This window comes from Diceros bicornis, chromosome 11, assembly GCF_020826845.1.
Source record: "Diceros bicornis minor isolate mBicDic1 chromosome 11, mDicBic1.mat.cur, whole genome shotgun sequence".
Lineage (NCBI taxonomy): Eukaryota > Metazoa > Chordata > Mammalia > Perissodactyla > Rhinocerotidae > Diceros > Diceros bicornis.
Genome location: NC_080750.1, coordinates 63,873,633 through 63,945,721, shown reverse-complemented (window position 1 = coordinate 63,945,721; position 72,089 = coordinate 63,873,633). Strand labels below are relative to the sequence as shown.

General features: G+C 39.8%; 1 protein-coding gene across 1 annotated transcript; it reads right to left on the bottom strand.

The window, feature by feature from the left end:
- Positions 1-35,125: 35,125 nt before the first annotated feature.
- On the bottom strand, positions 35,126-52,352 carry LOC131411167 (serine protease 52-like). Its single transcript, XM_058549800.1, has 5 exons — positions 52,271-52,352; positions 45,234-45,429; positions 44,158-44,399; positions 42,669-42,811; positions 35,126-35,395 (listed from the first exon to the last, which is right to left on the bottom strand). Exons 1-5 carry the CDS (start codon positions 52,350-52,352, stop codon positions 35,126-35,128), a joined length of 933 nt encoding a protein of 310 aa, XP_058405783.1.
- Between the last annotated feature and the right edge of the window lie 19,737 nt (positions 52,353-72,089).

The window sequence follows — 72,089 nt, the reverse complement described above, 5'->3', positions numbered from 1 at the left end:
AGATTCAGAATTCCATGTGAGTGCCCAGAAAAAAAAATGAATTAAGGGAACAAGCTCAATATGGAGACTAGGTCTAACATTCTTAGAAGACTTCAGTTCTTCACTCTGAATGGAATCAGAATCTAATCAGTTCCTGCATGAAGGCACAAGCCCAGGACTCACCTTGCTCCCTCTGTCCCAGAAGGAATTAGTGAAACCAGAGTCGAATCTCTGTTATCTTGTGCTCAAATACCCTAGCTGGCTGGTAACAAGAAAGAATCAGGGCATAGCTCAAATACAAAAGTGGAAAAAAAGAAGCAGCCTAAAATCCATAGGGAGAACTTTCTGTTTCTTAATCTGTCTCTTGTCCCAAATAGCTCTGCTCTCCTCCCTCAATTTGTGTTTATGTGTTAGCTTTCTTTCTCTTGCAGCAGATGCCACCAGACTGACAGTCCCTCAACTAGGTCAAGAGAGTGCTGATGAATTGACACAGGCCCTCAGGCTATGTCGCGCCTCGTCCTCACACCCACTCCTGTCCCCTGGCCTGATCTCCCTGGCATCTTAGTATAGTCCTGCTCCCCAGAACCATGGGGGCTTGGGGAATCCTCTGTCCAGCTCCAGGACTCGCGACTTGCAGATTTTCAGCCTTCATGTCTGGGAGGAGAGAGTAAGGTAGATCTTGACTGTCCTCAGCCTTTTTGCCTCTCCCTAATCCTGAGTCCTCTCATTTTCATTCCATTCCAGCACTGATGAAATAATTTCAGAGGACAATTATCCATTTTTCATGGCAGCCAGAAAACCACGCTTCTCTTCTAGGACTTCCATTGCATCGAGGCCTGTTTTAAACAGACAGACAAGATGTAAGGCAGGGCTCCTCTATGTGTGATGGTGACAGCATTGGTGTAGTGAGTAGAGTATATGTTTTAGAGTCAAACAAACCTTATTTCAAATTCCAGGAAACTGAGATTGAGAGAAATAAGTGCCTTTTCCGTTGTGACCCAGTGAAGAGCAGAGTCTGGTGTCAAACTGCAGCCCTGCAATTCCTACTTCACTCCACCTTTTGATAATTCATTTAAAACCTGCGTTACCCCTGAGTACCTCTCTCCTTACTTGATAACCTCTGTCAAGAATCTAGGTTCAAATTTTTCCTTTTCCTCAAGATGTCCTTTAATAGAATAGCTATGACATGCTTATGACTAATATTTGAAAGAAAAATATTATATTACCTGACTATACCATCATTATATTACCTGAAGATTACCATCAGCAGTGTTCAAGCAAAATCCTGATGGATAGTATGGACCTGAGGGCAGGGGAATTTCCTTTCTAGTAGTATTAAAAAAAAATAGTCTCTCAATTTTCACTCCTAGGTAGTAGATTGTAAGTTATGGTAGACCAGGGCTCCAGCATAGAACAGAAAAACCTGGATGAATTTTTTAAAATCACAGAATAGGAAAGCCCAACAGAGGAGAGGGGAATCCTCTCTTGTGGAAGACAACAGTATGTTCTTTTTCTTTTCTTTTTCAAAATGTACAATGAGTATTTGAGTTGGTTAAATTTAATTAAAATTAAAAATTTCAAAATTACTAACCATACAAAGAAGCAAGAAAATATAACTCCCAAATGTAGACATTAACATTGCCAGTGTGGATTTAAAAAGAAAGCCAACTATACTACTTACATATCTTAAATATAAGAACACAGAAAGGTTAAAAGTAAAATAATAGGAAAGAAACTATGTAAACACTAACCAGAATATGGCTGGTGAAGCTATACTAATATCAAAGTAGACTTTAAGACGTGAATAGAGACAGAATTACATAGGCTTCAGACACTGGAGGTAGCCACCAGGGGGCTTTCGATGAACCATAATTAATATGTTAAATAAAATGGAGGCAAGGTGCACAGAATGAATGAAAGGGTCGGAACTTCAAGAAAGAACTGTAAATTATAAAGAGTCAAGGGATCTTGTAGAACTTGAAAAATACAATATCTGAAATTAATAATGAAATGGGTGGTTTCAATAGCAGATTAGACATAGCAGAATACAGAATTAGTTAACTGGAAGACAAATCAAGTGCCAAGAAACAAATAAAGGAAACATGCACAGCATGAGAGATGTGGGGCACATTCATAATGTCCATCATGTGTATAATTATCATTTCATAAGGAGGGGAAAAGAAAAGGAAATGAGACTAAATCAATACTCAAAAAGTACTGAATGAACATTTTTCAAAACTTACAAAAATCTATTCCCATATTCAAAGAGTTCAGAGAACCTCAAGCAAGAGAAACACAAAGAAAACCACAACTAGGCATATCATAGTAAAACTGCTGAAAATCAAAGACAGAGAAAATCTTTGAAGCGGCCAGAAGGAAAAAAGGACACATTACCTTCCAGAGAACAACAATAAAAATGACAACTGACTTCTTAACAGAAATGATGGAAGCCAGAAGATAATGTAATGACATCTTTAAAGCAATGGAAGAAAAATAAGAGACAATCTAGAATCCCAGCCCAGTAAAATTCCTTTAAAAATGATAGTGAAATGAAAATGTTTTGAAGCAAATGAAAACAGAGAATTTGTTGCCAAAAGGCCTACATGAAAAGAATAATGAGAGGGAGTTCTTCTGGTAGAATGAGAATGATCCTGGATAGAAATATAAAATACAAGATGGAAAGAAAAAAATCCAGAAAGAGTAAATATGTGGTTAAATATAAATGAATATATATTGCACAAAGCAACACTATAATGTCTTTTGGAATTTAAAATATATATAGAACTAAAATGCATAACAATAATAACATGAAAAGTGGGGGTTGGTAAATAGAAGTCAAAGATTCTAAGCTTTTACCAGTATCAGGGAAGTCGTAAGGTAATGCATTTTATCAGGCTGAAATAAGTTAGAGATGATTGTTTTAGTCTCTAAAATATTATAAAATAAAGTATAACTAACAATCTAATAGATGGAAAATATGGATTAATAAAAATTATTTGACTACTCTAAAAGGCGGCAAGAAAGAAAAAAAAAAAGAACACAAAATATGTGGGTCAAATTGAAAACCAATGTAAATTTGTATATATAAACCATTCTATATCAATAATTACTGATATAATTAGTAGAGGACTGTCAGACTGGATAAAAAAGAAACCCAACTTTATCCTTATCACAAGAGTCACATTTAAAATATAATACCACAAAAAGGTAGAAAGTAAAGGATTGAAAATATATATACAATGTGAATACTAACTGAAAAAACTATACAATATTAGACAAAGAATCCTTTAAGAAGTCAAGAAGCATTACTAGAAATAGTTTCATTTCATGATAATAAAGGGGCTATCTAATAGGAAGATATCTCAATACTAAATCTGTATGCTCTTAATAACATAGCTTCAAAATATATAAAACAAAAATTTCAGAACTGAAAAGATAGATAGACAATTCCAAAATCGTAGTGAGAGCCTGTAATACACCTCTCTAAATAGCTGATAGAACAATGAGATTAAAAAGAACAATAAGCTTGAAGAAGAGCCAAACAATACAGTTAACAGACTTGATTTAATTGATATACAGTCACACTCAACAAAGACACAAAACATTTATCAAAATTGACCATGTACAGGACCATAAAAAAAACATAAACAAATATCAGATGACTGAAATCACGCAGAGTATGTTATCTGACCACAATGAAATTAAGGTAGAAATTAATAATAAAATGAAAACTGGAAAAACACTTCCTCTGCTTGGAAATTAAACAATGCAGTTCTACATAATTCAAAGATCAAGGTGAAATGAAAATAGAAACTAGAGAATATATTAATCGACTAAAATTGATATCATAGAGGTGATGTCAGCAACATGTCAGCATAAGACATTCCTCCTTTTTAATCAATGAATTGGACATCCGTACACAAAGATAAGTACCTTCATGGACAATTTGGGACCTAGCACCTTACATTAAGGGACCCAAGAGGAGTCTTGCCTACCAGTGTATCCAGTAGGAGACAGACACACCTCCATTCATGCTGCAGAGCCAGTAGAGCCAGCAAAACTGCCTAGACCCCTCTTGCCACTGTTGGGCAAAAATCAGGTGAGTGCTGACCTGGGCAGTCACTCACACATGACAGACAACTTGCAGAAGTCTAGCCTTCCCAAAGGAAGACTCAAGCACAGCTTTGGAGAAAAAGAAGAAAAGAAAAATACAAGTTAGGTCACAGTGGAGGTGATATGAGAAACTTTTCTGGCACTGCCCTTCCTCCAAGGAAACACTGAATGGGGCTGATTTATCTGGTGGAGGTAACCTCTCCTACAGGGAAAAGGAAAGCAATGAGTGAGTGCCTGGCTACCCAGCTGGGTGGGACATGGCTGGAGAAACCCATTTCTCTCCACCAGCACCTGGAATACTAAGGTGGGAGCTCTATGATTGAGGGAAGGGAGAATATTGGGAAAGAGGCAGATAAAAATTTCACACTGGGATTGTGCTCAGCAGGAAGTCCATGAACATCTGGGAGTACCACCCCCAGGGATCTCCCTACTTGGTCCACAAGCACTCCCATGTACTGAGTGCTAAACTCATACCTTCCCTCATTCTGCTGGAGGCTCTTTGTGCAAGCTCCTAAGAGTGTCTGTCAGAGTGAGCTCCAGTAGATAGGGAGCCTACTCAGAAAACAGGCCACAGTGGATGGGCAAGGGAGAAACCACAAACTTGAGCTATAGCACCACCTTCTGGAAAACAAAAGAGAGGTTTTCAATAGCCAAGACATAAAAGCTTAAAAATTCAGTCACAAGAGGGAGCAAGAAGAGTGGAGCAGGTACATCTTCATAACAGACAGAAGAAAAACCCAGTTAATAACAACACCGTAGAACATAACACCCCATCTGCTGAAAGCAATGAGCAAAGAGTTAAAGATCCTTCCTTTCCTTTCCTCCCTCCCTCCCTCCCTCCCTTCCTTCCTTCCTTCCCCTCCCTCCTTCTTTCCCTCCCTCCCTCCCTCCCTTCTCAGGAATATTTGCCCTGAGATAACGTCTGTGCCAATCTTTCTCTACTTTATATGTGGGTTGCCACCACAGCATGGCTGCCGAGGGGTGTAGGTCCATGCCCGGGATCCAAATCCATGAACCCAGACCACTGAAGAAGAGTGAGCCAAACTTAACCACTACACCATGGGGCTGGCCCCCAAAATGAGTTCTTTACCAAAGACATTGAAATTATTGAATTTTTTTCCTTAAAAAAGAACCAAACAGAAATTTTGGAGCTGAAGAATTCAACAAATGAGACAAAGAATGCAATAGAGAGCATGTGTAGCAGGGCAGATCAGATGGAAGATAGAATAAGTGAAATGGAGGATAGGAATTTTGAAATAACACAGAAGAGAAGAAGGAACAAATTTTAAAAAGAGCAAACAAAGCCTATGTGAGCTATGAGGTTCAATCAAAAAGACAAATATTAGAATAATCTGAATTCCAGAAGGAGAAGAGAGGGAGAAGGGGGTGGAGAGTTCATTTAAAGAAATAATAGCTGAGAACTTCCCAAACCTGAGGAAGAACTTGGACATAAAATTTCAGAAAGATAAATGATCACCCCATTATCTCAATGCAAAAATACCTTCTCCAAGACACAGTACAATGAAACTGTTAAACATCAATGATAGAGAAAGAATTTTCAAGGCAGCCTGGGAAAAAAAGAATGTAACCTATAGAGGAACCCCCATTAGAGTATCAACAGATTTCTCAACAGAAACTCTACAGGCCAGGAGAGAGTGGTATGACATATTCAAAATGTTCAAAGATAAAAATTGCTAGCCAAGAATACTTTATGAATACTTTTCAGATACAAAGGAGAAATAAAGGCTTTCCCAGAGAAACAAAAGTGGAAGGAGCTTACTAGATCTGCCTTGTGAGAAATGTTGAAAGGACTTCTTCAAGCTGAAATGAAAAGATGCTAATCAGTGGCATGAAAACATACGAAAAGATACACTACACTGGTAAAAGGTTAAAAATTTACAGTCAGACTTAGAAAACTATAACTGTATATTAAGATGGTGGATTAACTACTCAACTGTAGTATAAATATTAAAGGAAAAGAGTAGTAAAAATAACTATAGCTACTATAAATTATTAATGAACACACAACATAAGATAAGGTAAAGTGTGACAGCTATAATATAAAAGGCAGGAGTAAAATGGGGGAGCCTTTATAGGCAATCAAAGATAAGTTGCTATCAGCCTGAAATGGACTATTTTATCTACAAGATGTTTTATGTAAGCCCCATGGTAACCACAAAACAAAAACCTAGAGTAAATCCAAAAAAGACAAAAAAACGGGAAACAGAGCACACCACCATGGAAAATAACCAATTTACAAAGGTAGGCAGAAACAGAGATGAAAAGAAACAATGCAAATACAAAACAACCAGAAAGCAATTAATAAGACAGCATTAGTAAGTCCTTACATATCAATAATTACTCTAAGTGTAAATGGATTAAATTCATCAACCAAAAGTCACAGAGTGGCTTGATGGATAAAAAAAAACGTGACCCAACTATATACTGCCTATGAGAGACCCATTTCAGTCTTAAGGATGAATGTAGACTCAAAGTGAAGGGATGGAAAAAGATATCCTATGCAAGTGGAAGCCAAAGGAAAGTGGGAATAGCTATACTTATATCAGACAAAATAGACCTTAAGCCAAAAATAGTAACATGAGACAAGGAAGATCATTATATAATGATAAAGGGATCAATCCATCAAGAAGATATCACAATTGTAAATAAATATGCACCCAACATTGGAGCACCTAAATGTATTAAGCAAATATTAACAGATATGAAGGGAGGAATAGACAATGATACTATAATAGTAATGGACTTCAATATCCCACTTTCAACAATGGATAGACCATCCAGACAGGAAATTAACAATGAAATGATGGACTTGACTCATACATCAGACCAAATGGACCTAACCAACATCTATAGAAATTCCACCCAACAGCAGCAGAATACACATTCTTCTGAAATGCACATGGAATAGTCTCAAGGATGGATCATAAGATAGGTCACAAAACAAGTCTTAGAAAATTTAAGAAAGTTAAAGTCATACCAAGCATCTTTTCTGACCACAATGGTATAAAATTAGCAATCAACAACGTGAGAAAAGCTGGAAAAATCTACAAATATGTGGAAACCAAACAACATACACTGAACAAACAATAGGCCAAAGAAGACATCAAAAGGGAAATCAAATAATATTTCAAAACAATGAAAAACACAATATACCAAAACCTATGGGACACTGTAAAAGCAGTTCAGAGAGGGAACTTTATAGGGATAAATGCATATATTAAGAAATTAGAAAGATCGCAGAAGACAGCCCAACTCTACACCTCAAGGAACTAGAACAAAAAGAACAAATTCAGCCCAAAGTTAGCAGAAGGAAGGAAATAATAAAGATCAGAGCAGAAATAAATGAAATAGAGACAGAAAATCAATAGGAAAGATCAACAAAACTAAGAGGTGGTTTATTGAAAAGATAAACAAAATTAACAAAACTTTAGTTAGGCTAAACTAAAATTGACAAACTTTTAGTTAGACCTTAGACTAACTAAAAAAAAGAGAGAGAGAGAGAGAAGACTTAAATATAATCAGAAACTAAAGAGGGGAAATTACAATTGATAAAACAGAAATACATAGGATCATAAGAGACTACTATGAACAATTATACACCAACAAATTAGATAACCTAGAAGAAATGGGTAGCTTCCTAGACTCATACAACCTACCAAGAATAGACCAGGAAGAAATAGAAAGTCTAAACAGACCGATAATGAGTAAGGTGATTGAATCGGTAATCAAAAACCTCCCAATACAGAAAACCCTAGGACTAGATAGCTTCACTAGTGAATTCTAGAAAATATTTAAAGAAGAATTAATGCCAATCCTTTCCAAACTCTTTCAAAAAATTGAAGAGGAGGAAACACTTCCAAACTCATTCTACAAGGCCAGCATTACTCTGATACAAAGCCAGATAAGGACAATTCAAGAAAAGAAAACTATAGACCAATATCCCTGATGAATATAGAGGCAAAAATTCTCAACAAAATATTAGCAAACCAAATTCAAGAATTCATTAAAAGAATTGTTCACCAACCAAGTGGGATTCATCCCTGGAATGCAAGGATGGTTCAACATATGCAAATCAATGTGATACTGCATTAATAGAATGAAAGATAAAAATCATATGATCATCTCCATAGTGGTAAAAAAAGCATTTGACAAGATACAACATCTCTTCATGATAAAAACCCTCAATACATTAGGTATAGAAAAAGCATACCTCAACATAATAAAGGCTGTATATGACAAACCCACAGCCAATGGCATACTCAATGGTGAAAGGTTGAAAAATTTTCTTCCAATATCGGGAACAAGACAAGGGTGCCCACTCTCACCACTCTTATTCAACATAGTACTGGAAGTCCTAGCTAGAGCAATCAGGCAAGACAAAGAAACAAAAGGTATTCAAAATGGAAAGGAAGAAGTAAAATTGTCATTATTTGCTGATGATATGATCTTAAATATTGAAAATCCCAAAGACTCAACTAAAACATTGTTGGATCTAATCAATGAATTCAATAAAGTTGCAAGTTATAAAACCAATACACAGAAATCAGTTGCATTTCTATACACTAGCAATGGAACATTTGAAAAAGAAATAAAGAAAACTATCCCATTCACAATAGCATCAAAAACAATAAAATACCTAGGAATAAATTTAACCAAGGAAATGAAAGATGTGTACAATGAAAACTACAAGACCTTGTTGAAAGAAATTGAAAACACAAACAAATGGAAGGACATCCCATATTCATGGTTTGGAAGAGTTAACATTCTTAAAATGTCCATGCTACCCAACCCATCTATAGATTCAATGCAATCCCTATCAAAATTCCAAGGGCATTTTTCACAGAAATAGAAAAAACAGGCCTAAAATTTATATGGAACCACAAAACACCCTGAATAGCCAAAGCTCTCAATCATGAAAAAGAAGAACAAAAATGGAGGCATCACACTTCCTGAATTCAAACTATACTGCAAAACTGAAGTAATTAAAACAGTATGCTACTGGCATAAAAATAGACACATAGATCAATGGAACAGAATAGAAAGCCCAGAATTAAACCTCTGCATATACGGTCAACTAATATTTGATAAGGGAGCCAAGAATATCCAATGGAGAAAGGTAGTCTCTTCAATAAATGGTGCTGGGAAAACTGTATAGCCACATGCAGAAAAATGACACTGGATCCCTATCTTAGGCCATTCACAAAAATTAACTTGAAATAGATCAAAGACTTAAACATAAGACCTGAATCATAAAACTCTTGGAAGAACACATAAGGAAGAAGCTCTTTGACATTGGTCTTGGCAATGATTTTTTTGATATGACACCCAAAGCACAAAGAACAAAAGAAAAATATCAACAAATGGGATTACATCAAACTTAAAAGCTTCTGTACTGCAAAAGAAACAATTAACATAATAAAAAATAACCTATGGAATGGGAGAAAAATGGACAGAGGAACTAAATAGACAGTTTTCCAAAGAAGACATACAAATGACCAACAGGTACATGGAAGGTGCTCAGCATTACTAATCATCAGGGAAAAGCAAATCAAAACTACAATGAGATATCACCTCACAACTGTGAGAATGGCTATCATCAAAAAGACAAGAGATAATAAGTGTTGATGAGTACGTGGAGAAAAGAGAACCCTTGTGTTCTGTTGGTGGGATTGGAGGCTGGTTCAGCCACTATGGAGAACGGTATGGAGGTTCCTTAAAATATTAAAAATAGAACTACCATACAATCCAGAAATCCCAATTCTGGATATACATCCAAAGAACATGAAAACAAGTTACTGAAGAGATATATGCACTCCTATGTTTGTTGCAACATTATTCACAATAGCCCAGATATGGAAACAACCTATGTGTCCATCAACAGATGAATGGATTAAGAAGATGTGGTATATATATACAATGGAATACTATTCAGCCATGAGAAAAAAGGAAATCCTGCCATTTGCAACAACATGGATGGACCTTGAGGACATTATGCTTAGTGAGATAAGTCAGAGAAAGACAAATATTGTATGATAGCCTTTATATGTGGAATCTAAAAAACCAAATTCAAAAAAAACAGCATGGAATGATGGTTAACAGGGGCTGAGCGTGGGGGAATGGGAGAGATGTTTAAGGGTACATACTTGCAATTAGTACATAAATAAGTCCTGGAGCTAATATACAGTACTGTGATTATAGACAACAACCTGTGTTATAAACATTAAAATTGCTAAGAGACTAGATCTTAATTGTCCCTAACACTAGAAGAAATGATAATTATGTGACACAATAAAAGTGTTAGCTAACACTATTATGGCAATCATATTGCAATATAAATGTACCAAATCAATATATCGTACACCTTAAACTTATTCAATGTTATTTGTCAATTATATCTCCATAAAAATGAGCTCACCCTCCAAAACTTGTAGAATGGAGGTAAAGCATGGGCTTTATTAGAGAGAATTTAATAGCCTTAAATGGACATATTTGAATTAAAATGGTAAAAATAAATTGTTTACATCTCAAAATGCTAGGAAAGGAAGAGCAAATCTAACATAAGGAAAGTAGAAAAAAGAAAATAATAAAAGCAGAAATCAATTAAATCTAAAACAAGTATAAAATAAAATAAATCAACCGAGTCAAAAGTTGGTTCTTTGAAAAATATTTATAAAATTATTTTCTGCTTGTAAAATCAATCAGGATCAAAGGAGAGAAAAAGAAATTGCCAACAACATGAATGAAAAGAAACAGAGCTATAGATCCTTCAAATATCAAAATATAAGATTTTATGAACTATTTTATTACAATAAATTTGACAAGTTGAAAGAATGAACAAATGCCTCAAAAAATACAACTGACCAAATCTGACAGAAGAAAAAACAGAAAACTTGAATTGTCCTATATCCAAGAAATTGATTCTGAATATAAATAAGAATCTTCTCACAAAACAACCCTTAGACTCAGATGGTTTCATTGATGATTTCTTCCAAACACCTAAGGAAGAAATAAAAATCTTGCACAAACTCTTCCAGAAAATAGAAAAAGAGGCAACCCTTCAATCTTTTTATGAAGCCAGCATAAACTTGATCCCCAAATACGACAAAGATAAATGAAAAATGACAGACCAGTCTCAAGATTATACTGTAAAAATCTTCAGCAAAATGCTAGTAAATGAAATCCAGTGTTATGTGGAAAGAAAAATCCATCATGTTTAAGTGGAGTTTATTGCAGATATGAAAGGATGGTTCAAAAATAAAAAATAAATAATTATGTTAATAATCATGTTTTTCACGACATTGACAGAAAAAAGGAGAAAATCATAATTATCTCACTAGGTGCAAAATGCTAGGGAAGGAAGTGTTTGAAAAAATTCAACACCTATTTATGATCAAAAAATTTCTGCAAATTAGGAATAAAAGGGAACTACTTCATTCTGTTAAATAATGCCTGTCCCCAAAGACGCCGTAGGAAACATCACACTCAATGGTTAAATATTGAAAACTTTTCTCATAAAATCAGGAATAAGACAAGTTCTAGGTATCTTTATCACCACTTCTGTCCAGCATTGTGTGGAGGCCTGGCCAGTGCAATCAGGCAAGAAGAATAAATTTATGGCATAGGCGTTGGAAAAGAATAACTAAAACTGTTGTTAGCAATGAATAACATGCTTATGTAACTAGAAAATCTGAAAGAATTTAAACACAAATGGTTAGAATTAGTAAATTTAGCAAGGTCGTTGTATACAAGTGTAATATACACACAAGAAAAATTAGTATTTCTCTACACCTGAGACAAAAATAGAGAAAGTAAAACGTCCAATTTATGACAAAGTGGACATTGATATGCAGTGGAAAAAGAATGGTCTTGTGAATAAGAGTTGCAAGATCATTTGGAAATTCATATGGAAAAAAATGTATCTTGACTTTCACCTCACACTAGGAGCAAAAGTTTACTCCAGATTGATTTCAGATTTAAATGTGTAAGGCAAAATAATAAATATTTGGGGGGAAAATATAGGAGAGCATTTTCATGACCTTGGGATAGGCAAAGATTTCTAGTCGTCTCTGGGACAATAGTTTACAAACATGGCTCTAGTAATGTGTAAAATTTTAGAGTCATCGTGTGGAGAAATCTCACTGGGTATGACTGTGAGTGAGTGTGTATGTCTGTGTGTGTGTAAATGTCTTTATTATGTATCAGAGTTTTTCCAGAGTTAATTGTCAGTGTAAGTAAAGTGAAACCGTTTTAGAAACTCTAGGATAAACTCAGCAGTCCAAAATGCTAAGAAGCCATGCAATGCAGTTTTAAGGGTAAGTGTATATAGCGTGGTGGTTACCAGGGGCTGGGGTGTGGGAAATGGGTTGATGTTGGTCAAGGAGTACAAAATTCCAGTTAGAACGTGATTAGATTAGATTAGATTAGATCTGGGGATCTAATGTACAACATGATGATTATAGTTATTATATACTTGAAAGTTGCTAAGAGAATTAATCTTAAATGTTCTTTCCACAAAAAAGAAATGGTAATTTTGTGACACGATGTAGTGTTAGCTAAAGCTATAGTGGGAATCATTTTGCAAAATATAAGTGTATCAAATCAACACGTTGTACACCGTAAACTTACACAATGTTATATGTCAATTATATCTCAATAAAGCTAGAAGAAAAAGGGTAGTGTATAATCCTAAAATTTTTTTTTTATCAGAAAGATAATTTCAGGTCCTAATAAATGGTATCAAGAAGATAAAATAGAATATACTAGGGAGAGACTGGGGACTATGGGGAAGGTGTTGGGTCGTGATGTCAGATGCAGAGAGACTATTTGAAGGTAAGAGATGATGGGGATTTTGATTAGGGTCATAGCAGTGGGAATGGTGAGATGTAGTTAGAGTCTGGATATAATTTGACTTCAATGCTCATAAGACTTGCCAATAGAGAAGATGCAGGGAAAGATCAAAGAGAGTGATCAAAGATAGCTCCTAGAAATTTTCATCTGGGCAACTGGATGGGTGGTAATGCCATTTCCTGCATTGTGGAGGGCTTGAAGTGAAGGAAAAGATTTGGGCTAGAGTAAATGAATCCATAGTCAAGTTTGCCACTTTAATTTTGAGGTGCCTTAGACATCCCAGTAGAAATGTTGGTTAGGGCAGTTGGATATATGGATCTGGAGCTCAGGGGAGAAGTCCAGGAAAGACATTTAGACTTAAGAGGCACGAGCATAGAGATAGTATTCGAAGCGGTAGCATTGGATGAGATCATCTAGGGAGAAACTGCGGACTGAGGATTGAGGCCTGGGGTGCTGCAGCATTTAGATGTCTGGGGAAAGAGGAGGAATCAGGGAAGGAATTGACGAGGAGTGACTCAAGAGTCAGGTGGAGAAATGTTTTCCCAGTAAAAACTAAATTTCTCTGGGCAAGTGTGTTCTCCCAGTGAAGACAAAGCAAAGAGACATACGCTAGATTGCACCGTGATTCGGGGCAAAGCTCAGACTGACTTCACTCTCCTTTGTTCAGAGCAGAACTGACATGAGCCCTCTAAAGGAACCTGTTGTTGATAAATACACGGAAGGCATCATTATCACTTATCTTCGTATTAAAAGTCAGAAAGCTGAGACTTAGAGAAGTTAATAACTGACCAAAGGTCACATGGCTTGCAAGTGCCATGACCAGAGCCAGAACATGAACCCAGGACTTCTGACTAAATTAGACGCTTTTCCCAACTGCACCAAGTTTCCTGCCAGCCAGGCCAGAGCAGGTAGTTTTCCATGCTCAAACCACACTGGCTGCTGCAGACGAGTTCTGTCTCTCCATTCACCCTTCTCTCATTCTCGTTTCAAAAGTATTTCTTCAACTAACAGTCAGCAGCTCTTGTGAGATTCTTCAGGGAATAAAAGTTGCTGAGACAACACTGATGGAGGAAGCCAACTGGATTCGAAAGCTGACGTGAGACCCCCCCCACCCCACCCCACCCCAGGCTCAAACCATCTGCTCTGATGGAATCCCTTGTTCTGGCTTAATGGTCATTTGGGAAAAATCTGTGCTCTGAAATGATCTAATTCTAGAAAGACCTGTAATCCACCAGGAGGGAACATTTTATATCCCCCATGGCAGGGTGTTAGGAGGTTCTGTCACTCCCTTTTGTCTCATGATACTGGTGGATCCATGATCTCACTTGCTGCTTAAAAACTCCAAATATTTGGGCTCCTTGGAAAGTCCCTAAGAATAACAACAATCACAGCTCTCAAACTTGGTAGGGCAGCAAAAATTTAACGTAATCTCCAGCAAAAGTGAATCACTAAATGTATATAACAATATCTGAATTGTTATTTCTTCATAAGAATTTTAGCTTTTTAATTTTTTGACCACTTTATTAGGGTATGATTTACATATCATAATATCCACCCATTGTAAGTGTACGATTGAATGATTTTTTATTTTATTAAGTTTATAGTTTGCAGCCACCACCACCAATCAGTTTGGGAACATTTCTATCCTTCCAGAAAGTTCCCTCCTGCTTCTTTGCAGTGATCACTGCTCCCACCTCAGCCTCTGATATGCTTTCTGTGTCTGCTTTTTTTGAATATTTCATGTACACTGGCTTATACAATAGGTGGTATTAAGTGTCTGGCTTCCTTCATTTGGCATAATGATTTTGGCATTCTTCTATGTTGTACGGTATAGCAGAGGTTCATTCCGTTATGTTGCTACATAGTATTCAATTGTATGGATACACCACATTTGTTTCTCCATTTACCAGTTGGTAAACATCTGGGTTATTTCCAGTTTGGGACTATAAGGAATAATGGTGCTAAGAACATTTATGTACATGTCTTTGTGTGAACATAGACTTTCATTAATCTTGAATAGATTCCTAGGAGTAGTATTGCTGAGTTGTGTGATAAAAGTTTTTTAAAAAATATTTTAAGAAACACTAAACTTTTTGACAAAGTGACTATACCATTTTACATTAGCACCAGGAAGGTGGGAGGGTTCCAGTTTCTCAACATCCTTGTCAATGTTAGTTATTGTCTGTTTTTTTTATTATAGCCATTCTGGTGGGCGTGTAGTGGTACCTCACTGTGCTTTTAATTTGCATTACCCTAATAACTAATGATGTTGAGCACATTTTCATATGCTTATTAGCCATTCTTTTATCTTCTCTAATGAAATGTCTATTTAAATAGTTTGTCAGGTTTTTTCTTTCAAATTGGGTTGTTTGTTTTATTATTATTGAGTTGAACAGTTGTTTATATGTTCTAGATACAAGTCTTTTATCAGATATACGATTTGCAAAATTGTATCTCAATCTATGGCTTGACTTTTCATTTTCTTGGTGGTGATTTTTGAAGTACAAAAATTTTTAATTTTGATGAAATTCAACTTATCAATTTTTGATGGATTATGCTTTTGGCATTTTCCAAAACTTTTTTGCCTAACCCAAGGTCATAAAGACTTTTTCCTATGTTTCTTCTAGAAGTTTTGTAGGTTTAGCTTTAACTTTTAGGTCTATGGATCATTTTCAGTTAATTTTTGTGTATGGTGTGAGTTAAGGGTCTACGTTTGTTTTTTTGTTTTTGTTTTTTGCATATGGCTATTCAATTCTCCCAGGACCATTTGTTGAAAAGACTATCTTTTACCTTAGTGAATTATCTTAGAATCTTTGTAAAAAAATCAATTGACCATGAATTTCAGAACTCTCAATTCTGTTCCATTGATCCGTATTTCTATCCTTGTGCCAATGCTACATGGTCTTGATTATTGTAGCTTTATAGTAAGTTTGAAATTAGGTATTCTAAGTCCTACAACTTTGTTTTTCTGTTTCAAAATTATTTTGACTCTCCTAGGTCCTTTGCATTTCCATACACATTTTAGGATCAGCTTATCAATTTCTATCAAAAGAACCTGCTTGGATTTTCATAGGGATTATATTGAAGTTATAGATCAATTTGGGGAGAATTGCCATGTTGATAATTTTGAATCTTCCAATCTATGAAATGTCTCTCCATTTATTTAGATCTTCCTTAATTTCTCTCCACAATATTTTGTAGTTTTCAGTGTACAAGTCAAGTCTTTTGTACACTTCTTCTGCTAAATTTATTACTAAGTGCATTCTTTTTGATGCTGTTGTGAATGGCTCAATTTCATTTTCAGATTGTTTATTGCTAGTATATAGAAATACTACCCAGTTTTGTACATTCATCTTGTATCGTGCAACCATACTAAACTCATTTATTACTTCTACTAGTTCTTTTCTGTTTGTTTTTTTTTGTGGATGCCTTGGGATTTCCTACATGCAGTATATGTAATCTGCAAATAAAAAATGTTTTGCTTCCTCCTTTCCAATTTTGATGCTTTCAATTTCCTCTCTCTCTCCTCCCCCTCCCACTCTTTTCCTTATTGAAGTGCCAGAACCTCTAGTATATTGCTGTTATAGAAGTGGTGAAAGCAGCCATCTTTTGCCTTTTCTCCCAAGCAGAAACCATTCACCAGTAAGTGTGATGTTAGCTATAGGTTTTTCACAGATGCCCTTTATGAAGTTGAGAAAATTTCCTTCTATTCCTATTGTGTTGAAAGTTTCTGAGCATGAATGGGTGACAGATATTTTCAAGTGCTTTTTCTTAGTTTATCGAGATGATCATGTGGTTTTATCCTTTTTTCTATTAACATTGTGAGTTAGAAAAACCCTGTTGTCCACCTCCTGGATAGGGAAAACCCTAATTTTTCCATCCTGAGTTTCTCGTGTGTGTTTCCTTTACTGTTCTCCCTACTACCACCCTCAAAAAGAACACTTCACTTCTGTTCACCAAAGTGTTGGGATTGTCCCTATATGAAGCAATTCTCTGACATCAGCTGAGTGTCCTGCAATTTAACTCAATTTTGATGCTATCTACCTGGAGATGGCATCAGATCCCATAGGTTAAGGGCTCAGTTTTGTGAGACTGCCCCTAATTTCAGATGCCAATTGCAAGTAGTAGGTCCCCAAGTTACCCACAATTTATGTCTGATTTGGGTACAAATCAGAGGTTCCCATGACCCCCTCCTCGGGTATGATTAATTTGCTAGAGCATTTCACAGAACTCAGGGAAACACGTTTGTTTACTAGTTTATTAAAGGATATGGTAATGGATACGGATGAACAGCCAGAAGAGGAGATACACAGGGTGAGGTCTGGGAGGGTCCCGAATGTAGGAGCTTCTGACCCCGTGGAGTTGGAATGTGTCACCCTCCCACTGTGGATGTGTTTACCAAGCTGGAAGCTCTTTGAACCTCATACTTTTGAGATTTCTGTGCAGGTTTCATCATGTAGTCATTAACTCCATTTCCAACCCCTCTCCCCTCTCTGGAGAAGTTGTGGGGGGTTGGGATGGGTACTGAAAACTCCAAGCTTCTAATCATGGCTTGGTCTTTCTGGTGACCAGCCCCCATTCAGGAACCATCCAGGAGTCCACCTAGAGTCACTTCATTACAACAAGAGATGCTCCTAGTGCTCTTATCGTTTAGGAAGTTATAAAGGTTTTAGGAGCCCTGTGTCAGGAACTGGGGGCAGAGACCAGTATATATATTTTCTGTTATCTCACACATGTTAATTGCATTAATTGATTTTGAGATTTTAAACCAAACTTTGTATTCCATGATAAATCCCACTTTATCATGATGAATTTGATTTGCTACTATTTTATCAATAGATTTATAGTTTGCTTCTATGCAGATATTGGTCTTAATTTGTTTTGTTTTGTTTTCTTGTGATGTCTTTATCTGGCTTTGGCATCAAGGTAGCACTGTTTCATAAAATAAGTTAGGAAAATTTCCTTTCCCTTCTATTTTCTGAAAGAGTGTGTGAAGGATTGGTATAATTTCTTCCTTAAATACTGGAAAGAATTCAACAGTTGAAGCCATCTGGGGCTTTTCTTTGTGGGAAGATATTTTGTTACTAAATCAATTTCTATACTTGTTATAGATCTATCCATATTTCTTATTTCTTCTTGAGTCAGTTTTGTTAATTTCTGTCTTTCTAGAAAATTTTCCATTTTATCTAAGTGGTCTAATTTGTTGCATAATATTGCTCATAATATTCCCTTAAAATTCTTTCAATTTCTGGAAGATTACTAGTGATGATCTCATTGTTCTATCCTGATTTTGGTGATTTGTGTCTTCTCTCTGTTTTTATCTTGGGCAATATAAAAAGAACAAAGTCTTCATTTAATTGATTTTTCTCTATTATTTTTCTGTTTTTTTATTTCATTGGTTTCTGTTTTTATTTTTCTTAATTCATTTGTTATGCTTTTTTGGGCTTAATTTGCTCTTAATTTTCCTAATTTATTAAGGTGGAAGCTTTCATTATTTATTTGAGAACTTTGTCCTTTTCTGCCATGGGCATTTAAAGCTGTAAATTTTCTTCTCAGTATTGCTTTAGTGGCATCCCATAAAATTTTAACATGCCGTGTTTTCAATTTTAATTCAATTAAAAATATTTAAAAATTTACTTTGTGATTTCTTCTTCAACCCAGAGGTTATTTAGAAATATGTTGTTTAATTTCTAAACATTTGGGGATTCTCAGATTTCTGTCTGCTGTCAATCTAATGTAATTCCATTTTGGTCAAAGCACCTATTTTGTATGCTTTGACCCTTTTAAAATTTACTGAGACTTGTTTTATGGCCTAGCATATTCTAAATAATGTATATTCTGCAATTGTTGGGTGGTATGCTTAATATATGTCAATTAGATTGAGTTGGTTAATAGTGTTCAATTCTTCGATATCCTTGCTGATTTTCTGTCCAGTTATTCTCAATTATTGAGAGGGGGTTATTTAAATCTCCAACTATTATTGTACAATTGTCTATTTTTCCTTTCAATTTTGCTAATTTTTTAGCATTATTGAGGAATAATTGACAAATATAATTGTATAAGTTCACAATGTGATGATTTGATATACATATGCATTATTTTATTCGTGTATTTTGAGACTCTGTTGTTGGGTACATACACTTTTATAATTTGTATATGTTCCTGTTATATTGACTCTTTATGTCTTAAGTAATAGTTCTTGTCATAAAGTCTGTTTTGTCTGATATTAATAGAGCCAGTCCAGCTTTTTTATAGTTTAAGTTTGTACGTGGTTTATCTTTTTCAATCCTTTTACTTTTAACCTATTTGTATCTTGGAATCTAAGGTATGCCTCTTGTAGACCACCAGGTTGATCCTGCTTTTTTATCTGGTCTGACAGTCTCTGCCTTTTTATTAGGTTGTGTAGATAACATTTAATATAATTATTAAGAGAGTTGGATTGCCTTTGCCATTTTGCCATTTGTTGTCTATATATGTCCTGTCTTTTTGTTCTTCTTTTTTTCCTTTACTGCTTTCTTTTGTGTTAAATATTTTTAGTGAACAATTTAAAAATCATCTGTTGATTTTTAGCTATATATTTTGAAGTTATTTTCTTAGTGGCTGCTCTAGGGATTACAATACATATTTTAAACCACAGTCTATGTCATCTGAATACTAACTTAGTCTCGTAAAGTATGGAGACATTTTTGCAGTATGGCTCCATCCCCCAACTTCTTTGTGCTATTATTGTCATATAGATTGTCATACAGTTATGTTATAAACACAACAATACAATGTTATAATTATTGCTTAATATAATCCTATGTGTTTTAAAGAAAGTAAGGTACGAGAAACAGTATATTCTCATATGTGCTTCTGCATTCAATCTCTGGCAATGTCATTTTGTTCAAAGAGTATGAAGAAAAGCCAGCCCTGGTGGTCCAGTGGTTAAGATTAGGTGCTCTCACCTCCAGAGCCTGGGTTCATTTCCTGTTCGGGGAACCACCTTTCTGTTCGTTGTCATACTGTGGCAGCTGCATGTTGCTGTGATGCCGAAAGCTATGCCATGGGTATTTCAAATACCAGCAGGGTCACTGATGATAGACAGGTTTCAGTGGAACTTTCAGACTAAGACAGATGAGGAAGAAAGACCTGGCCACCCACTACTGAAAAATTGGCCATGAAAACCCTATGAATAGCAACGGAACAGTGTCTGATATAACACTGGAAGGTGGGAAGATGGCGCAAAAAGACTAAGCAGGGTTCTGCTCTGCTGTCCACAGGCTCACTAGGAGTTGGAATCCATTGGACTGCACTAACAACAACAATAAAAATGTGAAGAAAATCTGGCTTTAGACATATATGGAGTTGGAAAAGAGAGGATTATTTTAATAGCCATTTCAGATAATCGTGGATAGTCTTTGATCCTAGTCCAAAACTTGACAAGTGGCAATTTCTTAAAGATCAGTTGCAATGAGAAATCTGTAAACAAATCAATGCACTTTTCATACTCTGTTACATTAATGTACTTTGTGTTTTGAGTGGATCTTTACTCGTGCTTTATTTTGTAGCATCAAACCCAGGTCATTTGGAAAATGTTGGTTCACTGTTAGGCAGATTTACCAAATGCTCACACAGTTTATTATACAATATCAAAGAATCAGATTCATCAGTATCATCACCAATGTCATTATAAAAACTTTTAAGTTTGGGAAGCTGTCCAGCTTATGGCAGTGGATGTAAGTTTCCTGAAATTTTAATTTTTGCCTGAAAGCTCAAATTTTACCATTGGTAATAAGTAAAATCATTTTTAAAATGACACGATCACTTGATTAATTTTCAATAAATGCTTACTAAATGTCCACATCTGGATAATGATAGTGTGTCTATAAGTTATTCTTTCAAGAAAAAATGGTGTTCCATGAAAAGCCTTCTTAATTCAGCTTGCAACTCAAACAATTCCACACGTGCTTTTTCTTGAATAATCATCACACTTCCGCATACATCAGAAGTGCTTTGTGTGTACTTCCAACCTCTTCACATAGAACATTAAAAAGATGTATTCTTGGGGCCGGCCTGGTGGCATGGTGGTTAAGTTCGCACGCTTCGCTTCGGTGGCCCGGGGTTCGCAGGTTCAGATCCTGGGCGTGGACCTGCGCACCACTTATCAAGCCTTGCTGTGGCAGCCATCCCACGTATAAAGCAGAGGAAGTTGGGCACAGATGTTAGCCCAGGGCCAATCTTCCTCAGCAAAAAGAGAGGAGGATTGGCAACAGATGTTAGCTCAGGGCTAATCTTCCTCACACACACACACACACACACACACACACACACAAAAGATGCATTCTCAAGGGTTGAGATTTCATAAAAGTAATAATTTTTATGACTTCATCAAGGACATTCTTAAGTAAAACTGGCATGTCTTCTTTTATATTACTGTGAATAATTGGCAGTGAAGAATTCAATATTTAACAGTACAATTTGTTACCAGTGCCTTGATTCACAATCAGGCATACCGTTGCTTTTGGACATTAGTGCAAATATCAACACAGTGAAAAAGGGCCAGTGTATCATTATGAAAACAGTTTTTACCTTATGAATCCATGGAAATGTCTCAGGAACCTGGAAGGTGAGAGGATGGTACTAGGAGTCAGAATTGCATCAACGGCACTAACAACAAATAGATAGATAGACAGAGATAGAGATATATGGATATATATGTATAATTACTATACACACACTGTACATTGTATATGTGTATAACTAGAAGGGTTATATGACTATTTTATAATATTAAAATATTAATATTGTAATGTTTTTTAATATTAGAGTTTTCTTTTCTTTTTTTTTTTTGCCGAGGAAGATTCGCCCTGAACTAACATCTGTGCCAATCTTCCTCTCTATTTTTTAGTATGCGGGCTGCCTGCACAGCATGGCTGCTAACAGAGCGATGTAGGTCCGCATCTGGGAACTGAACTGGGGCCACTGAAGCAGAGCGCGCTGAACTTAACGACTAGGCCACTCAGGCTGGCCCATTATTAGGTGTTTTTAATATTATAAAATGAATATCATGCTGGATATATTCTTTTGATATATATATATTTAATCAACTTTACATTGCTAAAATTCATCCATATTATTGCATATGGCTGATTGTTATATGATTGTATGAATATGCATCAATTCAGTCATCTAGTACTCAATTATTGGGCATTTGTTTTTGTAAGATTTTTGCTATTCTGAGTAGTCCTGCTATCAACTTTCTTGTGTTGCCTTGTATATGTTGTAAACATGTAATTGTTTACATGTGCAAGAGTTTCTGCAATGCCTTCCACCCCCAAGATGGCCACATTCTAATTCCCAGAACCTGTGAATATGTTAGGTGACATGGCAAAGGGGAATTAAGTTTGCAGATGGAATTAAGTTGCTAATCAGCTGACCTTGTAATGGGGAGATTATCTAGATGATCTAAGTGGGCCCAATGTCATCACAGGGGTCCTTCTAAGTGGAAGACAGAGGCAGGAGAGAGAACCAGCAAAATGGCAGCTTGAGAAGAACTCAGGCTAATGTTGCTGACTTTGAAGATGGAGGAAAGGGGTTATGAGTCAAGGATACAGAAGCCTTCTCAAAGCTAGAAAAGGCTAAACTAAAAATGGAGCCTCCCCTACAGCCTCCAGAAAGAATACAGCTGTGCCAAGACCTTGATTTTCACTAAGTGAGACCCAGAACTGTAGGATAATAAATTTGTGTTGTTTTATGTCACTAAATTTGTGGCAATTTGTTATAGCAGACATAGGAAACTGTTATAGGTATATACTTACAAGTGGAGTGCCTGTCATAGGGTACTATAGTTCCATCTTGAGTAGATACAGCCAAAGCGATTTCCAAAGGGGTTGTACCAATTTGTCCTCTCAATAGAGGAGTGTGGGAGTTTCTGTTCACATTCTGTCGACACTCCATGTTATCAATATTTTTAATGTTATCCCTTCTGGAAAGCTATAGAGTTATCTCACTGTGGTTTTAATTTGCATTTCCTAGCAATTAATGAGTAAAGAACATTTTATATATGTTTATTGACTGTTTAAAGATCTTCTTTCAAAGTGAGTGTTTAAGACTTGTGCTCATTTATTTATTGGTTGTCCTTTTTCTTATTGATCTATAGAAGTTTTAAATAAGTTCTAATATTAATAGCTTTATTAGTTACAGGTGTTGCAAATATCGTCTCCCACTCTTGGAACTGTGCCTTCTGATTAACAGATATTCTTATTTTTAATGTTACAGTTGGTTCTATAAATCCACACAGAGCTCCCCAGTCCTGGAGGGTTCACAGTGTGGTGTGGCAGAACAAAGTGAGGGAATTCTTTGGCACTTCATCAGTCTTCACAGCTCAGAAAGTCAGGAGCTGGTGGCCTGGTAAGCAGGGAAGGACAAGGAGAACCCTCTTTTCAGCCCCTTTACCTCCAGGGAGCAGACTGGAGAGGAAGAGTATCATGACATGGCGCCTTTCTTTCCTCTGTGACATGGCTGTTTAACTAGCAGGGGCGCTATAGGGACACATAAGTTTTGTGGATGATATTGGAACTATATATGTGGAAAAAAAGTGCTGGCTCTGGAATGAAAAGAAGACTTTGAGCCCTGGAGAGATTATCACAAAGAGAGAGAGCCTGCTGAAAACTACGGATACGTACTCCAACCTGATGGAGTTCAATTCCAACTCAGGTCATCTTCAGAAAGAAAGCAACAGCATTCCCAGATATGACTGTTCAAGGTTCTAGCTCCTTCTCCACCTTTCTCAAACAGAAGAATGACTAAATAGAGAATATAAATTATTAATACCCAGTCCTGTAGGTAAAGAGAAAAGATCATAATAGTTCTCAAGAAAAATAAGTAGGAGAAGATATTCCGTCTTTTTTCTTATTTTAAGAGTTAAAAGCTGAGCTGGTTAGAACTAACCTGAATTCAGAAATAAACAACAAAAACAAAAACACAGAAACAACAAAACAGCATGAGTAAAATATAGCATTTTATATAGATAGATAGATTGGTAGATATAAATATATATAGACATAAAACAATAAATAAAACAAAAAATTGTGTTGGATGTACTCCAGGCAAGAGAAAATTTAGCTGCTTTATTTTATCATCTTTACCCAAAGAAATTAAAGAAAAGTTGACTTTATAATACACGAGTTCCAAAAAAGAAGAAAATGAAAAGGAAACTGTTGGAGATATACAAAGTGAGAAAATACAGTAGAATTGATGTAATTAAAACCAAACCAGAATCAGCAAAACAAAAACCAGTATCTTAGAAGTGAAAAGAAGGGCTGATATAAGATAAGCAGGCAGCATGCAGATGAAAGGATTGAGAAAACAAGATGAAAGATGTGGGGGAGAGATAACTTACATCCTACATATGAATAATCAGTACACCTGAAGTAATGAAAAGGGAAAAAATGGAACCAACAAACCTTTCAAATCTATAATAGTAGAAATAAAAACAATTTTCTTGAAATGAAGCCATAAATCTACAAAACAAAAGAATTTAATATAAGAACTTCCTCTTCCAGGTAGGATGGGAAACTTTGTAGGAAACCAAAGCGCTTGCCAAAAAAAAAATTAGAAAAGTCAGATAAAATACAACAAACATGTTTAAAGGCAAAGAGAACCTCTAAACCTGTTGTTAGAGGACTAACAAGACTAAGTTCCTGGAGATGGGAGAAATATGCAGAAGTGACTCAAGGATCTGCAGCCACTTTTTTCCTGAAGGCATTTGACAATTATGCATGCAAGCTATGGGCCAAGAATCTGTGGTTTGCTGAGGTCTGGAGGGCTACTGTTGGTAAAGAGAGAAACTAGTGCATTGTTAGTGATCTCATGGAGCTAGAGTGACAAAATTGGATATATGAGAAGCCTCAAACAAATGGACATTTCCCTCTAGACATATGCTGAATTCTGAAGTGTGTGGGGTTGGAAGCAAAAAGCGAAACCAAAAACAAAGTGGAGTTTTCCACAGTTTTGTGGCACTGAGGAAGCAAAGATGAGAATTCAGAATCTTCAGGAAAAGACGACCTGATGACCCCTGCAGGGTCTCATCTGTAAATGTTGTAGGGCTGCACCGTGTGATTAGAGTGAGCTAGAGTGAAACAGAGCCTTAAATAAACTGCAGTGTATCTTTGAGTATGGCTAGGACCATGAGTGGGTTGTGATGATTAGGTCTGCATTTTCTCTGCCTAGCGTAAGAAAGGATGAATCCTCTCTGGAAGACGGTAACATCACGTGGAGCATATACAATTTTTAAATACATGACATCTGGCTTTCAATTCAAATTTTCTAGGCATGCCAAGAATTGGAACTCTATGACCATAAACCAAGAGACAAAAATAGAACAAGAAATAAATCCACAGATGAAATAACTGTTGGAGTTAGCATGTAATAGCTTTAAAATGCCTTTGATTAATATGTTCAAGAATATAGTAGAAAGATGGAGAAAATAGAAGAAAATACAGATAATTTCACCAAAGAAATGGAATATACTAAAAGAATCAAATGGAAATTCTAGAAAAAACACCCCAAAATTTGAAATTAATAATTTAACGACTGTTTAACAGCAGATTAGATATAGCAGAGAACAGGATTGGTGAGCAAGCAGAGCAATAAAAATCAACTTACTTAAGAGCAAATAGATTTGAAAATAAAATTGTGGAAGAGATGTGGGACACAGTGAGAGAGTCTAACATAGACTCACTTGTAGTTTAAGAAGTAAAAGAAAGCAGAAATTGAGGCAGAAGCAATTTTTGGAGAAATAATGACCATGAATTTTCAAGAACTGATGAGACGTCAACTGAAGAAATTCCGTGTACCACAAGCAAGGTAAATACAAGAGAACCACAGCTAGGAACATCATAGCCAAACTGCTGAAAACTAAATAGAAGGAAAAAAATCTCAAAAACAGTCAGGGGAATAACAATGATACTGACAGCTGACTTCTCAACAGAAATCATGAGAATCAGAAGGAAATGACTTTAAAGTCAGCTTTAAATTCTTGAGAGAAAATAATTGTTAACCTAGAATTACATATGCAGTAAAAATAGTCTTCAAAAACAAAAGGAAGGGAATTTTTCTCTGGCTAAGATGAAGTAACAGGGGCTGGATTTATCTTCCTACCTGAAACAACCAAAAAGAAAACAGACAAAATATATGAAACAATGATATTCCAGACCCTGAGCTTTAGTCAACGAAGGACATTGATCCTTTAGAGATGGGAAACAAATGAATTGAGTCCTATAAGATTTCCAAAGCTTCATTGTGTTGAGAGATTTCCAGGCCATGGCAGAGGGAGAAGTAACTGAGGTGGAGGTTGACAGACTCCATGAGTTGAGGAGACAGATCTGAGAGTCTGGGGAGACCAAGGCAGCTAGAATTAATAGGATAAAGTACCAGAGGGGAGAGAGCTACACAGAGAGACCCCAGAGACCTACAGATAGTCCCTCTCAGTACCTGTGTGAGGAAATGACCTGAGGCTGAGGGAGAGTTATCTAAAATAATCAGGGGGAGCATTACCCAGTACTTACACAGAGCTGACAACAGTGACTGTTTCTACAAGCCTGATGGGAAAAACTCATAATTCACAAGGTGTGCAAGAGAATACTCAGGAAGGTCTTTCTTCAGTAGTGAGAAATAATTATCCCTAGACTGAGCACTATTCCAGACCTGCCTAAAAAATTATAAAAGCAAGACATGAAAGGATAAAATTTTTCCAAGTAATGTAACTATATCCCAGAACAAAGCTCTAGACAATTTATAGGAATACAAAAATATCCAGCACAATGCAGATGAAATTCACAATGTCTGGCGTCTAATCAAAGATTACCAGGCATGCAAAGAGAGAGAAAAACATGACCCATAATGAGGAGATACAGGCATACTTCATTTTATTGCACTTCACAGATACTGCATTTTTTACAAGACCCTCCACCAGCAAAAAGATTATGACTGGCTGAAGGCTCAGATGATGGTTAGCATTTTTTAGCAATAAAGCATTTTTTAGTTAAGGTATGTGTATTTTTTTAAGACATAATGCTATCGCACACATAATAGACTATGGTATAGTGTAAACATAGATTTCATATGCACTGGGAAACCAAAAATTCGTCTGACTCACTTTATTGCAATATCCACTTTATTGTGATCTGGAGCCAAACCCACAATATCTTTGAGGTATGCCTGTAATTAATCAATCAAAAGCAACCCATAACTGACAGAAGTGTTAGAATTAACAAAGAGATACATTAAATAGGGCATTTAAACTCTATTCCATAAGTTCAAAAAGCTAAAAAAAGGGTTAAGCATAATCTTTATGTTTAGTAGACATGTAACATATATATATATTTCATATACATATAATTTCCAAATTGAACATTAAGAGATGAAAACCATAATGTTTGAAATGAAAAATATACTTGTTGTGAATAATGGCAGATTAGACATCATAGAAGAAAAAAATTACTGAACTTGAAGACAGCAATAGAAACAAAAACAAAACTCACATTGACTGAGAATAAAATGAACAGAGCATTGGTAAGCTATGGAACAATTACAAGTACCCTAATAAATGGTTAATTGGAGTATTTGAAGGAGAAAGAGGAAAGGCAGAAATAATATTTGAAGAAATAATGGCAGAAAATTTTCTAAGTTTGAAGAAAACTATAAATTCCACATCCAAGAAGCCAAGAACAAGAAATATGAAGACAATTACACCAAAGTGCATCATTATCTAATTGCTAAAATCTAATGATAAAAAGAAAATCTTATAAGCAGCTAGTGGATAAAAAGACATCATGTACACATGAACAAAGATAAGGATGACAGCAGATTTTTCATTGGAAACAATACGAAACAAAAAAAGTGGAACAGTGTCTTTAAAGGACTGAAAAAATAATTGTCATCTTGGAATTCTATACTGAAAAAATATCACTTAACTCTGACAGTTTTGCATTTTTCCTGAGTTTTTGTGATAATTGAATAAAGTAATGTTTTGGGAATTAAAAATGCTGAAGGAAAGCACATTATCAAAGAACCATAGCCTTAGGAGCCAAATGGATCTGGATTTGAATTTTGGCAGTTGTCTAAACTTTGGCCAAGCCATTTCACTTATTTGAAACTGTTCATTGTCTGTAATACAGGGAATGGGCTAAGTTGCCCTAGATCACAGGTTTGTGGTTAGGATTAATTTTAATGGTATATGCAAAGATCCTGTTACATAGTAAATCATCAGTACACCTCAGCACCAGGCCATTCTCAATTCCCTTCTGCCCCATTTGAAAAATGGGAGGGTTAAATCAGAAAATGATCTCTACGGTCTTTACAATTGAAACATTGCTATGATTAGCACAGATGCGTCTTACCAAGACATCTAGGATATTTGCAACTTCTTTCCCAGCAGGTCCAGTCAGCATGATGTCATCAATGTAGTGGACCAGGGTGGTGTCTTGTGAGCTGGTGAGATGATCCATGTTCCTGGTGGCTACATTATGACATACAGCTGAAGGGTTGAGAGGTAAGATAGGGAAAGTGTCCTGCTATTTCTGTCAATTTAAAAAAACTTCTAGTCATCTTTGGTATATAGAGAAATAAGTAATTTCCTAATTTTTTAAATTTTTAAGTTATGTTGGTTTTCTCCAATAAAAATGTCGTATGTGGAATATCAGCTGCAACTGGAGTCAGCACCTTATTAAATTGATGATAATCAATTTTCATTACCTAAAGTCCATACACATCTGAAATGAGTTAAATGGAGAAGTGAAAGGAATCACCATTTCTACACTTTTCATTTTATGTTCCACTAATTTCTGCAATTGTTTTAGGAATATTATATTTCTTTGAGTTTATTACTTTGGTAAGGAGGGGCTTTTTCAGAAACCTCCATTTTGGCCTCTCCTGCCATAGTAGCCCTGAATCCATGGGTCAAGGAGTCAATGTGGGGATTCTGCTAGTTGCCACATAAGTTTGTTGCAGCAAACATATCTGATGCCTCAAATCACATCCCCTCAGCTTTACCATCCATTTCAGTGACATATGGAGTCGACAATTCCGTACAGGCTTCCACTCACTTCCTGCTAACAATGGCTTACCTCAAGCATGCATCTTGCATCTTCACCTTCTGTGCAGGGCTCCTCCAATGTCAAGAATGCTGGCAGGTGTGCAGTGGGCCCACTTAACAGGCACAGTTTGGAATTGCAGGAGTATGCATTCCTCTGGAGCAACCTTTGACCGGTGAGGGCAGGAGCTAGCTCTAGCTCCCAGTAATTAAAGGGACAGTTCTTAGACTCATTCTAAATAGTCCTTCAGAGGGACTCCAGTGGGATTGAGCCCAGTTTCCCACAGCAGTAACCAGCTCAGTGGCTTTCCCTTATTCCCTGTTTATACTCTTTTCAGTTGTCCACTCTGGTTCAATATACCAAACTGAAGAAATAACCACTGGATTGATTTGCAGAGCCATGCGGCTCACTGTCAGTTGGACTCAGGCCATCGCTCTATTTATTGCCTGACTTCCATGAGCCCCACACATTCTAGTGAACTACAGTGGCATGTGGGGTCCCCAGAATTAGCATCACCTCAAACCAAGTGTGCAATATTTCCCCCCAAACCTCAGTCTTTTTCTCTCCCATTTCACAGTAGTCTTGGTAAATGGCTGCAGGTGCCTTTGGGAATGACCAGAAGATTACATATTATGTCAGAGGCATAAAATCCTGCCTTTGTAGCCCTCTCAATGAAGCAAAGGTTCATTCAAGGGGCTACAGATTTGTAAATTGGCTCAGGTCAGAGAAGTGGGTGACAGAGATACCTCTCCACTGTGGTGACTCAAGGAGGCCTCTATTCATCACGTGTAGTCATTTGGGTTTTGGTTATTACAGATCAACTAAGACCTTAGTAGGCTTTATTTCAGTCCTAGGGATCCCATCATTAGTGACCACTGTCAAAGATCCCTGCAATGATTTTGCTGGTCCTGTTGCTTACCGTGGTCACCGTGTCCACCATGTTTCTAACAGTCAAAATCCACCTTCTGGCCTTTCACTTTCCAGGATGATTTTGACTTTCCAGGGTCATCCCTATATTAATCAATGGAGCCCATTTCAACCTTAGCATCTAACACTGTCCTCCTCGGTTTTCAGAAGACAGCTACTAGACAGTGTATCAGATATGCTGGGTTTGGTAAATAGGATAACACTAGCTGCTATAACACAAACTTAAAATTTCAATGGCTTAATGCAATAGATTTTATTTTTTGTTTCAAGTAACATTCCCATGTGGACATCCCTATTTAATGGTTGCTTTCTTCAGTATGCTGATCCAGGGACCCAGGCTACAGTTGTCCTGTGGTTCCATCATCCCTAGGGTCCTGGAGTTCTCTATGCAGCTAGCAAATAGAGAAAGAGAAAGTGGATAAGGAACACCCACTTCTTAGCCACCTTGGCCCAAAAGGGACACATCCATCCCAATGTTGAAAATTAGTCATATGGTCTTGCATCATGCAAAGGGGATATAAAATGTAATTTCTAGATTACATTTAGATGGGCAGAGCTGCCTTCTAGTGTCACTCTACAATATGGGAGGGGAAACAATTTTGGTAGGCAGTTAGCCACTTCTACTACATTGCTCCTCCAGCTTCATTGGTACATTTCTAATGCTGTGGTGGAGGAAGTATCTTTGGGTCTTCTTACTTAATGTAAGGAGGAGTGAGTGAACAGATTAATGTGATAAATCTGCTTCAACTTCCTATCTCCCTAAGAATTTGTATCCCTTTCTCTTCAATGTAACAAGGAATTTCTGACATAACTGCTTCATTTAATGCGATCCTCTTTTAAATCTAGGTTTTAATTAACCAACCAAGCGAACTATTAGAGCCTCTCCCGTTAAAGCTAGTTTATCAAATCCAGAATGTGTGGTAAATTAACGATATTGGTAAATTTGGCCCCATCCAATGCTGTGTTCTTCCCTCCCTGTTCTAGTGCCCTTTGACTTCATTTCATCAGTATTTTGCAGGTTCATTCTAATATGTTAGCAAAATCCTGCCATTCTTTTGTCGTTTATTGTCCTCTCAGATCTAATTTTTGTATTTTTTTCCTGTGGAATATTATGAAATTAAAGAGTATTTAGAAACCTGGAGGTCATGAGAGTTGGTGGATTGAGTCTTGAGGAGAACTAGCATTCCTTATAAGGTAACTGCGTCATGTGAGGTCATTAGAGGACTTTCAGTCAGAGGATGGCCAGAGTTTTCAAAGAAGAAGGAATTTTCTGCTGGCAAGTGAGACTCAGTGGATATGTGGGTTCAAAGTACTCAGATACTGTATTAATCATGCCTTTTTATTGAGCCCTCACACATTAAGCCACAATCTTCCTGCCCTAATCACCCCAGAGCCAGGCACCAGGCAACTAAAGGCAGTCCCTAAACCCCAGAGCCCGCTGATATTATTGAAACTAGCCAATCCTAAACGTGCTTAGGCTGCTTAGCCTGCCTCATCCATTTTCCTGCAGAAACCACAATAATGGCTCTTTCACCACATTCTCCCCCTGGTCCTTCTGCTTCTCCATGTGGTCCTGCATGGTGTAGTGTGCCCCCTCTTCCGGTGAACCATGAGTAACAAACTATCTTTTCAATGGCAGTCGTTTCCTAATCTGTTGGCTTCACCATACCTGAATAATAATAATACCTACATTTTAAAATAGATACACATAAATCCCCATTTTGGTTTTCAGGTTTCCACCCTTTCTCCAATCCTACCTTTCATATGAGAGACCTATAGTTCTCTCATATGTGGATTCATTTTATATTGTATTTATCAACCAGTATGATTAGATTTGGGGCCCAATTTTTGGCTACACTGACCCTGCAACTACATGAGAGAAGATATTTTTTGTATAGCAGGTATAAAAGCTCTCTGGTTCTTTGACAATGACTTTGGCCAAAAATCTAAAACCCTCAGCCTACTAGTTTTTTAAATTTAAGTTCTATTCTAAGCAGTTAGCTTACCCCTGTGGTTCTTGTGTTCTTCATGCCCATCATAATGATCAATTGCAACAACCATTTGGTCTGCCAAAAGCTTGCCTTCAATGGCCACTTTATTCTAAGGTCCTATAGGTGATAATTAAATTGCTACATGCCACAGACTCCCTATATCCCATTTTCAAGTGGAAACAAAGCCATTCAAGTCAGATATCAAACAAAAACCAAATCATAAATCCAATCCTAGACTACCCAACACAACAAAAGAAAAGCACATAACTCCAGAAATAGACCCACATGTATTTTTATGGTCAGCTGATTTAGACCAAGACACCAAAGCAATTCAGTGGGAGAAAAGAAGGTGTCCTCAACTCAATTGGCTGTGCATATGAAAGAAATGAATCTTGATCCATATCACCACACACAGGACAATTGTTTCAAGGTGAATTACAGACCTAAATGTTAAAGCTAAATAATGATAAAACTTCTAGAATAAAACAGTAAAATATCTCCTCAGTATTAGAATAGGCAAAAATTTCTTAGATAGGACTCAGCATGCACTAACCAGGAAAGAAAAAGTTGATTAAATGGATGTAATAAAAACTAAAATCTTCTGCTCATTAAAAGACACCACTAAGAAAATAAATAGGTAAAACACAGACTGGGAGAAGATACTTACTATATATATATTGATATATATATATATATATATCAACAACTATATATATATATATTGATATATATATATATATATCAACAACTCAATAATAAAAAGACAAACAATCCAAATTAAAAATGGGAAAAAGACTTTAATAGGCTTTTACACAAGTGGTCAGTAAGCATACAAAAATGTGTCCAACATCATTTGGAGGGAAATGCAAATTAAAACCATATCACGATGCCACTGCACACCCATAGAATGGAGAAATTAAAGAGACTGATGCTAGCAAATGTTGGCAAAGATGTGGAGCAACTAGAACTCTTATCTATTACTGGGGTTGTGGGGTGGGTGGTATAAAATGTTATAACTACTATGGATATCTGGCAGTTTCTTGTAAAGTTAAACAGATACCTATTCTAGACCCAGAAATTTTACTTCTAGGTGTTTACCCAAGAGAAATGAAAACATATACACAAAAGACTTGTTACAAGACCCTTCATAGTAGTTTTATTTTTTTAATAACAGGCCCAAACTGGAAACAGTTCTGGTGCCCATCAAGATGAGAAGGGATAAATGAATTGTGGTGTGAAATATTACCCTGCAGTAATAAGGAGAGAGCTACTGACACAGTCAACAACATAGCTGAACCTCAAAAATATTATGTTAAGCTAAGGAAAACAGACACAAAAACGTCCATACTATGTTATTCCTTTAATAAAAAGTTCTATAAGCAAAACTAATAATACTCAGTAGAAGAAACTAGAATGGTGTTTGACCCTGGTGGAAGGGGAGGAGAGCGGGAGCAAGTTGGGATTGGTAAGGGAAGGGCTTGAGGGGTCTTTCTAGGGTGATGGAAATATTCTATATCTTGATAGGGGTGTGGGTTACATGGCTGCAAGCATTTTTAAGGACTCATCAAACTATATCCTTAAGATCAGGGTATGTCTCTCTATGTAAGTTATATGTCAATTTGAAGGAGAAAGAACTGCTTTGAGCTCTCGTTTCTTCCTTACAGGATTGACAAAAATCTGTAAGTTTGACAACATACCTTGTGCTGGAGGCAAAGCTGCCCCCTTCACGCACACACTCCCTGTCACAGGAGCCTGGCTATGTGGCCTGGCTGTTTCACTTTCTCTGTCAGCCTGCTGCCCTGAGCTGGGGGAACAAGACCGTGACCTCTCTCAGTCTTTTCCAGCTTCTGCCTTCTGAACTTGAAGGCCAGGTTACTGTCACTGCCTCCTCTTACACAAAAAAGAGGAATTTCTTTAAACTTACTTAGCTTTTTCGGGGACACTAGCCCATCTGTTTGTAGCCACATTTCCCTGCTTACCAACAGCCAGAATTCTTGTGGTAACTCTGCAGCTTTGGCAAAACTTAACTACACGGTGATTCTTCCTGCCGTCATCCACCTAAATGCTTCTTCGCCTCGTCTCTCTCTAGATTCAGATGGTACCCAGCTGTCCTGTTTTGATGCAGCCCATGGAGGCCAGTGTAGAGAAACTGTCTTTTCATCCTCTTTTTCCTTCCCTCTCAGAATGCATATGCACAAAATTTGATGCGTTCTCTTTTTTGTTTTATTTTCTTGTCGTTGTTCACAGCTCAGGGAATTCCACTTACGGCAAATGCATGTAAAAACACACATCTTTTTGAATATTCTACAACTTTTCCTTCTCTCTTCAAAAATGTGCTGAGTTACCTCAAAAAAGAATGCCACTTATTAAGTCTTGCCTGGTTGAATAAATTTATGCTCATGGCTGACTGCACCAAGGATGGAGAGTCTACCCACTGTTCCAGATGGCCTGAAATGCACCCTTGGACTAAGTTAAACTCTCAGACAGCTGTTTACTGGAACAGCCTCCCAAGGCCTGACTGCTCTTCCTTTGATTCTGTGCTACCCCAGTATTTCTCATTTCCTTTTCTGCTTCAGGGTGAGTTTCTGATGCTGGCGAGCAAAAGTGCCTTGGTTAGTACAACCCGTTAGCTGTGTGTTTCTTTCCCACCTCATCTCTAGGACATTTATGCTTCAATGATTTCCTGATCCTGAATCTTAGCATTGTTACTCATGATCTTGGAGAGCCAAAAGCAGCATTTATGGGGACTCTGGACCAGGTGGTAGCTATGGAAGCAAAGGAGGGTGAAGAACAAAGATCCTTCTGGAGACCAGATCTATAGGTCTCAGGAAAGAGCTACAAATGAAGGGAGAGAGAGGAGTTGGAATGTTTCTTATTTCAGGAGCAAATGAAATTTGGGAACTGTGTACCCCTTTGGAAAATGAAAGAAGCTGTGGAAGGACAGATGTTTGTAAGAGAGGAAAGAGTAGGCTTTCTGTTCCAGTCCAAATTCCAGGGGAACCACAGGCCTTTTAGCGGGTCCAAGATATATTTTAATTACTCCTATAGGTATATGATTATTTCTGGTGCAACAAATTGTATGAGACTCTCTCCTCGTAACCTGCACCCCACCCTTGAGCTTATTCCATAAACTGAGAAGGACACTTGGTTTTGAGGCAATACAGTGTTTACTCATGGGGGTAATAGAAGCATCACAAAATACAGTAACAAGATGGCCCACGATGATAGAAGCAAACTGTTCCCGGAGTCTGGCTCATGCCTGTAGGGCTTTCCTGACAGTGTGGTCTCCGTGTTAATCCATAACAGATAATTAGACACCTTCGTGTACACTCCAGGCAGTTTCTCCCGGCCACAGCCCACTCCCCAGCTGACAATGCCCAGCTGGTACCACAGGCTTGTGTTGTTTTTTTTCTGGCAAACCAGAGGCCCCCCACTGTCACCCTAGGAGAGAAAAGTTGTTTGGGAGTGGAAGGGACAGTAGCAAGTTACTCCTATAGCCTATTGAGGTGTGGGCACCTGGCACAAGGCAAAAAGCACTTAGGATGTCTTTTGATGAGCAGACGGCTTTGATTTTGATTAGGCTCTCCAACTCCACGACTGTGCTCCCAGCTCTGTGACTGTCAGAAAAGGTGGCAAACAATTTGGTCAAAAGCAATGGTGATGAATGACAATTTGGTCAAAAAGTGAATATCCATCATCATCATCATCATCCAGTTGCATGCATTCATTTTGATGTACTAAGGAGTAGTTTTCTAATCCATTTTGCCTCGAAACACTTGCGTTGTTTTTCAGAATTCTTTCAATTTTTCCCTGGCTTTTTTACTTCAATCCGCTTTCAGCCAGCCCATTTTGTTCTTTCTGTAGTGTTCACAAGATCAAAAAGTAAAAAATAAAAACGAAAATCCACTGTGCCTCGTCATAGGTCATTGGTTGAATACAGCAGGCATACAAACTGATATATACAAAATGCAAAAAATACAAAAATTATGTTGAACTATTATACTGTGGCTTAAAACATTAAATTTTGGGGGAGTGACGTCAGCGTCATGGCAGAGTGAGCTTTCTCGTGAACTCTTCCCCCGACAAGATACAACAAAAGGAACAGTCACAGACAAACAACGGAATCCCAAACAGTGAAAAGCTAGATCAGAAAGATCCACACTGCCGCACATGTGAGAATGGACTGTGCTAGGCCCCCAGAGGAAGTGGGGAGAGGTAAGGAGCACTCCTCTCCCTCCCCATCAGATCAGTGATCCCGGTCTGCGCGGCTCCCAGAGAGGGGGGAGGGGCGGCCCTCGCGGGGAAACCGAAGCTCTTCGGGCTCTCTCAGCCAGTGGGAAACTCCCGCACAGAGGACTCAGAAGAGCCACAGGGCTACCATCAACATCTGAGCACCCCAGAGAGCAGATAAAGAGGGGTGAACGAGAAGCCCCCCACGTCAGGGACCCAGAGGGCAAAAGAGAGAGCTCCCTGCTCCCTGCAAACCGGACCCTGCAGCTCAACCAACCAGACCAGACCAGATGAAGCGATCTGCGGCAGACCAGATCAAATGACCCGAGCCGCGGATTGCAGCGGAAAAAAACAAAAAAACAAAAAACTGCAGATCGCAGCAGAAAAACTGGGGCAGAGCCCAGGGGGCTTAGACTACACAGCCCTTTACCACCACACAGTGATGGCGGGTGGAAATTGCAACCAGCGATTTCCAGGATGAGAAAAAACAAAACCAACACAGGAACCACAATGCAAAGTATATGAAATCACCAGACAAAAAACAAAATGACAAGCACCCAGAAATCAACCCCGAAGACACAGAAATCCATAATCTAAATGACAGAGATTTCAGAATAGCTATCATAAAAACACTCAACGAAATACGAGACAACACAGACAAACAATTCAATGAGATTAGGAGTTTCTTCACAAAAGAGATTGAAATCAGAAAGAAAAACCAATCAGTGCTGATGGAGATGAAGAACACAATGGAGGAGATAAAGGAGAATCTGGAATCTTTAAAGAACAGAGCTGACAATATGGAGGAAAGAATTAACACTTTAGAGGATAGGAATACAGATATGCTCCAGATGGAAGAGGAGAGAGAACTAAGACTAAAAAGAAATGAAGAAAGACTCCGAGAAATATCTGACTCTATTAGAAAATGTAACATAAGAATTATAGGTATTTCTGAGGGAGAAGAGAGGGAAAGAGGAACAGAGAGCCTATTCAAGGAAATAATAGCTGAGAATTTCCCAAATCTGGCGAAGGAGCAGGAAATACCAGTAAGCAAAGCCAACAGGTCACCTAAATATATTAACAGACAAAGGCCCTCTCCACGACACCTAGTGGTAAGGCTAGCCATGGTCAATGACAAAGAAACGATATTAAGGGCAGCTAGACAAAAACAAAAAATAACGTACAAAGGAACTCCCATCAGGCCTCAGCAGATTTCTCAACAGAAACTTTACAGGCTAGGAGAGACTGGAATGATATATTCAAAATACTGAAAGACAAAAACTTTCAGCTAAGAATACTCTATCCAGCAAAAATATCCTTCAAATATGATGGAGAAATAGTAACTCTCCCAGATAAACAAAAGCTAAGAGAGTTCATGGCCATGAGACCCCCACTACAAGAAATACTCAAGAAGGCCCTCAGGCCTGAAAAAAAGAAGAGAAAAGGAATACAAAGCTTGGAGCAAGGAGAAAAAAAGTAGATAAACTCAGAAAAATAGTAGATCTTTACCAGAATAGGTTAGCAACCACTTAAATACTAAATTCAAAGATCAAAGGAAGAAACTCATCAAAAATAAATTTAACCTAATCACTGTAAACACACAGCCACAACACAAGATAGAATAAGGTATAACAAGAACAACTTAGGCAGGGAAGAGGAAAGTGATTGAATTGACTTAGTATAAGGAAATAGGAGGCCATCAGATAATGGACTATCTCATACACAAGATTTTTTACACAAACCTCAAGGTAACCACTGAACAAATAATCAAAACAAAACCACATATGATAAACAAAGAGAAAACTAGAAGAGTCATAAGACAGAACAACCAAACTGAATTGGCAGTCCGAAACAAATGGGACAAGAAACAAAGGAAATGCAAAAGAACCAGAAAATAAGTGACAAAACAGCAACATTAAGCCCTCATATATCAAGAATGACCCTAAATGTAAATGGATTGAACTCTCCAATCAAAAGATACAGAGTGGCAGGATGGATTAAAAAGCAAGACCCAACAATATGCTGCCTTCAGGAAATACATCTTAGCACTAAAGACAAGCACAGGCTCAGAGTGAAAGGATGGAAGACAATACTCCAAGCTAATGGCAAACGAAAGAAAGCAGGTGTTGCCATACTCAAATCAGACAAAGTAGACTTCAAGATAAAACAGGTTAAGAAAGACAAAGAAGGGAAATATATAATGATAAAAGGGACACTCCATCAAGAAGACATATCACTTATAAATATATATGCACCCAACATAGGAGCACCAATGTACATAAAGCAACTATTAACAAACCTAAAAGGAGACATAAACAACAACACAATAATAGTAGGGGATCTTAACACCCCACTTACATCAATGGATAGATCATCCAGACAAAAAGTCAATAAAGAAATAGTAGACTTAAATGAAAAACTGGACGAGATGGACCTAGTAGACATATACAGAGCACTCCATCCAAAAACAGCTGACTACACATTCTTCTCAGGCACGCATGGAACATTCTCTAGGATAGACCATATGTTGGGAAACAAAGCAAGCCTCAATAAATTTAAGACCTATACAATGAGAACTACAAGACATTATTGAAAGAAATCCATGATGACATAAAGAAATGGAAAGATATCCCATGCACATGGATTGGAAGAATAAACATAGTTAAAATGTCTATATTACCTAAAGCAATCTACAGATTCAATGCAATCCCAATCAGAATCCCAATGACATTCTTCACAGAAATAGAAAAAAGAATACTAAAATTTATATGGGGCAACAAAAGACCCCGAATAGCTAAAGAAATCCTAAGAAAAAAGAACAAAGCAGGAGGCATCACAATCCCTGACTTCAAAACATACTACAAAGCAATAGTAATCAAAACAGCATGGTACTGGTACAAAAACAGACACACAGATCAGTGGAACAGAATTGAAAGCCCAGAAATAAAACCACACATATACGGACAGCTAATTTTCAACAAAGGTGCTAAAGAACATACAATGGAGAAAGGAAAGTCTCTTCAATAAATGGTGTTGGGAAAACTGGACAGCCACATGCAAAAGAATGAAAGTGGACCATCTGCTATCACCATTCACAAAAATTAACTCAAAATGGATCAAAGACCTGAAGGTGAGACCTGAAACTATAAAACTCATAGAAGAAAATATAGGCAACACACTATTTGACATTGGTTTTAAAGGAATCTTTTCAGATGACGTGCCTACCCAGACTAGGGAAACTAAAGAAAAAATAAACAAGTGGGACTTTATTAGATTAAAGAGCTTTTATAAGACAAATGAAACCAGAATCAAGATGAACAGACAACCAACCAGCTGGGAGAGAATATTTGCAAAACATACATCTGACAAGGGGTTGATCTCCATAATATATAAAGAACTCACACAACTGAACAACAAAAAAACAAACAACCTGATCAAAAAATGGGCAGAGGAAATGAACAGACACTTCTCCAAGGAAGATATACAGATGGCCAATAGGCACATGAAAAGACGTTCAACATCACTAATCATCAGGGAAATGCAAATCAAAACAACACTAAGATACCACCTCATGCCCGTTAGAATGGCTATAATCACCAAGACAAAAAACAACAAGTGTTGGAGAGGATGTGGAGAAACAGGAACCCTCATACACAGCTAGTGGGAATGCAAACTGGTGCAGCCTCTATGGAAAACGGTATGGAGATTCCTCAAAGAATTAAAAATAGAGATGCCCTATGACCCAGCCATCCCACTACTGGGAATCTATCCAATGAACCTGAAATCAACAATCCAAAGAGGCTTATGCACCCCTATGTTCATAGCAGCATTATTCACCATAGCCAAGAAGTGGAAGCAACCTAAGTGTCCCTTGTCTGATGATTGGATCAAGAAAATATGGTATATATATACAATGGAATACTACTCAGCCAGAAAAAAAGACAAAATCGTCCCATTTGCAACAACATGGATGGGCCTGGAGCGTATTATGTTAAGTGAAATAAGCCAGAAAGAGAAAGACAAACACTGTATGATCTCACTCATATGTGGAATATAAACCAACACATGGACAGAGAAAACTGTACTGTGGTTACCAGGGGCAGTGGGGGTGGGGGGTGGGCACAAGGAGTGAAGGGAGTCATATATATGGTGATGGACAAACAAAAATGCACAACCCAAAATTTCACAATGTTAAAAACCATTAAAACATCAATAAGAAACAAAACAAAACAAAACATTAAATTTTGAACAACTTACAAATTTTAAAACATCATGAAAAAGATTGCCAAATAAGCACAAGTAAGTGGAACAGACAACATTGACATGAAAATTGAGAAATACAGACACTACCTTTCATGCCCACAAAGCTTTTAGACCATTTTTAAAATTCTATTAAAGAATAATGCATCTTCATTAAAAATTCAGAAAACTCAGATATGGGAAAAGAAGATGAAGAATACCCATAACTATATAAATAAGTACATTTATATATAAACACACACATGATTACATATGAGAAGACCATTTCAGGTAGGACACAGTAACATGGTAACAATGGTTTCTCTGGGGAGTGAACCAGAGAACAAATGTAAGAGGTAAACTTCCTCTTCACTGTACACCCATCTGTACCACTTGCATTTTCTTTACCATCTACTCAAATAAATAAATGAAGTAAACAACATTTCTGACTCCAACCATGCAGAGGCAACTCCTTAGTCAAACATAACTTTCCACATCTTTCATATGCAAATATGCATCTATCGCTATTATTTTACAGACATAGGCTCGGGCGGTACATGTTGTTTCACAGCTGACAAAGATTTATTATTGAAAATATTAAGTGACATACAAAAATGTTGAAAAGAAGCACCATTCAATGATATGCCAAAAATCCAAATACAGAACGAATAAACAAAAAACCCAAAAAACTGGATATGGGTTTATTTGATTTTTTTCAATCAGATTGTTATTATCATGAACAAATTGCTGTGCCCATCAACTTACTTTGAACCAAATTATTCTTTAGCAAATTCCTTGAAGTCATTGGAAATTCCCATGACCTTTCTTTAAAGTAAAGAATTATAATCGCTTCCCTGGAGATGAGGGGATCTATGGGAAAGATGTTGGGCAGAATAGCAGTTCTTTAAGTTAAGAACTTAAATTTCTGGAGCTAAACAGACCTTGGTTCAACCCCAGGGTGAATATTTAGCTGAGAGAATGTGAAAATTTTCTTCAGCATTTCAAGGCTCGGTTTTTATGCTGGTGATAATAATTGTACCTCTCCCACAGAACAGCTGTGTGAATGGAAAGAAATGACGGCTGTAAAGCACTATGCCCGGCCCTCATATATGGTGAGCCTGTACTCAATGGTAGCTCCCAGCATTTTTGTGAATTTTTGTTGAACCAGGCAAATCTGGGCATGGCCAGGCTGGGCTGCTGGATTTGGAGCCCCGTTTCTACTGGAACCCAAAAGATGGCTCTAATACCAGAAGTCAGTGTTCCTTCATTAGAATTCTAGGTCTGTTATTTAGCTTGCTGGTGTGTCCTCTGCAAGGCTCTCAGCTTCCCTGATCCTCAGTTTCCCCATCTGAAATAGGCCCACTTCCTAGGGCTAGTTCATAACCCTTTCATGTAATATTTGTGGAAGCAGTTTATATGCTATTGAGCATTGAACAAGTGTAAGAGATGGCGATGGAGAACATGATATTGCTAACATTTACTATGACCCTCCTCTGCTCCATGTGGGTCTAAGTGCCTTTGTGCATTGGTTCACTTAATTTTCACAATGGACCTAAAAGCTAGGAACTCTTAGTATTCCCATTTTACAGATGAGGAACTCTGAAAGGGCACAGGCACAGAGAGAAGTCACAGGGAATAAGTGGAGGAGCCCTGAGGGAAACTGCACCCCAAACCACTACACTGCACTGCCCCCCTTTGCTTACAGAGCATCTGTACTGAGTTGAATAGCATCCTTCCCAAATTCATGTCCACCTGGAACCTCAGAATGTGACCTTATTTGGAAATAGGGTCTTTGCAGATATAATTATTTAAATTAAGATGAAGTCTTACTGGATTAGGATGGGCCGTAATCCAACGACTGGTATCCTTATAAGAAGAGAAAACAGAGGAGACACACACACAGGTGAGAAGGCTGTGTGAAGATGGAGGCAGAGATTGGAGTGATGCAGTTACACTCGAAGGAGCGCCAGGGATTGCTGGCAACCATCAGAAGCCAGAAAGGGTAAGGAAGGATCCTCCCCTAAAGCCTCAGAGTGAGCGTGGCCCTGCCGATGCCTTGATTTGGGACTTCTGGACTCTGTGAGAGAATACATTTCTGTTGTTTTAATTCATCCTGTTTGTGGTAATTTGTTATAGCAGCCTTAGGCAACTGAAACAGACAAGGGAGAGGGGAGCCAATTATCCTGGAAATGTTGGCCAGCACTCTGTGGCAGTCCCTCTCCAAGCAAAGGACAAGCTCCCTTACCTGGCAGGCGTCCTTCCCACCTTGAGGATTCCCAGCACACAGCATGTTCTTGGTGAGCATAGGCACCACTTCAGAGCACATGTTCCATTTGACCAGCTTAATGTCGACTTTCTGCAGCTCTGGATTTATACCTTGCATAGGAACTGACCCAAAGAAGAAGCAGATGGGGAGAGACCCTGAACTCAAAGTGGTCCCTTTAGGTTGAGGTCAAGCACCCACCCCCATCATGTCCTTTCACCTCAACAACGAAAGAACTACCTTATGGCCCAGAGAACAACCCAAATTTGGACTGAATGAGGAGGAGGTGGGAGTGGTGTCTGGGAGACTCTCAAGCCCACCCTCTCTGAATGCAGAGCTCCCCAGGACCGAGTCTCTACTGAATCTCAGCCTGAGCGTGCCATCTTCTACCCTGCAGAAGGTGCCAGGGTCCAGCTAAGGTCCTAAAAAGATGTTTTGTTTAAATCCATAAGGATGTAAAGAGAACTCATGATGACAAGTTCTGTCCTGGGGCCCATGGCACGTAAAGATGGGCTTAAGTCATGTCAGGGCCTTTGGGGAGTTCATTACCTATGGAGGAGATGAGCCCAACACCTAGAATGTTCGCTCCCTGAAGGTGGGGACATTTTCCTCTTGGTATATTACTGAGCCTAGAACACTGCCTGGTACATAGAAGGATTCAATGAACATATGCTGAATAAATAGTGAGGAGCTCCAAGTTAAGAGAGTGGCGTTTTTTTAAAGCTCATGAAAAGCTTCTAAGGGCAATTCCCAATGAAGAATTCTAAAACAGCTCTGAGCTTGGGGACCACGTGGGAGTCCATGTACAGCCGTTAGGTGCCTACTTGGAAGAGCAGCACTGACTGGAATTTTTTTTTCTGCTCTGTTGATTATGAGGAAAGACGCGTTTACCAAGAAGAAAGACAAAAGGGCACATTTTGTGGGTGGGCTGGGAAAAGTGGCAGGGGTGGGTTACAGGTTGACTCTATAAGGCCAAATTTATATTCAGTTTATCCCCTTCTCCTTGGCCTAGGTCTGTGGTTTTCAGATATTTTAGCTGCAAAGCCCTTGATCACAGGAAAGCAGAGCTGACACCATCCATTGGAGCAGAGCTGCTCTGGCTGACAGTAATGTGGACTTCTTGCAGCCCGGTCCTTTTCGCTGCCCTTTTGCCCATCAATACGTCCCTCAAAATTCTTCCAAATCACCCCTCGGACTCTGAAAACTTCTGCCCGGGTTATCACTGAGGCCCTATTTAGGGTTTATGTCTCACAATATGGGCATAAAACTGGCTACAGGAGCCCAGGAAGGCCCGTGAAGGATGGCTACCATGTGGACTGAGGAGAAGGTTCATCATAGGACATTAAATGAGAACTTGAAGTCCCTAAATCCACCAGACAGACTTCCCAGAGCCTCCAGAGTTTGCTTCTCATTGCAAACAGCAGCCAGGGTGCCCCGCCATGCCCCACTGGGTTGGGCTATAGTAACTCACTGGTAAAGCCCCATCCAGTCACCCAGCAGTTTCTCCATCTCTGTATGTCAGTGACCTCTGAAAGGCAGATGGGTGCTTTGTTGGCACTCAGGTTAAATGGGGATTTGAGCAAGAGCAAAGCGATGTCATTATCCATGAGCCAGCTATCAAAATAAGGGTGAGTAATTAGCTTGTCCACTTTCATCTTCGTCAAGTTCTTGGTGTTAAAGATTCCTTGACCGTGTATGATCTCCAAGGTAGATCTTGTTTCAAAACAAAAGAAAGAGAAAAAAGGTAAGTGGTGAAAGGGCAAAAGGTGAGCCTTAAGAGAAAATTCCACCAGTCTAGGGCTGTGATTCGGAGCACTGAGGGGAGGGAGGCATCTGGGGCGGCCACGGACTTGGCATAGAGCTGGGAAAAGAGCCCCGACTGAGCAGCAGGAGACGGACCTGACTTCCAGTCCTGCCCTGTTGCCAACCAGCTCTTGGCCTGATGGCCCCTTACTTAGGCAACTTCCCTTGTAAATTTCATCAAAAAATGTGTAGGAAGCCATGCTATGCACAAGTAATTGGGGACTTGACCTCGATTTGCAAGAATGACTGGATTGCCTAAATAACAAACTCCTGGGAAGTTTCTCAAAAATATTGATTTGTGGACTTGAGTTAAGGCCGCGCCTAAGGAGCATCTGTCATGCAGCCAGGCCTGGCACCCTGCCCTCGGGTCCTGATCCCTTCTAGGATTCTCTGACTCTGTAGTCACTGGCAGCCTACTCTCTCCCCGAGTGAGAGCAAGTGCTTAGGAAAGTACTTTCCAGAGGTTTGGACTAGGACCACATGCACTTGGCAAGATGCTGAGAAGTCCAACAAACATTTGTTCTGCCATTTGGGTCCCACACAAGAGGTAAAACATCCTAGGAGGAGAGCAGTGTCTCTTCCACCTGTGAAGTGTGATGTTCAACTACACGGGCATATATTTAGCCTCCTGGTATTTTGTTCTATGGCTGACAAACCTGGGTAGATGTTCCAAAAAGATAATAAGCATGCAGGGGTAAATATTCTACCACACTGGTTAAAAAAAATGCTATTTGCAATACTTACTTATTTTTGTTGATGAAGCAATGGGATGCAGTTAGAATCCACCACTCACTGAGGATGGATCCTCCACAGAGATGGCTCCCTTGGTGAAGAATACTCACTTGCCATGGGAAATCTATAATGTCTGCAGGTTCCCCGCCTGTGATTTTCAAAGTTTCTGACTTCTCAGATTTGGTCCTTATTCTTTGGCCACATGTCACTAAAAGCAAAAAGAGGGAAGAAGGAGGAGAGACCAGGGCCCAACAGTCGAGGTTGGTTGGCGTGGAAAAAACTTAAGTACAACGCCCGCTTCTCCTTGGCGTCCAGCACATAGATAGCAGTGGCTTAGCCAGGTTAACAGCAGGTGGGAGAGCCATCAAATGAAAATGATGCCCCCCCATGCCTAAGGGCACCCCAATTGTGAGAACATGCTTGTGGGGTGCAAGAGCTACTACCTTCACCATAGCTTTGCTTCTAGGAAGAGTCTCCCTCTGAGGGCCTGTTGGGAGGGGCACACAACCACAAGCCCTGGGGCTGGGTCTTTCTATTGTACCCCAGTAAGGAAGCCCAAGGGGGAACATTCATTTATTTGAAATTAGACCTCAGCGTCCTCTGAAAAACAGGGCCTTGGTGTGGTGTCTTGGGATGCACATTTTCACGGGCTTCTCCACACGGGTGACATAGACACCAAAAATTCTACAAGCAAAGGGAAATTGGTCAGCGCCTTCCTTCCTGACTGATTCCTCTCCTGCATTTCCTGTTGTGGTTAGTGGCAGCATCTTTCACCCAATTTTAATTCTAGGGATCATTCCAATTGCACCTTGAGAGGAATAAAAATTTTGACATTTCCTATGTGATAGGATTGTTTTGACATATTTTGATGTCTTTCAAATGTCATTTGAGTAATAAGAAAAATAAACATCATAAAATCTAAAATACTGTGTGCTTACTATTTGCCAGGCACCATTCTGTTTTGTCTAAAATAATTAATTTAATTCTTAATTAATTAACAAACCCCATGGACAACTGAAATTATTATTGCCCCATTTTAAAGGTAAGCCACCAGAGGCAAGTTTAAGGTTAGGACATCTGGCCAAGACGCAAAAGCTTATATATAATTGAGCTAAGATTTGAACCTAGGCAGTCTGCTTCCAGAGTCTGTTCTTATAACCACTGGGAAAACCACCTTTCAAATGTTAACCGTGCTTATACATAGGGAGAAAAGGCAATGCTACTCAAAGTTTTCACAGAAAAGTACAAGATGAAAGCTGTATCTATTCAAACCATCTCCACACCACACATCACCACCACCACCGTTACCATCACCACACATCACTATAGCCACACAGCCCTACTACTACACAACCCACCACCACACAACCCCCCCCACACGTCCCACCACATGTCCCCACGCTACACGTCCCTGCCATGTCACCGTCATCACACCACTCCTCACTACCACATTTTACTGCCACCAGAGCACATCGCCACCACTGCTGCTGCTTATCTCTGCCTTTAAGTTTCTCTCCTCCAACGTGCCTGGCCCTTTCAGCCCCTAGAAGTGCCCTGCTCCTTCCTATCTTGGGGCTTTTCCCCATGCCTCTGCCAGAAAGACAGGCTCCTCCTTCATCTGTCTCGCCCCTCTTTGCCTGTTTAATTCCTGTGTATCCTTCACATCTTAGCTCACTTATGAAATCCTTTTAGAAATCTTCTTTGTCTTTCAATATTACATAAGCTACCTTCAGTTTACTTTCTTATTCAACACCCTCCCCTCCCCTCAGAACACTAATAACAGTAATTAAACATTAGTGAAACTGTTAGTTTAAAGTCTATTTCTTCCTTTAAATTGTAATCTCTATGAGGGCGGGAACCATGTCCAGCTAATTTTCATATCCCCATTACCCACCTTAGAGACTGGCATGTGGTAGAAACCCAACACTACTTATTGAATAAATGGATGGATGGATGGATGGGTGGATGGGATGGGCAATAAAGATCTGAACATCCCTAAAATCCTTGACCTACCAATGACCTGTACAGCTGATCAGGAAGTGAGGGACCTCAGTTCAAAGATGCTATTTCACACCACACTCATGGAGGCAGCTGCCCTTTGAGTTCCTAAATTAGCAAGCCTGTGGGGGAAGGGGAGAGTAAATGACCCAGAGAGGTGTCATCTCATTTGAAGAGGCAAAGAAAGACTAAGTAGCAGGTGCCCAGGAATACTTGTGTCACCCCCATTCCTCCCGTCAAGGGAGACATGTTTTGGCATTCCCAGTGGAACAGTACACATTGCCAGCAACCTGTAATCTCACATGGAAATGTTGAATTTTGGGGGCCAATGAAGGAATCTTGGAATTAAAATACAATAAAGCAATGTTGGATCTCTGAGAAATTTTTAAAATAATAATTTGTGGAAGTTTAAACAAAATTACTGATGATTAGAAGTTAGATTGGATTCACAATTAAAAAGCCCCAATATGTAGTCTTTTTGCTACATAATGATAGCTACCAATTCTTGAGCACCTACTATGAGTCAGCCTCTGTATTGTGTGTGTGTGTACTTGAGGCATTTAATAATCTCAGCAAACCTCTAAATTATGTTTTATCACCATGAGAGATCATGGTGATGCCCAAGGTCATTTAGCTTGTAAGAGGCAGATGGGGATTTTTCAGCCAAGTGTGTCTGGTTCTAAAGCCCAACTGTCTGTTCATCTTGCTCATAGCTTGCGTGGTAGTCTATATTTCAGCAAAGCTTCTGTTCACTTCTTTGAGTATCTTATTTAGCTAAAATGATGGTATGTGGTTTGGATGATTGCTCTCTAAGGAGAATCTCAAACAGGTTGAGACATTACATCTAAAGCACTGATCATCAACTCTGTGTCCACCTGGAAGGGAAGCTTTCTGGAGCAAGGCAGAGAGAAGGTTTCACCTGGACAGCTAAGTCTGATCTGTCTGCAGTCCTCCGTGTAGAACAAGTCCAAAGGTGCATCTAAGCTTAGCAGAAAAAAGGATCATGATCTATCAACAATGTCTGCTGAAGGTTCTGAGGTTTTGGAGCAGCAGCAGGACAGCAAGCCAGGCTAGTGTTAATAGATGCCTTTAAAATTTAAATGGGTAAAAAGTCATCTCAAACTTGGGGGGAAAAAGTGCATAATAATGCATGACACAAAACTGAATGAGAATGAATATTACAGAAGACAAAACTGAGATTGAAAATTGTCTGGTCAGATCTGAATCCTGGACATGAACCATCAACAAGGAACAGACATAAAGTCTTACAACTCTCATAGAAAAGTAAGGGATCCATGGGCCGGCCCCGTGTCTTAGCGGTTAAGTGCGCGCGCTCCGCTGCTGGGGGCCTGGGTTCACATCCGGGGCGCGCACCGACGCACCGCTTCTCCGGCCATGCTGAGGCCATGTCCCACATACAGCAACTAGAAGGATGTGCAGCTATGACGTACAACTATCTACTGGGGCTTTGGGGGAAAAAGAAATAAATAAATAAAATTATAAAAAATACATATATATAAAAAAAAAAAAAGAAAAGTAAGGGATCCAAAGCTTGAGACTGTGAGGGGAGCCTCTGCCTGGAAGTTTTGCACATGAAAATATCAACCACAAGATGCTGACAAGATGTCTCAATGGCTATGCTCTCCGCTTCACAGACTGCAGCATTTGAATGGTCATTGGTCTGGGGCCTCAAGGTGTAGGAATGACATTAACAAATGGAGTGTATTCAGAGGTGAGGAGCCAGCACAAGCCTTATATTATAAGGAGCACAAGAGGAAAGAAGACTCAGATGGGCCTTCAGACTCCTGCAGGATTTTCTTAAGGATGAGGCATCAGGCTTGTTCAGATGTAACATCAGTGGGTGGAAACTGTAGGGTAGTATGAAAAATCTTACAGAAGTGTAAAAAATCTGGTATATTGTTATATTCCACTTTGTTGGAAATTACACAGAATTGAGGCTGACTTGGACAATTTGAGACCTGTGGTTGTAAAATTTAGGAGAGTCCCTGTGAGCCCAAGGAACTTGTATAGTCTTTAACATAAAAATGAACTTGCTGGAATTTCTCTATAGTAGAACAGGCTACCTGTAGAGTCTTCAGTTTTCTCACCCATAAAATGAGGGGGTTCAATAGAATCATCTTTAAGAAATTTTCCAGTTCTTAGGCTCTGTACAGTTCAAAATGGTGAGGGGGAAATATTTTTACTCAAATTACATTAATGTGAAACATAACTATCCTTATTTAATTTCTTATATATAAACATTGAAGCAAATTTTAGCTTCTTTATTCTTAACTTTTCCTTAAGATGTATATGATTTCAATTACAACACTTTAAATGCTGCATTGGTATTGATGTCAGGCTGCCACTGATCGTGCAAACTGAAATGTGAATGTATTTACATGAAATGTCTTATTCAAGTACAAAAATTATTCCATATTTTTATATGCTTAATGGTTCAACTTTGTTGAAAACTGCATAGAATTAGGGCTGACCTAGAAAATAGGAGACCTGTGGTTGTGAATTTTAGGAGAGTCCCTGGGAGCCCAAGGGATTTATATATTCTGTAGACAGAGAACTGAATGAATTCTTGGGTCTGCCAGCCCCACAGGGCAAAACTCCTGGTGGGGGAGTCCAGAGATGTTTCCTTGCAAGTTCCACTGGAATGAAATCACTTCAAACTCTAGATTTTTCCCAAGTGACTGATTGAGCCAGACCCAGGATATGACCAATCAGATTAAGATAGGGAGGTCTCATTTCAGCTTTTTAGTCCAAAGTGGCTTCTCTTCCTCTGCACTATCAGGGCGTCTCAGAAATTCTTTTTCCCTGGAAAGATCCTATCAACGTGTTGGTGACTATGAGAGAAAGAGGAGCATGACTGGAGAGACAGAACTCGAGTCTGCAGAATGCACTGTGGTTTTAGCGTGGAAAGTTCCTAGCTCTGTCCCAGCTAGCAGGGCACCTGGTGAAGAGGGAAGGATGTGAGATTTGATGTCAGGAGTTCTGAGTTGGCTCCATTGTTTGATAGATGTGTAACTTGGAGCCACTGATACAACCTCTCTGAGCTTCAATGTCCTCATCTTTAATACAAGACAAGCATCAGCACAGCCTGCTGCCTGTTTTTTCATGTAACATTGATTTAGAGGGATGGCGTTTGGCTTCATTCTAGTTTAAAACAAAGAGAAAGAAGTCTGATTTTGCCCAAGACTCTTGGTTCAATCTGGGTCATCTCTGGGTAAAATTTCACTGGGAGAATGCGCTTGCTGGTTGTCCTACATCTATGGCCATTCCTTCCCCTACTCTTGTTGAATCCTTCTCCTCTTCCAAAACCTAAGGCTCAATCCGCGGACCACTTCTCTCTGCATGCACTTTGGCTAGAGTATCTCAGCCCAGCCAAAACTTAAAATATCATCTTTGTACAGATGATCTCCCATTTATCCCCCTCAGACCTCTCCACTGAGCGCCCAACTCATTTAACCAACTGCCCTACTCAATATCTTACAAGAATGTCTAAGAGGCAACTCAAACTTAGTGCGGCCCAAACTGAATTATTGGCTTACCTGACCCCGCTCCAAATCTGCTTTCTTACAATCCTTCCATGGTTCAATAAATGGTACCCACATTCATTTGTTTGCTCAGACGAGAGAAACACCTACAGGTTATCCTTGACTCCTCTTCTTTCTCACTCCCTACATCCAGCGTATCAGCCAGGTCAGTCAGCACTACCAAACAATATCCAGCAACCAACCATTTCTCTCCATCCCCACTGCTGTGAACCCATCCAGGCCATCATCCTCTCATGCCCGCTAACTCATCTCCCTGCTTCCACTCTTGCCCCTGCACAGTCTATCCTCTGTCGCGGCCAGAGCATCTTTCTCAAGCGCCTCTCATTTCTCACTGCCGTTTAGACTCTCTGACGGCTTCCTATTGTAACCAGAATAAAACTCAAAGTCCTTACTGTGCCTTTATGAGGCTCTCCACTGACCTCTCTGAGCCCATCTTTCTTCAGTGCCCCTTCCCATTCACTCTGCCCCAGCTACACTAGCCCATCTGCCTCTAAAACATACCGAGCTATTCACTGCTCGGGGTCGTTGCGCTTTCTGTCATTTCAGCTCGGAAATATGTCTCCTTCCCATCAGGTGGGTCTCAACCCAAGTCTCGACATCTCAGGAAGGCTTTCTGTGACCACCTCTTCCAACAGTCTCAACAACCATCTGCAGACCTTCCATCACATTAGCCTATTTTGTCTGCTTCACACCATTTAACAGGAATTGAAATTAACTTACTTATTCACTCATTTATGTGTTTAATACTTTCTTCCCCTCACTAGATAGTAAAACTGCTTAAGGGTGGGAGATGAATTTGTCACTCTCTGTTAGAAACCCAGCTCCTACAACAGCTCCCAGCATGTGGTAGAGGATGGATATTTGTCAACCAACAAATCGACTGAATATAACACAGGCTCCATAAGTGCTCAGGACCCAGGGAGATGAATCCATAGTAGGTATTAATCCACTGCCTTCATTATAATTATAGCATGTTATGGTTTTGCATTAGACCAGTTAGGCTTCACATGATCCTTCAGAATGTTTTCAAAGAGAAAGCAGCAGAGAAACACATTTTTAGGACCACACATGGCCTTAAAGCTGCAGGATGTGGCTAGTTGGCATCTCCAGCTTGACAGCTGGTTACTCCTCTCAGAGGGCTTACTCACATTGGCCATGCACTCTGGAAAACTCTAGTGTTTAACATAGATATTAAATACAAACAGACACACACACACACACACACACACACACGCCAGGCTCCTCCACATCTAACTTTAAAGTTGGGGGTGTAGGAGCAATGATCGGGAAGTCTGGTCCAGAGGCCCTCTGCATCAGATTCACCTGAGGGGCTTATTAAAAGTTCAAGTCCCTGGATCCCACCCAGAACTAATGAATCAGCATCCTAGGACTTGACCTTTCGAACAAGCTCCCCAGGTGATTCTCCTGCCTGCCAAGGAGTAAGCGTCCTCGTGAGGCACAAACACAAGAATGCCAGGAGAGACCTACGTGCCAGACATCTGTGTACCCAGGGCAGCAGCAGGGCGACCGGCAGCAGAAACACTGCTCTTCCCTCCCTCCATCCTTTCATTGGCCCTGGTCTTGACTCAACCTGATGGAGAGGCTTCAGGTGAGGCTGGGCATGTTCACTTCAGAGGGACCCAGTAAGGGCTTTGCTCTCTGTGTCTGCTATCTCACAGCCCAGCCTGACTGCCGAGGTCACAATAGGGCACTGGGTGGAGCTGGCTCGGTCCAGACAAGGCAGCCGGGTGGCATCCTGGGCCCAGGACCTGAGGATTTCCATGAGCCGGTCCTCTGGGATGTGGACCTGCTCCCAGAGGAGCAGGGGGCTCCTGACACTGGGGGCTAGAGGCAGTGAAGTGGGAGGACTCTACACCAGTTGGGTTCCTGCAAGTCGGGGCATCTCAGATCTACTAATGTGTCAGGACAAAAGAGCTGAAGGCACTTCCCAGGAGAAAGGATCTCGGGCTGCTGGGCCCAACAGGTCAGGTGATACAGCAGGGTGAGCACAGACTTAGACTCCTACAGAAGAGAGCTCACATCAGAGGGACCTTACGGGAGCTACTTAACTTTGAACCTCAGATTACTCATCTGTAAAACAGGGATAATAATAACACTTACAACATTATACTGTTGGGAGGATTAATGAGATAATGCATGTATCCTAGCACAGGACCTGGCAAATACCCAGCCCATGATTTTAATTCTCTATTAATTTCATCTCTACTAATGTCTTCTCTCTACTCATTGCATCTGTACTAATGTCTTCCAGTAAAGAAAAGCATGTTGACCAGCAGATTCTATGAACAAGACATGCATAAAGTATAGATCCATGTATAGATCAGCTGCAGGGTGGCTTTCATTGATGCAGTTCATTCATTTGTTCATCCACTAGGTTAACTAGCACTTTTTGAAGGATTTTCTATATGCCAGGCTTGGAGGATGATGCAAAGATGAACAATGTTTGTTCTCTGTCTTCTAGAAGCTCACACTTACCTGGGAGAGACACGTGAGCAAAGACACCACCTTAACACAGTGGGATAAGGGTGTCCCTGGGAGGTGTGGAGGGGCACCCAACCCAGTCTGGGAGGAGCACAGGTGTGTGGTGGGTGGGGAAAGAGGCCATTAGGGAACATTTTCTAGAGGAAATAAGCTCTGTCTGGGCTGAGTCAATCCACAAAGAGAAATGGCATTGGAGAAGGGCAGAAAAGCACTTGTTATGGGTTGAATGGTGTTCTCCCAAAATTCATCTGCTGAAGCCCTAACCTCTAGTACCTCAGAATGTGACTTTACTTGGAAATAGGGTCATTGCAGATGTAATTAGTTAAGATGAGGGCATACTGGAGCGGGATTGGCCCCTAATCCTATATGACTGGTGTCCTTATAAGAAGGGAAAATTTGGATACCCACACACCCCCACACAGAGAGAACAACGTGTGAAGATTGGAATTAGGAGGCCACAAGCCAAGAAACTACCAGAAGATAGGAGAGAGACCTGGAACAGAGCCCTCCTTAGCAGTTTCAGAGGGAGCGTGGCCCTGCCGACACCTTGATTTCTGACTTCTGGCCTCCACAACTCCAGACAATAAATTTCTGTTTTAAACCACCCATCCTGTGGTACTTTGTTATGGCAGCCCTAGGAAACAATACGGCATTCTAGATGGGCAGAAATCAGGTGCAAAGGTACTGAGGTGCATGGGAACTGTAGAAACTTTTAAGTTAAACCATATAGAATTGCTAAAAAATAGTCTAATATTGGCAAATTTGATTGGTTCAGACAAAAATATTGAGTTGGAATAACATACAAGGTTGGGTAGTAGACAGTGGTCAATTTATTGAATAAAACTCAAATCTGAATAAACAATCTTCCTACAATGCATCCACTGAATAATTCTCATAGAAATCACCACAGATGTGACAGGTATGTGGAAAACAAATATTATTACTAAAGACTGGCAAGGAGCTGGCAGTGTAAACATTTTCCAAAATTCTACACATAATAGATTTCCACTTTAGGGGAAATGACTATGGGACTTTTTCTTTCCCTAGCTTTTTTGAAGCTTTAAAGTTTATCTTGAAAACTCTTGAAACTGCCCCATCAGAATAAATGAGAAGCAGAGGAGATATTAGGAAGTTAGTTCGTGTTATTGAATGTAGAGTTTTAACACACCAAGCATTTACTATCCTTCTCATAGCTCATTAGTTAAGCATTGAAAATTCATCATAAGTAAAGCATTGGAATTCATCAACCTAACTCATACAGTTTCTCTGCCAGAAGGGGGCCTAAAATGGGAGAGATAGCCTCCTCACTTTGGAAAACAGCATGAATTTGAGCTCAGTAGAGCAAAATGTTTTATTGCAGCTATAAATGTTTGCAAACTTTGGGGCACTGGAAGGCACGTGTTCATATGAGGTGGAAGAGGGCATAGATAAAGAATTCCCAACGTCACCCACAATCCTGCCCAGCTTAATCACATAGCTTCTATAGCCGGCCCCAGAGTTCAGAACAGGATAACACAGCATATACATTAACTTCATTCAGACCCCAAAGAATCTCAAAATTTCCCAGCACATCAGTAGATGAATTCACGTTTTTATCAAAACACCATTCATTGCATGAAGACATATGTCCACACCGAAACCAGTACACAATGTTTGTAAGTGGCTTTATTCATAATTGCTAAAAACTGGTAACCACCTACATGTCCATCATCAGGTGAACGGATGAACAAACAGAGGTACATTCAGATGGCAGCAATAGAACTCAGCAATAAAAAGGAACAAACTACTGAGACATGCAGCAACGTGAATCTCAAATGCTTTGTGCTAAGTTCCAGACACAAACAGCTATATTCTGTATGATGCCATTTCTATGACATTCTAGAAGAGACAAAAGGAGAGGCACAGAGAACGTAGCAGTGTTGCCAGGGGTTGTGGTTTGGGGAGTGGATGGGCTACAAGGCGCCTGGGGAGCTTTCTGGGGTGGTGGAAATGTTCTTTGTCTCGATTGCGGTAGTGGTAACAGCCATTTGCATTTGTCAGAATTCATAGAACCGTAAACTTTAAAAAGGTGAATTTCCTAAATATAAATTATATCTCAAAAACCAGACTTATAAAATGCCTTTGTGCTTTGTGCACTTCAAAGAGCCCCTGACATGACCCACAAAAGAACTGCCCAATTTGTTGAAAGGATTTTTGTTGAAAGGATTTTTGTTGTGACCTCAAGGGCTGACCATGTGGGGAGAAATTATCTTCTAATCCTGTCTTAGTCTGCTCAGGCTGCCATAGCAAAATACCATAGACTGGTAGGCTTACATAACAGAACTTTCTTTTCTAATAGCTCTGGGGGCTGGAAGTCCGAGATCAAGGTGCTGGGCTATTCATTTCCTGGGGAGGGCCCTCTTCCTGGCTTGCAGACAGCTACCTTCTCACTGTGTCCTCACATGGCCACAGGGCATGTTCATGGAAGGAGAGAGAGCACTCTGGTGTGCCTTCTTACAAGGACTTTAATCCTATAGGATCAGGGGCCCACCATTATGACCTCATTTAACCTTAATTTCTTTCTTAGTGGCTCCACCAACAAATACAGCCCCACTGGGGGCTAGGGCTCCAATATATGAATTTTGGCTCCATAACAAATACCCAGCATACAGGACGCTCCAGTGCTCCCGAGGCCGCAGTACCCGTCAGGGTTCTTGCTCAGGTACTGCTGGTGGTAATCCTTGGCATAGTGGAAAGTCTGTCCCTCCCGGATGTCGGTGGTGATCGGGCCGTAGCCGTGCTCTGAAAGAACCTGTGGAGACAAAGGCACCATCAGGACTCGATGCTGGGCAGAGATCATCTGAAGGAGGAGGAACAGGGAGGTCGGGATGTGAGGGAGGCAGACACGAGTGGCTGGGGATGTGCAGTGGGTCCTTGTGGGCCTGGGCCCTGCCACTTCCCAGTTGGGTTATTCTGGGCAAGGTCTTACCTCCCTGTGCCTCAGATGACTGGGGTTTGAAATCAGGTTTTCCAACCCTGTAATTTATGCTCTATCCATTACACCATCTCTGCCCCGGTGCGTGTTCGGAGCCCTGGTTTGGGCCCTGTGGGTCTGTGTGAAACTGGCCCCAGTGCTCTCCCAGGGGAAACAGCAGGGACGTGTGGCTCCCTATCTGCGCTGGGAAGAATGGGTGTCCCTGAGAGCACTCAGGCAGGGCTGCGGTGGGAGGGGACGAAAGGGCAGGACAGGAGAGGGAAAGGGCAGCACTGTCCCCTCTGCCCCCAGCTCAGGAACACGGCCCCTGTTCACTCACAGGGAGGACAGAGGACCCCCACTCACTCCTGTGGTTCTAGGGAGCAGGGATCCTGCCGGGATGCCCTGGAGGGCAGAGGGCCATTTGGGGTCTGGGCTCTGCCGCTGTAGGCCCAGGAGCCTGGAGAGTGAGGTCAGGGGAGAATGTGGCCTGAGGGCCTGTGTTAGCTCATCACCACCCTTTGTGACCTAGTTGAAAGCCTGGTGACATCTGCTGCCGGGGAAAGAAACAGACACGTAAACACAAATGGGGGGCGGGGAGCAGAGCTATTTGGGGCAGGAGACAGATTAAGAAATAGACATTGTTCCCCATGGATTTTAGCCCGTTTCCTTTCTCTTTTGGATTTCAGCTGTGCCCTAATTCTTTCTCGTTACAGGCTGTGTGGAGTATTTGAGCACAAGGCTACGGAGACTCGACCCAAGTTTCACTGATTCCATTTTGGACAGGGGTGCAAGATGGGGTCTTGGGCTGGTGCTTCCATAAGGGAACTGCCTGTTTGCTGACAGCCCATTGGTCTCTTGGAGATGAAGTCCTCATGTCTGCCACGAAGGATCAGTCCACTCTTAGTGTTCAGCATTATTTCACTGCCTGACCGTCTGCTGAACCCTGTCACGACTGTCTGAATTTCCATCCAGCCCTCTGAGGTGGAATTGAGGAGACTGATGGCTCTGAAATCACAGGCCTGGGGTGTTTAGGAAGATGATCTGAATGTATCAATTAGGGAGGATCCCAGAAGGAAACAAAATTCCACCCAAAAAGTTGAAATGAAGATGCTTTCATGAAGGGACGAAGAGTTGTGGGCGTCATAAAGAGACCCAACAAAGAGGAATAAGTCGTTCCAGAGACTAGCAACAGCAGTCAGCCACTGGGTCAAGGAGATAAATTACATAGTTACTGAAATCCAAGTGTGGAGGAGAGCTACCGAGGAGGAACTGGGTCAAGGAGGGACCCTGCCACCGGCGGCACAATGGCCTCAACAGGAAGGGATAGGGAGGAAATACCCCAAACCCTCTCACTTCCTGCCTTGTACCTTCTGTCATACCTCCTATTGCTGAGGGCAAGCCAAGCGACATTTAGGATCCCAGGTGACTAGTCCTTAGAAGCCAGCCTACCAAGACCTGGGGAAGGACAGCCAATGGATCTGCAGTGGTGAAACAGGGACAAATGGAAAATACCTGGGCAGAATCATCTAGTGCTCTCTCCCAGAGAATAGATTTGAAAGCTATGAATCATTCCTATTTTAGGGCTGATAAAGATACCAAGCTACCCATTAAGCCTTATCGTGGCATTATGTTGGTCCCAGCCTATTGATAATAATGCTATCAGCTAGGAATGAGACACTCGCCTGGGCCAGGTTACTTGCAGTGAGCCCCCACAGACATTTCCCCCAGTGCTGTGGCTGGACCCGCCCTTGTGGTTCTTATGATTGCAGGATGCACTTCAGCAAAAACCATCAGGGAACTTTGAGGAATAAGATTTATTACTCACAGGTCCTGGAGGGTACCCAGCAAGACCAAGGGGCACACAGCTAGGTTGCAGGGAGAGAGAGAGGGAGAGAGAAAGCACAGACCTGGGGCTCTGCCTCTATTAGGGTTGAGGGTGGGATGTCGGGGGTTTTGTGGGTTCACTTTTTATTGGCTAATTTAAAGCATAAGAATGGGAATTAGGGTGCAGGAAGGGAGAAGTGGGATCACTCAAGCAGTTATCTAGGTCACCAGGGCTTTCTCAAAGAGGAAACTTCATGGGTGGGGGGAACCCTAATTCCTTACCTGGTTGTTTAGCTAGTAGCTGTGTCATACAGCTGGCAATATGTTTATTCGGGATGGATGCCTTTTGAAAGGGATGCCTCAGCAATCAAAAACTTAATGTCAAGCACTTACACTACTCGTGTATAGTATACTGTGCTCAGGACTTTGCAAGTGTTATCTCATTTAATCCTCATACCAACTATTTGATAGAATTACTCTTCTTGTTTTCCACATTTAGTAGATCAATATGCCAGATATTATAAGTTGATGTTTAACAAGATCTCTGCCTTTCTAAACTCTCCTAGGAATTGTAGATGCTGAAAGCTGGCCACGTTTCTCAGAACCCCAGCAGGCTTCAAATTTAGATTCTCAGCCGAGTTTTAAGAGGCAGAGGACAGGGAGAAACCATTCTTTTCCCGGAGGAGCCGTGTGCAGGCATACAGATTGTCGCAGATGACAGTTGTGAGGTTTTGCCATTAACTTTGACTATCCTCCTGCAAACCGTCCTTCTAATACTGAAGACAATAATAGGATCATCAGCAGTGAGTTCGTATGATTCCTGAAGTTTGCTAAGCTCCTGAAAGCAAGCAGCTGTTTTTCCTGACCTTTGCACTCAAGCCCTTTTAACGGTTCTATAAGCAGCCATCTCTACGTACTAAAACCCTTTCAGCTTAGAATATATAGAGTATGTTCTATTTTCCTGATAGAATCCTGACTGATACAGTATTTGGAATTGAAAGCGGTTCCAGGAAATACAACTGCAAAGATGGGAATTGAAGATTTGTTGTCAGGCCTGGTTTGATTTGAAGGCAATGACGACCACATCACTAGTGGAAAATGGGAATCTGAGAGTCCATAGTATGCAATGACAAAGCAGTTTCTCGTGTTATTACCTGTCATTCCTGGAATCAGTTACCTGTTAAAAGAGACCAAGTGGCTTTTGCAATAGAATGCTCTGGTGAGAGAGGTAAGTCCTAGGGCTACTGTTACTGAATGCAATGGAAAGTTTACAGAAAACAAACCAACCAACCCAACAGTTTTGAGGCTTTACATTTTCAACTCAAAGGCATAATCTAAGAGCCAGAGAAGCTTCTACAATTGCCCTAAAAGAATCTTTCATCAATTGTATTAAAAATCAGAGCCAGAGCTGCCCTGCAGTGGCAGAATTACAACATAATTTGAATTCACAACCTCTTTAGATGCTTGCATGCAAGGCAATTAATCAAGAAAAAAAGTGACCAAAAAAATTGCAATGGGATATTTGGGTGGGTTAAGATGAATCAGTGTACTTTAAACCTCAGATCCCACTGAGCTTCCCTTCCTGTCAGAAGCAGCCCTCCACCCCTTTCTGGAGAGGCTAGTCTCCTCTTGCTTGAAGACATTGTAATGACTTAGCTGAAATAAGTACTTTCCCAGGGGATGCTTATTCTCCCCTCAATCCCCCCTAACACCTCTCATGGCAGTCAGAACCATAAGTAGTCATCTCAATAGACCTCATAGGTGATCAGTTCAAATTTGACCCAGGAGAAGATTGTATACGCATTAAAAGAACTGTAACGTTCTGCCAATATATATTTGTAGAAATCTGAGGATTGTGTGTGAAAATAGAATCTAAGGGAGTTAGACAAGGAGTGAAGTAAAATGAGATTGGGCCAAATTTATCCACCTAGGTGCACTTAAAAGAAATTTTGTATTCAGTGTGTTAGCTGGAGCAGCTGGATGTGGCTCTGTTTGGTTGAAAGATTAAATCTTTGGACAAAAAGTGGCCTACATTAAACGGAATTCCTTTGTAGAATATAAAAGAAGGAATCCAAAGTCTTAGATAGGAATGTTGGAATGTATTTATTGTGACTTGCTCATCTATTCTCTAACTCTATCCGTTATGTGAGTCCTGAGGACACTGTGTTAAATTAGGTTTTGAAAAATACATTTTCAAGAGCAGCATCAGTATCCTTGAAAAATGCAGTGGTGGCCGTCATCTGTAGGCTGAGGAGGATGTGGTACTTAACCCATCTGGTAGAAGGTTGATTACACTTGACTCCTTCCCTCATGGAGTAGGTGGCAATCTTTCATCATAGTAATAGACATTTGTTCTGTATATGAATGTGCCTGCCTTGCCCACAATGCTCCTGCTACCCCACCACACATAACTTACTAAATGCCTAGTTATTTATCATAGTGATTTTCCTTTTGGCACTACTTCTGACCAACTGGTTATAATGCAACAGAAATGAGGCAATTACCTGATGCTCCTGGGGTTCACTGATCATATTATGCATCCCACCACCAGAAGCAGTTTGCCTGGTAGAACAGTATAATGGTCTCCTGAAGGTTCTGTAATTGAGCCTCTTGAGATCTAACAACCTGAGGTTGGAATGTCCTTTTACAAAGTTAGGTATATATTGAGAAACCAGTGTTCAATATATGGTGCTGATTCTCCTATGGCCAGAAAACATGGGTTTGTAAATCAAGGGGTAGAAATGGGACTGGTTCTATTTACTATTCACCTAATGATCCACTCAAAAAATATTTTGCTTCTTATCACCACAACTTTAAGCTGTGAAGGTTTAAAAGTCTTAGTTCCCAAGGGAGAAATGCTTCTACCAGGGGACACAAAGGCTCTAGGGCCCTGAGAGTTGAGACTGCTCCTTGGCCATTTGGGGTTCATCATTGAACCAAGAGGCAAAGAAGGAAATTACTGTGCTCACCGAGATCGTTGACCCTGATTATCAAGAGAATAGAGTTTTGCTGCACACACTGGGGACAAAGAGAAATATGTCTGGAATCCATGAGATCCTCTGGGGATGCTCTTAGTATTTCATTATCCAAAGGGAGAAATTAATGGAAAATCATAGCAACCCAGTACAGACAAAACCAACCAGAGCTCAGAAATGAAATTTTGGGTCACCCCACCAAGTAAAGAACCATGATCAGCTGAGCTTCATTTAAGTCGGAAGGAGGAATTTACAAATACTGACTATGGCCTCAGGATCAGTTGCAGACTTGAGAACTGCCGTAGCTGCCCAGATTTTCATGTTTGCTTTGTTGTGTATTTGTATATACCAATTTCCCTTTATTTCTTCCTTTCCCATGTGTTGGTGGTGGTTAAATTTATTATTTAGTCTTTAGGGTACAAGACGGTGGTGGCCATGGAGATGTACCGCTCAGATCCGCCTTGAGAGAACCTGCTGTAGGGAACATAGTTGATGAGAGTCTTCAACTATTGCTCCTTTGGATCCATCATGGCATTCAGACCACAGCCACCCTTCTCTTGTGCCACATCCAGCCAATATCTGAGAATGGCAGGGGATATGAGAGCCAGTCCGTTACTGCCCAATGTGGCTGGACATCTTTGCTCAGGTGCTCCTATCAACCTGATAGAGACTTTCTCAGACCTGCACTGGAGTCTGAAGATGTCCTGCCTACTGCCATCCCCCCATCTATTATCCTTCCCAGGCATTTCCCCCAATAAATCTCTTTCAAGTATAATTCTGTCTTGGCATCTGCTTCTTGGAGGACTCAAACTGACTCAAAGATATGAAAGTGGGTTGTGATTGAACTGAAAGAGCAATGTCTATCACCCAGAGGTGGGTATTGTGATTTATGAGACTTTTGGCTCCCCATTTGGGAAGAGGATCAGTGTTTCTGTTTGCATGAAGGATAGTTGCGTTGTGTTAAGCAGCAGCATGCTGTTGTTACTCTTGTTTTTTAGAAATTTTAATGTGGTAGAGGGTTTAATGTGGTAGAGAGGTAGAGTTCAGCAACCGAGGTGGTGAGTTTGCTAGATAGTGTCTCATAGCACTCAAAATCCAGTTCCCTAAATCCTAAATCCCCATTTTTCTGTGTCATAAGACCCGGAAGTCTATGAATTGCAATTCCCAGCTCCCTTGCACTGACATCTTTTTGGGTGTCACTGACGTGATTTTGGGTCTGACAAGATGTCCTTGCTAATATTTGACATGCAGAAGGCAGGCAGTAGCAGCGGCAGCTGAAGCTGGGATCCAGCAGAGCTGAGTTTTTATAGTGGCCTAAGTCTTCATTCCCCCCTGGTCACCAGTTTCAGGGCTGTGGGGCAGCTGAATGGGGGCCGGAGGAAGCCATGTTTCCTGCTTCTTCCCAACCACTGGCTGCAGGACCAGCCTCCTGGCCTTAGGTCAGAGCCATAGTGACGAGGTCTGAAAACTAGTGGAGGCCGCTGACTTCTGCATATAAAATCACCGGTGAGCTGGAGGAGCAGCCCTGTAACTAAGCCTGCTCTTGTGATGAGAGTTGCTGTCTGCTAACTTTATCCAGAACTGCTTTATTCTCTTATCCTTATTTTCCCTTCAACCATCTCTCTCAAGTATTAACTTTATTTTGCTTTGCAAAATGAGAAGAGATTACAAATACTTCATATTTCCTTCCCCTTTTCTCTTTTTCATAAATTATGGTCAGATATTTAAGAAATTAAACACTACAAACACGGTTAAAGGTCTCTGTGGGTCTCTCTGCCTCCTCTAGTCCTTATAAATAGCCTGAGCTTTGTGTTTATCTTTCCCTTGCATTTATAATTTTCCTATATATGAATATATACTAAGCAATAGTAATGTCTTGCATATTTTAAAAACTTACAGAAAGGGTATCATAGTGAACACATTTTTCTGCAACTTGATTTTGCCCAACATTTTGAGACTAATCTGTGATGATCAGTTTAACTCTAGTTCATGTACATATTCACCTCTGAATGATATTCTATTGTATGGCTATACTAAAACTTAGATATTCTTGTCTTTGATAATGAGCATTTATGTTTTTTTCTAATTTTTTTATTACAAACTATGATGCTATGAGTATTCCTATATATACCTCTTTCTAAATTTTAAATTAAATGTTTTTAAATGTAAAAAAAATTAGTGAAGATCTATTAATGATAAACCATTTTTAAATCTGTTTTACATGAATGATAGTTTTTGGTGTCAACAATTTAAATATGGCAGTTATTTTCTCTCAGCGCCTTGGTGGTATTATTCCAATATCTTTTGGTTGTGGTTGAGAAGTCTGTCAACTTGATGTTTCTTTATAAGTACATTTTCTCTTGCATGTGCTGATTTTGAGATTTTCTCTGTCTCTATTCTTTTGCTATTTCACTAAAACGTGTTTAGAGATATATTTCTGTAAATTATGCCTGGGATTTGTGATTTCCTGAATTGGAGGATTCATGTCTTTCACCAATTATGGAAAATTCTTGGTCATTGACTCATTGAACATTTCCTTTCCTCCATTATTTCTATTCTCTCCTTCTGAAACTCCAGTAGTCATACGTTAGAACTTTTCTGTCTATCCTCCTTGTTTCATAACTTCGCTCTCATATTTCTCGTGTTGTCTTTTAGCATTAGGTAATTTGTTCAGATCCATCTACTGGTTTACTGATTATATTTCTTATTTCCATAAATTCTATTTGATTTTTTTTTAATTCTGCCTGGACATTTTTGGCAATATTTTGTTTTCAGTCTCAAGTTTTCAGTCCCCTTCTTTTTATAATATAATTTTTTATATTCAATATCTAATAACAAATATCTGAAGTCTTTAGGTGTATAATCTTCTGTTCTTTCTGAGCCTACTCATGATGGTTTATTTCCTATACGAGTTTAGCAATTTTATGTTTTGAACTCATGTTTGGCTGAACTTAATCTGTGGGAATCTGTAGGGAAAAAACCAAGAGGAGAATACCTAGTTAAATTTGAATTTCAGATAAACAACTAAAAATTTTTTATATAAGTATTTCTCAAATAGGTCATGCTGAATACTTATCCTAAAACTTTTTCATTGTTTATCTGAAATTAGGATTTAACTCTGTGACATGTATTTTTATCTGGCAGCCCTACCTATGCTGGAGATACATATCTCTAGAGAAGATTTGTTCTTGTTTCTGAGAGATTTTCTGGGATACACCCAACTGGGACCTCTTTAATTTTTCCATTTGGTGTTCTCTGGGCTGTATACAGGTTAACTTTGAACTCCAGAGTTCTTCCCCCATCTGTTGCTGAGGCTAAAAGAAAGAATAGTCTCCTTTTGTCAGAGAATGTTTTTTTCCCTAGCCCACACTTTCTCTGAGGCTATAACCCTTTAAGTGTCCATTCTTTCCGAATGGTCCTCAGTTCCTAACACCTACCTTCTAAGAGTTCAAACTCTTGTCCCCCAAGTGACAGTTAAAACCCAAGAGTCTAGGGGCCAGCCCGGTGGTGTTGTAGTTAAGTTTACACTCTCTGCTTTGGCAGCCCGGGTTCACAGGTTCGGATCCCGGGCATGGACCTACACACACAGCTTATCAAGCCATGCTGTGGCAAGTGTCCCACACAACAAGTAAAGGAAGATGGGCACGGATGTTAGCCCAGGGCCAATCTTCCTCAGCAAAAAGAGGAGGATTGGCAACAGATGTTAGCTGAGGGCTAATCTTGCTCAAAAAACAAAAACAAAAACAAAAAAACCCAAGGGTCTAGATTCATACCTCTTGTTGGCTTTTCATTCTGGATAACAACTCTGGACACCTACTGCTGTTTTGTTTTTGACTCCCTAAACATTTCCTTACTTTCTTGTGGGCTCAGCTATTCATTTTAAAGGATATTTGTTGAATTTTAGCCTTCATTCATAGATGTTTACTAAAAAGAAGGTTTTTTAAAATATCTTGTAGCCCATATTACTTCAGAAGTATTCTCTTTTTATTGCCTTTAAGAAATGTGAGAAAATTGCCAAAAAGAAATTGATCTGAGTGTCAGGAAATATAAATTTTAGTCCTGATCTGTTAATAACCTTTAGCAAAACCTTGCTTTCTTTAGGGCTCAGTTTCCTTAAATGTAAAATGAAGGTTATGATTGATTTTCATCAGTGTTTTTCAAATGGTGATTCACATTTCATGTCCTGTTATTGAATCATGATATCAATTTAGTGGGTTGTAACCAGCATGTAGAAAGGATATGTATTGTTTTACGAAACTTTAGCTCCAGGTGTGTGTGTGTGTTTGTGGACTAGGCCATGATGTAGTACTGTGGGTTACACAGGCTACCACTGTGGGCATTGATCCCCCTCATTGATCAGTGTCCCCCTTACAGTGAATGCTCTCTTGTGGGCACTGATGTGAAGCACAGAGGTCTCTCCTCTGGTCCATCCACATAACTCTTCCCTAGACCTTCTTGCTTTTGATCTTCCAATCTTGCTCCTTCCAAGCCCTTGACCAACCAGCCAAGCTACTGCCCAAGAGGCTTTACTTTATACCACCTATTTTTCCCTACAAAGGAGATCATTAAGTGCACTGTTCAAAGTTCTGCCTGCAGGGGTATTTCCCCTCACCACCGTCATTCAAGGCCAACCCTCAGCAGGTCTATATTACAGCAGAAGTACATTTTCATTGGCTTCTGAAGAACCAGGACTGAGAGATTTCCTCTGTCATTGGCTGGCATAGGGCCTCTTGTTAAGTCAATATATAAGCTGAGAGAGAAGCTTTGTTGCAACAGAAGTAGGTGACATGGAGGCCTAGGCAACCTGTTCATACAACATAAGTAGACTTGCTTGAGCCTAATCCTAAATTTCCATCAGAAGATGCAGTGTTGCTGGCCTGCCAACTATGTGAATTCATGGGTTATGACAGGCAGCTCCAGTCACATAGTTACTTGGTGTCTGATGGCTGGGTTTTCACTCTCTACTAGCTGTAGCACAATAGGAATTGTTTTACAAATAGTAATTCTCTGCTGCAGAAAACAAATTGCTTCAGATCCATAACAGTCTACAATTCTCCTATTCTGGTTTGCCAGAGACTCCATACAATGTCCATATCTACCATGGTAATGTGGACACACACACAGACATTAGAATTAATTGGAGGGGGGAGCTTATAGTGGAGAAGTATTAGAACACACACAATCCCCTGAATTCTCATTAGTTTAAGCTGGGCATAGATGGTCTGCAAATACCATGGCTAGTTCCAGGAGAGAGGAGTCCCATGGCCGTAATTATCTACATATTTATTGGACAAGGGAGAGCAGGGAACATCTCTGGAATCATGTAACAATGGAAGATTCATGGGTTGTGTCAGGGGAAGAGGAAGAATCTCCCTCTGCCCTTTTCCTTAAGGTTCTTATGGCTGGCCAAATAATTAACAAGACAGGTTAGCAGGAGAAAATAATACCAAGTTTAATAACATGTATACATGGGAGAAAGCAGGGACACTGCGTTTCTCAACACAATAGCAGAAATTCTCGTCTTAAATACCATGTCCAACCAAAGACAAGGAGGATGTTGGGGGTGGGGGTGTCAGTTACAGGAGATTATCACTAAAGCACTGTAAACAAGAGTAAGGTTTATTATGCAGTTTTAAGGCCTCACCTTCCACATTGATAAGTCTCTAGAAATGAGGTCATCCCCCCTCTTCCCAATACAAAGAGGGAGATACCTTTACAAATGGAGACTTCCCTTGTAAATGATTGTCTGGTAACTCCTCGCAGGGCCATCCAGAGCATGTGGCCAGAGAGACAGAACTTCCGATAAGATGGGCTTGTTGGTGCCTTTCCTATTGTAACATTTATCTTACATTATCTTTACAGCCATCATGATAGATCTGTTCTAGGAAGGAGCCACCATGTCAAATTCTTTAGGCAGTTAGTGGGGGAGGTCAAATGTCCCTAGAGAAAACAACCAAGGTAAAGAGATAGATTTCGGGGTGGCCAAATCTTGATCTCCCACAGTTGGGAAAGCGAACTTGTTTGAAAGGAGGAGCTCAAGGAGCTCAGAAGCCCAGCAAAGAGTGTTAGCCTTTTCTTCATTGAGCTAACTCAGACCTACTGAACCAGATCTCTATTAACTGCCAAAAGGGGAAGAGCCTTCAGGGCCGTCTAAAGTTTTTGTCCGCACACAGATGCCTTTAGTGTCAGTGGCTCTATTGGTCATATGGCCCAAGTAGCAGGGCAATTTGTACTGCACCCTGAACTTGATGCAAAGCCATCTCTTGCTTTGAGCCGCACGCTCAACTGGAAACCTTCTGAGGCATTGATAAATGAGTTGGAGCATTATTTTCAAATATAGTATATGCTATCTACAAAATCCAAGGAGGATCCGCCAATTGCTGTGCCTCTTTCTTAGTGATAGGAAGTATACAGTGCAATAATCTGTCCTTTCCCTTAAAGATGATGCCCTGAGAATGTCAAATCATTGGACCCCTAAAAACTTTGCCAATATATCAGGCCTCTGAATATTTGTAGGCTTATCTTTCATCCTCTGGAGTGATATGTCTTATCAGGACATTCGAAGTACTTGCCACTTTCTATTTCCCAGGTCTGATAAGCATGATGACGTTAATATAGTGGGCTAATGTGATACTGTACATTGTGACAGAGAGTAAGACAGTTAACATAGTCCTGGGTGCAAAACAGTGGATGTGAGTTACTGTAATTTCCAAGTCATTGCAAACTGATTTTGATCTTCTCTCTTAGAGGAATGGAAAAGATTGCATTTTCCGGATTAATATCTGCATACCATGTGCCAGAGTATGTGTTGTAACAATGATGCCACATAAAGTATAATTGGGGTTACCAATTGATAAAATGTATGGCAGTACATCACCATCTGCCATGATTCATCTGGGTTTTTGCAGGGGCCATACCAGTGAATTGAATGGGGGTATAATGGAGATCGCTAACCTCAAATCCTTTAAGATTTTGAGGGTGGCATTAATATTGGCAATTCCACCCAGGATGCAGTATTGCTTCTGGTTAACTACCATGGTGGACATTGTGATGTGGTGCTCAGACTCCCCCTTCGGGAACCTCTCTGACTTATTTCCTCAACTGTCAACTCTCTTTGGGAATTGCCTTGGCTAAAGAGGGCCTCTTCACCCTAGGTCACGGCTCTCTCCCAAGGGAAGCCCACGTTGAATGACTGATTAATGCAGGGAATATCAAATTCTAGGCCCCTCACCCCAGTTCAAGACAACTGTAGAGGGCCATCCCAGCTTTAGAGGATACTCTAGGGTTGCTGAGGCTTCATTGAGATTGCATCATAGCCCAAATTTTCCTTTGTCCAGCCCTGCTTCCTCCCCTCCATAGGTGCGTATCCAGAAGGCACTCCCTAATAAACCTTCGACACAGCCTCAGAGTCTGCTTCCTAGAGAATACAAACTATGACAACTATCCTGATAGGGAATTTTCAGGGCCTTTCTACTATAAAGGTTCTTAGGCCAGAGAATAGGAGGGTTCTTCTGGCTGCTACTATAACCATCCTTATACGCACCCAGGAACCAGGAAAATGGCCACAGGTTGGGGTCCATGAATCTGTTGTACCCACTTTGAGTCAGACTTGGGCCGGGACTATAACAGGGGGTCCATAATGGCATATTGGGTCCCTAGTATCAGTATTATCTCAGATGACTTATCCAACAGCCTTCAAAAGGTCTGAGTATTCTCCTTTCCCCAAGGTACAGCTACCTTGGAAAATGAAAAGGATGTTGGCCCAGGAATGGGTGAAGGACAGAGCCGATAATTCAATCTGCCACAGGAAACATGAGAAAAAATAAAAGGGCTGAGGGTAGGGGGGAGATTATTTTAGACTGGGTGGTCAGGGAAGGCCTCTCTGAGGAAGTTTGAAAGGAGACCTGGCTAATGAGTAGGAGTTAGCCTAAGGAAGATTGGTGGAAAGAGTGCTCCAGGCAAAAGATAAGCATGTGTGAAGGCTCTGGGGCAGAAAAGAACTTGGCCCATTGAAAGCATGGAAAGATCCGTATGGTGGAGCCTGGTGAATGAAGTGGAAGGAGACAGCGGTGGGAGAGATGAGATTTGTAGGCTACATAAGGGATATCCAGAGTTACTGTCAAAAGGTTTGATTAAAAAAACAGGTTCAGGATTTCGTAAGCCTCTGAGTAAGGCATGTATTACAGGAAATATATGGGCAAATGTTTATTATCTAGTTTAAATGAAACTTCATTACTTCAACTTAAGGGCTCCCCTATTTAATGATGTAATAAAGTATGAACAAGGCTCCCTTAGAGGAGGAATGTCTTCCCTCCTTGGCTGCAGCTTCTAGAAAACTCTAATGTTCCACTTTGGGGTCTCCTCTTAAACGTCATCCTCTGAGTAATGCCCATTTCCACATTCCACCCATCCTGCAAGCTCCAGACACCTCAGGAAGGTCTCTTTCCTTCCTGGCCTTCCATACATGTTGTCTGTGTCCCTCTTACTGCACAGAATACTTTATACCATGAAGTGGGTTATTTGTATACATGAAGCACAACCATTCTTACACAGGACTTAGAGCTCTCTACTTATGGCTCATTATGAAGGAGGATGCAAGTCAACCCAGGAGTAACCCTTGAGGACAGTCTGAAATTTGACCAGGAAGCAATTCTCTGGAAAGCACCCCTATCCCCACCCCATCAAGTGCCATAGAGAAAGAAAGAATGAGGCATAGAAGAAGCTAAGAAGAAAGTTTTCCTCTCACATTTTATTTCCATTAAGGCAATAAAGTGGTGGTTCTCAAATATCAACTACTGTGAGTGCTGCCAGGTGATAGCTCTCATCTCTCAGACATCTTCTAAATTGCCTTGGCTGGAAAGAGTTGCCCTGACCAAGGTCACACCCCATTCTCAGGCTGCCTGAAACCAATGACTAGTCAATGTGGGAGTTTAAAGGCCTCACCACATTGCTCCAACTTGGGACAACTGTGAAGGGCCATCTTGGTGTCAGAGCTGCCTGTAGAGTCAGTTGAGGTTCTAACTGAGTTTTCATCACAGCCCAACATCTCTCTCTATGGAATCCTCCTTCCTTCCCTGCTATAGGTGGTGATCCCATGACCTACTGCAAGCTAATCTCTCTCAAAGTCTGCTTTCCAGGGAACCCAACTATGACAGTGAGGAAGCATCAGAATAACCTAAAGGAGACTTCAGCTTCTGGCCAAGATGGAGTAACAGAGACCAAATTTACCCTCTTGCCTAAAACAGCAAGAACAAAAGCAGAAAAAAAAATGAAACAATGATTTTTAAGACTCTGCATAAAAAGCAATGAATGACAGCAGTCTCTGAGAAATGGGAAACAAATGAGATGAGTCCATCAATTGCCCCAGCCTACCATCTTGAAAGAGTTTCCAGGCCACAGGCAGGGAGCAGTAACCCAGGCAGAGCCCAGTGGAGTTACTGAGTTGAGAGTCCAGGGAGACCAAAGCAGCTGGAATTCATAGGAGAGTGACCTGGAGAGAGGAGATCTGCGTGGAGAGTACCCTGAAGATGTACAGAAGGTCTCTCTTGAGTTTTCAGCAGAGTACTGATCAGATGAATGTGAAGAAACTCTTCCTGGATGAAGAAAGAATGATCTGAAAGAATTATAAGTGCCTGTTCACACAAGCCAGAAAGGGAATCTTCATAATTCATGGAGTGTTGGGTAGAGTATTCAGAAAGGTCTTGCAGGCCAGCCCCATGGTGTACTGGTTGGGTCCGGTGAGCTCTGCTTCAGCAACCCAGGTCCGTGGGTTCAGATCCCGGGCATGGACCTACACTACTTGTCAAGCCATGCTGTGGTGGTGACCCACACACAAAATAGAGGAAGATTGGCACAGGTGTTAGCTCAGGGTTAGTCTTCCTCAAGCCCAAGAAGAAAAGGAAGATTAGCAACAGATGTTAGCTCAGAGTGCCTCTTCCTCACCAAAAAAAAGAAAAAGGTCTTGCCTCAGCAGTGGATAATAATTAGATCTAAATTAAACACTTCTCTGGTCCCACCTAATAAACGTTAAAAGCAAGACCTGAAAAGATCAAACTATTTCCATTCATGTAACCAAATCTGAGAATAAGAGTCAAGAATGTTTATAGGAATAAGAAATATCCAGCACCCAACAAGGTAAAATTCACCTTTGGTTGGATGTATAGCATTCAATTAAAGATTACCAGGTATGCAAAGAAGCAAACTATGACTCATAATCAGGAGAAAAAAATTAAATCAATCAATACTGACTGAAAACTGACATAGATAAATAGATCTTATATATAAATATATAAATACATATAATTTATATATATCTAAAATTTTTAAATTTCTGTCTTTTTAAAAGATAATTGTTTAAACAACATTAGAAACAATTCATTTTTTGTTTATAATATAAATAAGCAAATATATGACAATAATGGAATAAAGGCTGGGGGGGAAGGAAGTATACTATTATAAAGTTCTTATACTTGAATACATGAATTGCTATTCTGTCATAAGTTAAAGATGTGTACTGTAAACCAGGGTAGCAAAATTTATCTTAAAGGAATAGGTAGCAAATATTTTAGACTTGTGGACCATAGAGCCTTTGTCACCACTACCTCACCTCTGCTGTTGTAGCTTGAAGGCAGCCACAGGCAATATGTAAATGAGTGGGTGTGGTCGCCTTCCAATAAAATTCGACTCAAAGGCCATAGTTTGCCAACCCCTACTATAAACCTTAAATCAGTCACTAAAATAAAACTTAAAAAAAAGAGTAATAGCTAGTAAGCAGAGAAAGATGATACAATAGAATCATAAAAAATACTCGACCCAAAAAAGTCATTAAGAAATGACAAAGAGGAAAAACAGGTTGTGCAAATAGAAAAGAAATAGCAAGATGCTAGACTTAAACCCAATCATTTCAATAATTATACTCAATTTAAATGCTTTAAATACACCAATTAAAATGCAGATATTGCCAAATTGGATAGAACAGCAATATCCAACCATATGCTACCTACAATTAAGTCACTTCAAATATAAAGACACAAACTGATTAAAAGTAAAA

Bases quoted from the DNA above. Each gene is read 5' to 3' on its own strand.
- LOC131411167 (XM_058549800.1), bottom strand. From the start codon at position 52,352: ATGAAAGGATGGAGGGAGGGAAGAGCAGTGTTTCTGCTGCCGGTCGCC. The intron at 44,400-45,233 runs GTAAGTATTGCA...TTTTGAAACAAG, and splicing joins TGCTTCATCAACAAAAATAA to ATCTACCTTGGAGATCATAC. The intron at 35,396-42,668 runs GTAAGGGAGCTT...TTTCTCTCCTAG, and splicing joins GTGGGAAGGACGCCTGCCAG to GGTGACAGTGGGGGGCCTCT.